The sequence below is a fragment of the Mus musculus genome, chromosome 11, assembly GCF_000001635.26.
Source record: "Mus musculus strain C57BL/6J chromosome 11, GRCm38.p6 C57BL/6J".
Classification (NCBI taxonomy): domain Eukaryota; kingdom Metazoa; phylum Chordata; class Mammalia; order Rodentia; family Muridae; genus Mus; species Mus musculus.
In genome coordinates this window covers 89,959,121-90,021,620 of record NC_000077.6, presented here as the reverse complement: position 1 = coordinate 90,021,620, position 62,500 = coordinate 89,959,121, and the positions used below count along the sequence as shown (strand labels likewise).

Sequence of the window (62,500 nt, the reverse complement as noted above, 5' to 3'; positions counted from 1 at the left end):
ATACACACACACACACACACCAAACATACTTCTTTTAGGCCGGGGTTAGGCCTTGTTTCCTGTGTGAGATGAAACATCTTATTATAAACCATTGTTTATTATTATTTTTGTATTGTGTTGATTTTTACATTTTTTTACAAGCCAAATGAAGGTTTAGCTTGAAGGACACATTTTTATCTTTTTGTTGTTTATCATTTCTAACCTCTACCAAACACAATTAAATATTTTTCTCACAGCATTGAAATGGTTCTATTTTATCCCTAAATTATTTCTCTTGCATTCAAAACAAGGCTTTTGTTTGTTTAATTTTTTTCTATCTTGCAGATTAACTGGATTTCATTCATTCATTCATTCATTCATTCATTTTTTACTAAAACTCCCATTAAGAAAAGCGCTCATTTCTTAAAGCACTAACATTTTCTAGTTGAGAATTTTGGAGAACTTGCACCACAGAAGTCCCCACATGTTGATTTACTTGCATCGTTTGCCTGTTGCTTTTCTGTGAGCTCTGGCAGCCTGGGTGTGTTGGCCTGTGCACTGCTGAGGAAAACCAGCGATCTGTAAAGACTTGGGTTGGTAAAAGAGTAGTGAGAGGTGAAGTCCAGGGAACTGTGGTCTTGGAAACAGGCACAGGGTATCAAATTTTTCTTTTCCTGAACAAATATTATTTTAAGGCGGTCAGCTCTCATTCTGATCACAATTATTTTCTTAAAATCTTTATTTTATATTGAAGTGTGTGTGTGTGTGTGTGTGTGCGTGTGTGTGTGCGTGTGTGCGTGTGTGTGTGTGTGTGTGTGTGTGTAGAAGCACAGGTGTCTGAAGAGTCTGGAAGAAAGCATCAGATGTCCTATAACTGTACTCAATGGGGTTGTGAGCCACTCAATATGGTTTCTGAGAACTGAACTCTGGGAGAGACAAAAACACTTAACCTCGGAACCAGAGGTCTGAATTACAAAGATTAAATACTATTAAAATACTATTAAATACTATTAAAAATATGTGGGCTTAAATCTTTGGTTTCTAATAGTATTGAAATTCTATTCATATGAATATTAGTTCATGTTGTATGGATTTTTTAGTGGGACCAGCATGCTGCTTATTTATAAGGATGTCTAGTCATTAAAGAAACAATATAGCAAGGCCATTATACATACATGCAGGCCAGTCCACAAGACTCTCTGTCACACTCCATAAGTTCCCAACCTTCCTCCTTTACCTTTAAGAGAAAGATATGTTTAACAGTGTGGATGACATAAACCAATAAAGATGAAAACACTAAAAAGGGGGAGGTAGCAGAGGTTTCATCCGTGTTTCCAAACTCTCTGTGTGTTTTCTTAATCCAGACCTTCCTTACATCATGCTCAAGAATGACTGTCAGAATGTAAGTTTAATTAAGAGGTCATGCATGTGAGTCAGGCAGATGTCAAATGAGCTCGGAAAGCAACACCTACTGAAAAGGGTCACTGAAGACCTGCCTGTATTTAAGAAATGGCAGTCATGGAACATGTGTCCTTGTTAGGATGGATTCATTCATTTCCCTTAAAACCATCATATATATATATGTATATATATATATGTATATATATATATATACATATGTATATATATACATGTATGTATATATATACACATACATATGTGTATATATATATATATTTCAGAATTAAATCAATTAACAATATACTATTAAATTGGATTTTTTCCAATGCATTTTCTATGTAAGCTTTTACTTGAATATTTCATTTTTACTATTTGTTAAACTATATGTTTATTTGTTTGTTTGTTTATTATGAGTCATGGAATCCCATTGTTTAGCTCTTGTTATCTTAGAACTCAACACGGAGCCGCGGTTGCTCTCAACTCACAGCGCTCCACCTGCTCCTTCCCCTCTGTGCTGGCATTAAACGTGAGTAACGCTACATTAAGCCCAAATACTTTCTCTTTGGTCCATTGATCTTAATAACTCATTTGTTATCCTTTTAAAAAATCCTTATAAAGACTGAATTCTATATATACCGCGGCAGTATACAAAGTGTACATCAATACCTGGCAGAAAAGAGGTAGATGGCTATTCACTCACTGATGGTTACTTATTGTTAGTCTCCAAGTAGCACTCTGTTGGAACTTAGGCAATAAATGATGATAAAACGGTAGTCAGTCTTATGCCTTATGAATTTCATGTGAAGATTAGTGAAAAATAATAATTACCTATGTTTCGAAACCTTCCAACGTGCTACACACTTTCTCTCTTTGCCTCTATCTTGCGCCCTCTACCGACGGCAAATAGGAATTGAATATGCAAATGTAAATCAAGATCACCCTGTGATGAAAGTTATCACATGTAAACTATCCAAAAACAAACAAACAAATAAACAAAAAGCCATGGTATATTCTCTTTGAAAACATAGTCACAATGTTAAAAATGAAATAATATCGATAAGGAAAATCAAAAATCACACTAAGGACAAGCCTCCAGACACACCTGTAAGGGATTTTCTTCATCAAGTTATTTGAAGTGGGAAGACCCATCCTGAATGTGAGTATCACCTTCTGGTGATGCCCCAGATGACAGGAGGTGAAAGAAGAGGCATGGCTTTGTGTCTGTGTGCCTTTGCTCTCACTGACATTTTCAGGTCCTCTGCCACTGCTGCTGCTAAAGCTGCCACCACCACTGCAGCAGCAGCTGCTGCCGCCACTGCTGCTTCTCTTGCTCCTACTGCTGCTGTAGTCCTTCACTGGTATCAGAACTCAGACTCTTTAGGCTTCCAGTGTGAACTGAAGCCTAGAGGCTCTCCAGGAATCCCCCATGCCCTTCAGAACCAGATTGCAAAGACTGAAGCACCCAGCTTTGTAGAATGAGCAGCCACTGGGGTCTCAGCCTCTCGAGTGTGAAGGCAGCCTTTGTTGGGCTGCCCAGTCCATATGGTGTAAGCTAATGAACTTTAATAAACGTTAGCATACATTTGTTCTGTTCTCTTCCTTTAGAGAAGTTTTACCAATACATACTCCTGTTCGAAAGAACTGTTTTCATACCTGAAAAACTGATACTGGCTGTTGGGGAATTTAGCTAAGGCTGGCCCTAAAGACTTTGAACCCTTCCTAGACACCCTCATTATAGACTGTGTCTTCTTAACACGGTTGTCTAGGTTCAGAGAGCTAGCTCTGACAGAAACAAGAAGCTCTGTGCCATCAGTTATGGCTCAGTCTTAGAGCTCACAGGGTATCACTACCTTGCTGTACATGCTACAGGCGAGCTCTTCCATTGAGCTACACTCCCATTACTGCCCCACCACACACCCAGTACATTGAGATAGGTCTTGTTCAGGCTGGCTTTGAATTTGTTATCCTACTGCCTCAATGTTTCAAGTGGCTGGAATAGCAAGCATCTGCCATTATACCTGGCACAGCGTTAGTTTGATATGGTCAGAAGACTGTGGGAACCCAGATTCCACTTCTTCATGGGAAGAGGGTTAAGGTCATATCATAAATGATTATGGGAGAGTATGTCGTTATTAGAAAGTACAGCTAGTATCCCTTAAAGTTACTAAAGAAGGAAAAGATATTCACCTCTCTAATTAAGCTTTGTAGCTATGAGAAATACCTAGAAATGGGAATATATCTAAATAAATAAATATATCAAAATAGGAATAGATCTAAATCCTGTTTCCATATATCTGGAGACATGCTGCTGAGTCACACGTATTAAACAGAGACAGTGACAATGGGGCTAGTGAAATGACTCATGGCTAGAGGTGGGTTTTGACAAATCTGATGCTTAGTTCAGTCTTTGGCTCCCACATGGTGGAAGAAGAGAAGCAGTGTCTGCTAGCTGTCCTTGGGTCTTCACAGGGATGCCTTAGCACACGTGTGTGCAAACAAAATTAGTTGATTCATGTAGCAACAATGAACTAAAACAAGAAATAGAGACATGACACGTAAGTCAGTGTTGCCAGTGAGATAATGCACTTTCCCTGACACATATTAAGTAATCAATAGATGCTTGTTTAAGAAAACAAACTAAAGATGTGGGGATACCACTGCAGTACTCTTCCAGAAGTTCTGGCACACTGGTTCCCAGATCTGTTCTTAGAAGACTTCTTTCTCCTTCCCAAACTCCTTTTCATAGCCTCATAATAGAAAATTAATAGGAGATGAACACAGGAAAGGAAGGTGATTGGTACAGATAGTAGAAACACTTTAGTAAAAGGCTCAGGGATGGTGCAGAGGAGAAGGAAGGAATGGAAGAGTAGGTAGAGGGGTGGAGTGCATGCAACGCTTCTGCCTCCCTCCTGGGCATGAGATGCAAGCACACCCTTGAGCTCTCACAGATTGTACTTGTACAAAAGCAGCATGAGATAGGATCCATTGATATCCCATCACAAGGTGGGGAGAAGATCAAATCACCTCCTTTTCCTGGGGATTTATTGACAGTTAATTCTATAAACGTCTATAATGCTAGAAGGGACTCATGAGGCCACTAGTAAGTTGCCCAAGCTCCTGTCAAAAACCCTTTTCCAGGATCCTGTAAGTCACCTTACATAAACTCCTCCATTTACACACACACACACACACACACACACACAGAGAGAGAGAGAGAGAGAGAGAGCACATCTTAAGAGTACAGAGTACAAGGGTGACTGGCTGGGAAAAGAAGGGGTCCACTGGAGGGGTAGGAGGGCAGGAGGTTGTCTTGCCCACACTAAGCAAGCACTGTACCCCTAGGCTTTGTCCCCAATCAAGGTCATTATTTAATGGAGGAAGCATATGCTGCACTAGTTACAGAGAGGGATGAGCACCCATTCACCTTTATGAGCACTCACTCATTCGCCTTTGTTTTCTCACTGCTTCTGCTGGGGTGCAGGCCCAATCACGAGGAGCAACATTTTTTTTTTTAAGGAAGAAAAGGAAACATTTCTACTGTTACCTTACAATATACTAAGTAATCCTTTATTAAAATAATGACCAAATAGACTGGGGAGACAGAGCCCATGGCAGGACTAAGGGTATGTTAAGAGTTCGAGGAAAGGAGGTATGGATTTAGAAGACAGCATGGGTGACGTTCAGGAAGTGCAGAAACGCTGGACAGATCTGAGAATCTAAAGGTAATAAAGGAGACCTTGAAGACGATGAGGATAAAGATGCAGGCAGGCAAAGTCTGAGAACACAGGATGAGAAGACACTGAAGGGTTGTGTGATGGCTGGTGTTTTTCAACTTGTTACAGTCTAGAATCACTTGGGAAGCACCTCACTGAGGTACTAGATCAGAAACCACCTGTGGGGATGTCTGTAGGAGGTGTTCTTGATTCTATTAACTATGTAGGAACACTCAGCCCACCATAGGCGGCACCATTCCTTAGACTTAGGATCCTAGCAAGAGAGGAAGTGAGCAAAACTCAGACAGTCGTGCATTCTTTCTCTTTCTACTCTTGACTATGAATATGACAGGTGACGTCCAGTTCCTGGCTTGACTTCCTCACAAGGAGGGACTGTGACCTCGAATTGTAAGCCAAACAAACCTCGTTTTCCCCCTTAAAATTGCATTTGCCAGGTTATTTTATTAGAGCAACAGAAACGAAATGATAGCGAGTCGCAAGGACACGACGTGGCATGATATACTTAGCATTTTAAGCTAACTCTCCCCAGTCTCTGTGTGAGGAATGGATCCAGCAAGGAGACGATCAGAGGCAAAAGTCGAGGGCACCTGTCGAGGTGGCCTTACTTTTAGTGTGGCCAGAATAGACAAAGAAACATGAGTGAATTAAAGCCACAGAGGGAGTGGGAAGGGTACAGACTATTAATGCATCAACAGTGAGTATGAAAGACAGATAAGAGTTACTGAGAGACAGAGAAGAGAGTCCACACATTCAAATAAACTTTATATGTCCTAAGAAGACACAGCCCTGGCAAGACAGCAATCAGAGGGGACCCTCATGAGATCTCTTCCCAGACATACTGCTGAGTTGAGTTCACCCAGAGCGTGACCTACATTCCCAGAGGAAGATAGCCAGGCACTGTCTCAAAATTGAAGCCTGTTTTATTAAAGAGAGGACTTGAGGCATACAAGGGAAGGCTGGTATCCATGCTGATTAACATGCATGTGATTTTTGCCTTCATAATCTCAGCCCCAGTGAAACTCTACACCTCGGGCTGAGAAGTTCCCTGCGTTGAACGTGGTCAGATCCCTCAGGGTGATTAGGAAGCGGAAGGGACTTGGTAATACAATACAGCCAGTCTGCCTCTGGAATCCCCTTCCTGGAAGGTAGGTGGGTGATGACTTTATTCCCTGAATCTCTTCCAGGATTCAGATAAGTCGGGCTCTTCCAACGGTCAATTTCATTGACTGTTTCATGTACCTACTTGTATTATTAGTAAAAACTGCAAAGCCTTTTCTCCAGACACCTACTGTGTGCTTCTGTTTTATATGTAGCCTCAGGCTAACGATGCCAGGAGTCTTTAATGATTAAAGTAATTGAATTGAAGGACTTTCTCCCAATCCTTGCATCTCAGTTTTCTTACCCGTGAAGTGAAAGCTGTAGTCTGGATACTATTTAACTGCTGCGTCCTGAAGATAGAAGTCTCTATGACTGAAGCTTTCTATTCTCCAGCAACTCTTAAGACCTTCAAGAAATTCAATTTTAAAAGACATGAGATGCTGCCTTGAATTCATTCTTCTATTAAGGTGTCTACTTTTTTATTATTATTAACATAAAAGCATCTGAAGGAATAAAAATAGAATCTGCCAGAATAGGGAGGCCATTATTCAGTTTGAAAGTTTGTACTTTAATTGCTGTGGTAACTCATGACTGAGCACAGAAGCCCTTGTAGATACAATCTAATTAGAAGACCCTGGATTGTTTGTGGGTGACCTAGGAATAAGGGAGTGAGCTCTAAAGTGGATTAGCAGACTTCGCCTTGCTATGTGGTCACCTCTCAAAACCTCAATGGATTCTTGTAGAACCCAAAGGCTCTAATGGCACTGATTTCAGACTGGCCTCATGGGAATTAAACACAAACACTTCCTATAACTTCTGGTTCATAAAGAGTAACTTGGTATGGTTGAACTGTGGTTGACTGGTTTATGGAACTTACTATATATGCTTTGGAGATCAGGCACATCAGGCTGGCCCTCTTTTTTGAAATGTGTGATGCATGCACATATTTTGTATGCGTGGATGCTCATGTGTGTAAGAGCCAGAGGACAATTTCAGGAATCACCCTCAGGATCACTGTCTCCCTGGTCTAGGAAGGAGTCTCTCATTGGCCTGGAGGTCACAAATTAAGCTAGACCAGCTAGTCAGTGAACCTCTGAGATCCTCCTGTTTCTACCTCCTCAGCGCTGGAATTAGAAGTGCCAACGATGCTGGGAGTTTTACACAGCACCAAGAATAGATCTCAGGTCTCTTTTGCCCATGTAGCCAGCAAGCTCTTTACAGAGTGAGCTATCTCCTCAGACAGTGTTGACTCTCTTAAGCTTCGCCATTGCTCTATGATGATAAAACTTGCGAGTAACTTAGAAGCCCAACGTGCTATCCATTGTGCAAAACTTGGTGAGCCTTTGAAGACACAAAGCAATCTATCTGAATCAGTTGGCTTTCTGTTGTAACAAAACAGCTTGCCAACGTAGCTCATAAAAAAAGGGAAGGATCGTTTTAGTGCCTGGTTTTAGAGATTTCAGTTCATGATCACTTGGACCTGTGGCTTTCGGCAGCATGTCATGGTGGAAGCACATGGGGAAACCTGTTCACATGATGAAAGACGAGAAACAAAGAGGAAGAAAGGGGGCCGGGTTTCCAACAGCCCCTCCAGGGCATGCTTTGGAGCATGAAATTTCCTTCCAGGAGGCCCTACATTCAAAAGGTTCTACCACCAGGTGGAATCATACATTGGATATCAAACATTTAAGATACAGATTTGTAGGGAATGTTTGGGATCCAAACCTCGGCATAGTTGTACAAGGTGAATCTACCAGAAGAGAGCTGTTTGGGAGGGGAAATGGGGCTTCAATTTTTCTGGGGACACACAACCCATTCAGGGTTAGGACTATTTGTTCATCTTTCAAAGGACTTGACTTTAGTTTCCAGCACCTATTTGGTGATTCACGGCTGTTTGTAAGTCCATTTGCAGTGAACACAAAGGCCTCTTCTGGCCACCGTGGGCACTGCATACATGCATGTCTGCAGTAAACATACAGACAGACAGACAAAACACATGTACACATAAAATAAAAACAAATGAATCTTTAAAAAGGAATTTCTGATGTGTTGACTTTTACCTCACAGAGCTCTCTCGGGTGTGTTTTCTAGCTCATCTATTTGGTGACTCCTTAGAATAGGCATTATTTTTATATCACAGGGTAAGCCTGCTAAAAATTTCAATGCAGTTTTCCTATTCCTTAAAGTAATCAGGTCCTAGATCTCCTGACCACAGCTCTGTTTAGGGATCCACTTAGCAAATCAGCGCTGCATGGGAACAATGTCCTAGGGGGAAGTGAGAAGGGTTGATTCCCCACTCAGATCTTTTCTCTGAGATACCAAGTAATCCAGTCATTTCTCAGCTGCTGGATGAGAATGGTTTCCACCAGTGAATACAAAAACAGAAACAAAAACACAGCTGAAAAACCAAACCATAACCAAAAAACCAAACCAAACCAAACCAAACCCCTTCCGTCTTATAAAAGCTCTTCATCTCTAGACCATTTCTCTAAATTTCAGAATTGGTGTCACACATCCCAGGAACACACTTTCTGAGTTTCCTCCCAGATCTCACCAGATTTATAGTTTAAATTGAACACACTGGTCATCTCTGATGTGTTGAGGGTCTGAATCAATGAATACCATTTTCATCAACTGTCAGCCAAGAGGAAATAAAACCCTCCTTGGGTATCTAAGCAGGAAGAAACTTGATATTGGAAATCGATTGCTGGCCAGGATTCTGTTTCTGCAGACCTCAGTTTTAAGAGCAAACTTTCCACCATCTTCGTGAGGTCAGCTGTACGTCCAGGGAAGGATCTATCAAGATGAAACCTGTGGACTGTTGCCATTCACTCAAAGACGGGGAAGGAGCAGAGAGGGTCATCAGACCCTAAATTCAGTATCTCTCAGTATCCTGGCATTTGTGTCAACTTTGCCCCAACTGCACATGGGGCCGTGGCTGAGGAGGGCACTAAAGGATGTAGTCTGGAGAAGGTTAACTGAGGGGTCTCCATCTATATGATGCCTTGGGAAACTGGGTGTGGTCCTCCTCTTAGCATTATCCATGCTGCTGCCTGTAACACTCACTTCAAGCTATGCATGATACTAATAAGGTCATTGAGTCCCCAGATTTTTCTTGGGACTGTCTAAGGAGTGGGTAGACATTGTTTAAGTCATAGAGGAACTTTTCTGACAGCTGTAGTAAATGCAGGTATATTTATTTACTTACTCATTTATTTATTCACTAATTTATTTTTATGAAGCCAACCTGAGGTTTACTGGAATTTAATGAAGGTTTAGACAAGAGGGTTACTAGACGGAGAAAATCCCAGGGCAAGAGTAAGAAACACCCAAATATTGTGTGTGTGGGTTTCTCAAAAGAGAGCCAAGCTTAAATATCTGCATAACAGCCTTGTGTTAGATTTGGGCCATGTCTGCAGTTGTATATCAGGGGGCTTCAGAGGACCTCAAGTGGGCTTATAGGGTGGTTTCTGAGATATACTGGAAAAAATGGTAAGAGAAAACCCCAGGTCACAGAATTCCATAAGGAAACTAAGACATGCTTTTGTTGTAAACAAAGTTCATAGTCTCATTTAGGAGACTATAACTTTCAGGTTTACATCTAGAGAAGGAGTAAGGTCATACTTGGAGGTCATATATGTTCAGGTTTTATGTCTGCTTCATTGCTATTTTAGTATTTTTATTTTAAATAGCTCCATATAAGAGAAATATTGTTTCTATGGAAACAAACTTCATGGCCAATTTTGTTAATTGTGATGTAATTCTTTAATTTAATTAATTAATTTAACTTTTTTCATGTGTGTGTGTGCAAGCCATAGGACCTGTGTGAAGGTCTAATCTCTTCTGTCACTTTGTGGGATCTGTGGATTGAGTTCAGTTTCAGGCCTGTGTTCTTGTGGTTCTAACTGCTGAGCCACCTCACCAGCCCTGTACTAGAACTCATGACTCTCAATTAGCAGGAGATTCCCACCAGATTGAGGAGGAAGAAGAGGGGGAAAAGAAGGAAAAGGAGAAGGAAGAGGAAAAGAAGGGGAAGGAAAAGTAAGAGAAATTTTCTTTTCCCATGTCTTCTTAATTTTCTCTGCCTTTCTCTCCTGCCTCAGTTTCCCCCTTGGTGACTTTGATTCCTTCATCTTAAGGGTTGATGATGGCTAATGATCCACTTTCTGCAGCTACCTGTCTGTTAATCGGGGGCATGGGTCCTGCCTATCCAAGATCAAAAGTCTCAACTTGTATTAGAAAGGGGGCATGGCAAGGTCCAAAGAATCAGGAGATTAAAGGATCATTATTGGATGCATATCTAGAAGAAAGGATGCCATCAATCGGGACACCAAACTCTAGAAGTAACACAGCATTCTGCAGATTGCTCCACTCACCCGCAGATTAGCACCCACAGCAGCAGGACCCCCCCCCCCACCTTTGCATGCAGTGCCTAAAAGCCACGAAAGCTAGCAAGTGGGGATTAACTCATTACTCTCTCCTTGTGATGGCCCATCCTCTTAAACTTTTTAACCACATAGACTGGGACCCACATAAACCCGCGTTCTCCCTTATGTTAATTTTGTTGGGGTATTTCATCCTGGAATAAGGAGAAGAAACAGAGACACCCAGAAAAACATTGCTGGATTTCCCCCTAAGGTTAGTATTAGAATAGCTTCAAATGTATCAAAATGTTGGAGGCACAGAACAACAAGAGACCTGGATGCCCTTGCTCTAAGTTCATCTTCTGTTTATATTTTGTTTGTATTTACTGCTTTTTAAGTGAAACATTTGGATGTAAATTATGGGGAACATAGTACTTATCACCTGAGAATTGCAGCCTGCATTTCCCAATATTGAAAGCCACATTGTCTCAACAGCAGCAGCATTTCTATGCTTAAAAGATATTAAGGATAATTCTGTAATAATATCATCTGAAAGCTTCATATTCAAATGTCTCTTATTATTATTCTGAGGTAAGACCCAGAAACAGAGAGAGAAAACCTGAGTTGGAGGCTCAAGAAGGTGTGGTAAGGGAAGGTCTCACTAGCAGAGTGGCATTTGGTCAGAGCATGAAGATGAGAGCTCCCAGGACCCTTCCCACTTCTATAGCCCCTCCCCCAAGTTGCTCTCTGATTGACTAATGTCGATAGAGCTTTGTGATTCTGTAATCCAACTAGAATTTATATAGCACATATAGTTGTTATTTCTCTTGAGTTTTGGAGCAGTTTCAATTCATTAATTTTTTTTTAATTAGAGTGGATTATCTGGAAGTAGATTTCTACTTCCTCTATTTGATTAGTGTCTTACAATTGGTTACAAGTTAAACATTTGGGAAAAAAATAAAAAACAATGTTTAGATGATGTTGTCAACCTCTCATTGTGTAATTTCAGGGAACCTTAATGATAGTTGTCCTATTATTTGGGAAACTACTGATCTTTGATCAGGTATGGAGAGATGACCACATTTCTCCATAGAGTTACACATTCCTGTGTGCATGTCTTAAGAAATCTGTGGGCAGTCCTTTGAGGCGATTGATATAATAACCTCCAATGTTTCATATAACAGCTTAGCCTCTGTTGAAGATCCTTTCCTAAGTCGAACAAAACATTGAGGGTGAGATATGGGAATTTTCTAACTATTTCACTTCTATTTCATCTAAAAGAGATGGAGTCTTTTCCCTCTCTGCTGCCACTCATTTTCCCCTCCACATCTTTCTTCTCTAATCAATAGGCATAAATCTTTTGTTTGAGAACATGCATACATGTGTGGGAACAGGTGTTTGTGGAGGCATGTTTGCATGTTGAGTGTCTGTCGGTATGCACGTATGTGGGTAAGTTAAAGGTCAAACTCAGATGTTGCTCCTCAGGAACCATCCATCTCTTAAAAGGTACTATTCATTTCAAGAGTTGTGTGTTTGTATGATGTGTGTATATGCCATGACATACGTGTGGGTGTCAGTTGGTGTACATATATGTAAGCCAATCAGTTCTCTCCTCGTATTGTGGGTTCTTGTCACTGAATTCAGGTCCACAGAACTTCTATTTGCAGAGTGATCTTGCTGGCCCCACCTTGTTTATTAAGATGGAGTTTCTCACTGGGACCTGGAGCCTGCTGACCATAGGCTAGGGAGGCATCTATCTATGCCTTGCTAATGCTGGGATCTCAAGTGTACTTCACCAGCCCATGTTTGTTGCGTGGATGCTGGGGATAGAACTCAGGTCCTTACGCTTTTGTGGCAAGCAATGCCACAATGGAGCCAATCTCCTCAGCCCCACCATTTCCTTTTAAATCTTTGCTCATAATCTATTGTTGTCTTTATTCTTTCTTGATGTCACATTTCCCAGAATTTGGCTAGTGGATAGTCCCACAAGCCAGCTCCTGTATCTTTTTGACATGACTTCAAGTGCTCTCTGAACATCCCCTTAGTTTCAGGTACACAGGTTTATAAATTCTGTGTTTGAACCTATAATCAGCTGGTGTTCCAAGTATTTAGCAGAGATGGCATATAGAAGCCAAGATCTGGGTCACTGAGTGTGCTTACTGGTACAGAGAATTGGAGGAGACACAAGTCTTTAGGGTACTACGTGATTTTAATACACACATGCATGTACACAGAGTTTTGGTTTTGTAGGTTGTGTGTGTGTTTCAGACACTGCTGGGAGTTAAAACTGGGTTGTCATACATCTTGGGTAAATAGTTTGCAACTTGAGTTAAATTCCCAGCTTGATACATTCATCATTTAAGGTTTTTATTGCTGAGTAGTACTTCACTGATGGATATAACAAAAATGTGTTTTATCTGCTCGCTCACTGAAGAACATCTTGATTATTTCTAATTATCTGCCCACGTAAGCTAGGAGCCTCCAGGCTCGGAGAGGGTAGTGGTGGAGGCACAGAGTGGGACTCTGACGATGACTTTAAAGTCTAAGGGTCTCAGAATGTTCCAATTCCCTAACTGTAATGAAATTCTGATGAAACATCTAAAAAGTCCTAAAAACTTTCTTGATCTTTCTGAGAGTAAAAGATTGCTGCTGGCTTAGGTGATTAACAGCTGTAGCCTAGCAGGGGATGATTAAGCAATGTGGCCACCCTTTGCTCTATCTCAGCAGGAACTGCTCAGTTCTAACTTTCAGTCCGAAGTCGCAGGAAGAAAAGTGATTATAGCATTTAGAACTAAGTTGTAAAGGTTTCCTACAAAAGCTATCTAAGGGGAAAAGCGGAAAGATCCTAAGTGGGGAAAGGGAAAAATTCTTCTTGGTGGGGGGCCGGGAAGGGGGGAGTGTGAAGGAAATTTTCTCTATCCGTTTCTTGTCTCTTATACATCAATACGTCCTCAGTACTTAATACATCTTTCAGAATACATGATCACATGTTACAAAGTTCATCACAAGTTCACACAGAAAACCAAACCATAAATTGCAATAGAAGTTTACAGCAGAGAATGTTTGCATGCATATCCATTAAGAGTGATTATCTAGCTAAACCCAGTCAATTTTTTCTTCTGTTCTAGCACCTATAATAAATCATTAGTTCCCTTTTTGTGGCCTTTGGTTAATTGTTTTACAACCTCTTGGAATGTGCTCTGAGTAGGAGAAAGTCTGGTTACCATCTAAGAGCAATTAAATGGTGACACCTGGGAGACTGGCAGAGTTCTCATTGCAGTTTTGAGTATCAGAAAAGGACCTAATAGCAATCACACTATAAAAGAGCTTAACAATCACAGATATAATTTTAGGAATTCTTATAGGATCATCATTAAGAATTAAGTCATCTATTTGTCTATATACCATCACTACAAGACAGTACATCTTCGTGGATCAGCAGAGATCTGCTCCAAAGGGATATGCTATTACTTGGTGATTGTTATATATGTTTAATAATATCAGGAAAAGCATATTAATAGCAGGAAATTTTCCTAAAATGAATTCCTTATAGCCTTGCTTCCTAAGGGTGAACCTGTCACAGATTATATAATAATCTGAAGCAGGCCATTTTAGGATGATCACCTGCTAGTTATTAGCTTGTCCCATTATGGCTCCTGACAAAGCATGTCTATGAAGATGTGTGTATAGTCTACAGTGTGAACAATACTTATCCTAGCTGGGTATCTAGGAATGGAAAGGCTGGATGGTAGGGTAGTTACGTGTTTAACTTCTTAAGAAGTTATGAAAAGTTTCTCAAAGAGTTTAAACAGTTTTACTCCTATCACGAGAGAGAGAGAGAGAAAGAGAGAGAAAGACAGAGACAGAGACAGAGAGACAGACAGAGAGAAAGAGAGAGACAGAGAGAGAGAGACAGGGGAGACAGGGGGAGACAGAGACAGACAGAGACAGAGAGAGACTGAGAGACAGAGACGGACAGAGAGAAAAAGAGAGATAGAGACAGAGGGAGAGAGAGACAGTGAGAGACAGAGAGCGACAGCCAGACACACACACTTACAGAGAGAAAGGGAGAGAGAAAAAAAGAGAGAGAAAGAGAGAGAGAGAGAGAGACCTAGCTCCTCCTCAGCTTTGCCAACACTTTTTATTGGGATTCTCTCTTTTTTCTTTAAAAAATACATTTATCTATTATTTCTCTCTCTCTCTCTCTCTCTCTCTCTCTCTCTCTCTCTCTCTCTCTCTCTCTCTCTCTGTGTGTGTGTGTGTGTTTGTGGTATAAAAATGCCATTAACACAGGTGTGGAGGTCAGAAGACAACCTATGTAATTCGGCTTCCTCCTTCCATCCTGTGTGTTCTGGGACTTGAACTCAGCTCATGAGACTCTGCAGCAAGCACCTTTTCCCATGGAGCCTCCTTCCTAGCCCTGATGAATTCTTTGCCTTTAGCCATTCTAATAACTATACAGTAATACCTCACTCTGGTTTTAATGCAAACTGTCTGAAGGACCAATAATGCCGAACCTCTTTCCCTGTCATTTGGTAATAGCTTCTAGGTGAGATACATAATTAAATATTATATTCACTTTTGTTTTCCATAGGTTTTTTTTTATATTGACACTGAGGAGTTCATATCCTTGTTTTTACTGCACAGTTAAACAACACCAAGTTAATCAATCTCTTATTGACCTCTTAAACAGAACTCTGCCTCACCTTGTGCTGTTTTCCGTGTTGTTGAACATTTTCATTACGTTTCAGCTTCCTGAGTCCTTCTCACCCTCGCTCCTCTCTATCTCCCCCACCGCCTACTCACCCCACACCCCACCTTCCTGTTCTCTTCTTCTGGAATTCAAGTCAGAAATTCTTGGCAGTTCTGCATGGCTAGATGGACCTTAGTGAGTGGCACATTCACACTTAGTTTCTCTATCTCCTCATGGTGTTCTCTCAGGGTCACCTCTTCACTTCTGTATCACTCCTACATTATAGTAAGCCAGCCATTTGATGATGCTAAGTTTTCATTTCAATAACTGTTTTCCATTTGTAGAAATTCTACTGTGTGTGTGTGTTCTGTTCTTTTATTACAGCCTGGGACTCCTTTTGGATTGCTATAAATGCACCAACTAGTTTTCACATTGGAGTTATCATCATCATCTGCTTTCATCAAAAGATTAGAACCTTTTTGGTTTTAATTGTATATCTTCTAATTCCTTCATATGGAGAGCTGTTTCCTCGGGTACTGTTATTATTTTTAAGGATCAGATCTAGGGCCTCATGCTTCTGAGGCAGCTGCTCTGCCACTGAACCATGTCCTAGGTCCCGTTTCCTCAGGCCTAGGTGACTCTTAATTCTGTTTTGTACATCTTTCTCCTGTGGTAACTCTGTGTTGTGAAAGTATCTCCTGTTTTGATCCTGGCAACAACCCAGAGGTTGAATGGTCCTAGTCGAATTTTGTGCCTACTCATTACCTGTGGTTCTCAACACAGGCATCAAAGGCAGAAGTATTGTGTTTGGGTGTCCCCAAGCCCCTGAAGACAGGAAGTCTGAGGGATGCAGGCTGAGTTGCTGATGCTTGTGTGTGACTTGAAGATTCTGCTCTACCTATAGCAGATGGGGAGCTGGACCAGAGTCCCCTTATAAAGCCTGAATCCGCTAAGAACTCTGTTGTTCCGATGAAAACAGGAAGTTCTCCTCCTCAAAGAGACGCACGCTCTTCCTACACTGGAGAGAGATTAAAATCCATGCTAAATTCAGCAGAGGACCTGTCTGTCACACCTTTGCCACACTAAGCTGTCTAGAGGACATTCTTTGGTAAGCACAGAATGACAGGACTCCTTATGACTTGATACTAGCAGCAAGACTTGTTCCTTGGCTTTACGACATGCCCTCTGACATATTTGATATATGTGGACAGGTGTCAATAGGGTGACAGAAAGGGTTCATTCTCAACAGGGGTCATGCTCAACAGCCTCTTTTATAAAGGAGCTCCTCCACGGACACAGGATTGCAGAACCAGGGGTGGGGAGTATGGGGATGGGGAAACGCCAAGGCAGATGCTATCCATTCTGAAACATCCTTTCCCATGGACCTCTCTCTCTGTGGCTCCCACTCTGTCTCCCTTTTCTGAACTCTACCCCGCACTTCTTTGTTCTCAGCTGTGTGCCTACAATTATTATTATTATTTTTTTTTTGGTCTGTCTTATCCAGCGTTTCAACAGCTGAGACCAGGAGCTTGGGTGGCTGCGTAGTCAGTTCATCTAAGAAGGCATCTCCTCTCCAGCACACAGGAGGCAAAGGCAGGGATATCTCCATGAGTTCCTAGTCAGGTCTTCACTGTGAGACCTGGATCTTCCACCCCACACACCCTAAAGAGACATTTTCTCATAAAGGAAACAGGTTGGATTATTTATGTAAATCGTCAATAACAGGCCTTAAACAAAAAAGGTGTTTTGTTTTGTTTTATTTACAAAAAAAAAAAACAAAAACAAAAACCCAACTATTTAAAGCCAGTTTACAAAAGCTCCAAGGTCACATTTGCCACAGCACAGACAAATTACAATTTTATTCACCTCAACATTAATTTCTTTTTCCTACAGGACAGAAGAAAGCCATTGTAGATTCTTTTGTGGGTGGGTGGGTGGGGGGGACCTGCATGAAAGAAAACCTGCTTGGTAACATGATTGTATTCTGTATTGACAAAAATAAAATAACGTGTGTGTGTGTGTGTGTGTGTGTGTGTGTGTGTGTGTGAGAGAGAGAGAGAGAGAGAGAGAGAGAGAGAGAGAGAGGCAGACAGACAGACAACATATTTAAACATGTACAATAAAGCAGTTTGAATTTGGTCTCTTGTTTCTTCTATGGTCCTGTTCATTCCCTTGGGCCTCTCTTAATCCATCAATATTTCTGTGGTGACAAAGTTCCGATCCCATGAAAGCACACAATCATGACTGGTCCTTTGGCAATCTTTGACAATCCTCCACATTGGTTTCCTTGTTGGATGAGTGTGAGTGGATTGCTTGTTTCAGTAATAGTTTACACCTGTGAGAAAGCTTACAGGCTACCACTAAAACTGCAAGGAAATTTGTCTTGAAGCAATCTTTCCCGTGTTTTGGAATAACTTACTTTCCTTCTGTCCTGTACAAGAAAATCCATGCTGAGGCAAATAAAACAGTGATCTGTCTGTTTTTTGGCAAATGTGACCGTGGGGCTTTTGTAAACTGGCTTTCAATAGTTTTTTTTTTTAACCACTTTTTTTCCCCTTCTAGTATTGAAAAAATTGTGTTTCAGTTTATTCCTGAAAAACAAGAGGGAATGATCATTAAATACCACTTTGGTAGGCACTGGGATATTCTACGGCCCTCGACTATTTAAGGCAGCACAGTCTTTGACCCATTTTACAGATTAGGCAATTTGGCTTTCCAGGCGGTCTTGGCAATTGAGTGGTGTTTGCACTTATCTTTGAACTCCCTACTTTACTCAAAGCCAGGGTTGCAGATTTCGGCTGAGTAAGACTCAAATGAACAAAAAGATCTTTGAGTTGCAAGACCTAAATTATGCAAGCTGCAGAAATCCAGGTACCTTATCTTTCATATCATTTGTACCCACAAAAATCTTGTCCATTGTGATCTGATTTCTTAATTGTGACTTCCTTGCCCTTCTGCTGATTCTAAGGGATTGATTCACAAAACACGGTTTCAAAATGTATACCAGAAAGAAGAGCATTTTTAAAAAATTATATATATATATAAAACTAGCATCTGACCTCTGAGACTTTCAAGCATTTGTGTTCGGTCCCTCTCCCCAAATGTCTTCCAGAGACCTTTCCACCTTCAGAGAGGTAGGGGGTAGGAATCTCACGCAGGTTTGAAGGGTGTGGAGGTGAGTATAGGATGTGCTGGCCCTACTTCCAGAAGTTTCCCTACTTCTTCAGCCCTTCCTTCTTTCTCCAGATAAGCGACAGCTTTTTTTCTAGTATTTTTTAACTCGGCATTCTTCTTAACCTTTGCTTAGCCCCGCCTGTCTTCAGATCTGGAACCGCCCTCTTAACCTCCGCTCCCCACCCCCGCCCTCCCACGTCCCGCCTCCTCGACCAAGTCCCGCCTTCTCTCTTCCCTGCCAATCAGGTTGGGGTCACCTTGTGACCCCGCCCCCGATCTCTCTAAGGGCCAGTGAGTGACCTGCGCTCCGGGCGCTGTATCCTGGCTGCGGAAGGATGGCGGGGGCCGCATGCTGCTTCTCGGACGAGCAGTTCCGGGAGGCTTGTGCTGAACTCCAGAAACCGGCGCTGACCGGGGCCGATTGGCAGCTCCTGGTAGAGGCCTCAGGCATAACCATCTACCGGCTGCTGGACCAGGTAGCAACTGACCTGCCCGCTGGAGGAGGTCAGGGGCCTGGGCCCCCTGGTTAGGACTCGCCAAGGGTACTCCACTGCTCTGCAGGGGTGACTAGGCTCCTTGGAGCTACTTTACCCTGTGTAGATCTTATGCGGCTGGCAGGTTGTCCGAGCTCAGCCTCAGGTCATTCCTGTTGCTAGACTTCTGAGTTGTAATTTATGTTTTACTCTGCAGCGTTTGCAAAAAAAATCAAACGGCCTGGGAGTAGGGAATTGTATTTAACGGCTCGTGGTTGAAGATGGGGCGAGGTGCCAAAGAAACCCACCCGGTCTAGGATCTGGACTTTCACTGGGAGTGGGTATAACGGGTCCAATACAGGGTTTCCGAGATCGAGCTGGAGTGGCGTGCCCGTGGACATATAGGAGTGTGTGTTTATCTACATTCACAAGAGAGAGGCATTTGGCAGCAATCAGCTGATAGAAAACAGAAAATGAGTAGTTTGGAAGTTTAGCCCAACTTCAGTCCGTTTGTTTGCTAGGAAAATTGAAACATTGGTCTATTCATTCCTACACCATGCCAGTGTCTGCAGAGAACATGTTTCCTTTTGCCAGATGGGTGCCAGTTCTGTATGGGGTACAGAAGGGCCATGTCCTGAGGCAGGTAGGAAAGAGACAAGACTCATGGACTGGATGTTCAGAGCTGGCCAAGAGGTAACAGTAGCAATTCCATCAATTTAGTGACTGTCTTCTGTGTGGGTGTGATCTAATTTTAAGGTCTATTTAATAATTCGGTTGTGAAACTTCATGCAGAAAGAGCAATGGAGGCCGGAGGAGGAGTGTAGTTGGTTGTTAAGCATCTTGAGGCATCTTAAGAAGCCATTGGAACCAAGTAGCTAGTCAGGTGGGAGAAACTGGAGGTTTGGCATCAGTTGCTTTGCTGTAGGCAACAGAAGTTCCTTGGCACAAGATCAGACTGGTATAGCAAAGGATTCCAAATACTGATCTATTATGGGAGCCTTGGCTTTCACAGGTGAAGGAAGCAGACATGGAGGAATGGCGTAACTGTGTCACAGAGGCAGAGAAGTTCAGGACAGATGCAGTTGGAGGGTTTATAACCTAGTGCGAGACATTTGTGGAACAAGTTGGATTAGACGGAACTGTGTGAAGGTGGATGGCGTTTCTGGCGTGCAGAGGTGGCCTCCCTACAGCTGAGGTCACCCAAGCTTCGTCTGTGAGGTTACATCGCAGCCTGGATCTACATAGTTTCACAGTCCTCTGGGGTTAGGGCTACTTTGTGAGGTTGGCAATAGGAAATTCTACTGTATGCCTCTGCCGTGTCAGAGACAGGAACTCACTGACGATAATTATCAGCCTGGAGGATGGCTTTGTGCCGTGCCCCACTTAAACTTCAGTGCACAGAGAGAACCTCTAGCTGCCCTTTTGTCTTTTCGCTAATTGTGCTCACATGCATCCACAGGTGTGTGCTTCTTACAAGAGACCCCGTGCCACATACAGCACACAGAACTAGCATCCTATTGAGACTTTAACAACTCCCAGTGTGAAACTGGACAGGACACTTTGAGGCAAAACTCCTGCTCTCTCCCTGCCCTTACCCTGCCAGCCACATAACCAGGCACTCGCTGAGTTGTGTGTCAGGTATCAGAACTCCATCCCTCCCCTTTCTCTTCCGTTTTGAGTTTGGCTTCTCAGCACCTCTCACCTCATATTGCCTCATCTTTATAACTGGTCCCTTGGCCTTCTGCCTGTTGACTGTCTCCTATCCCAAATGTTCAGCACCCGACAGCCAGTTTGTGATCTTATCGATGTCATCCTTAGTCACAGAATTACTACCAGTCATTGTGATAGCCAACACTTGCAGCATACTGTCATGTAATCTGGGCACCAGATACTTGGCAGATATTGACTTACTCCGGTCTAATGTCAGCCCTAGGGTAGATGCTATTGATCATCACCTTTTTGCCCATTTGGAAAGGAGTGTGTGGAGGAAATGAGTTGGTTGGTTTGAAATTATCATCAGCCTCTGAACCCAGCTGTTTGGTCCCACACTTGTTTCTTAAAACCCTTTGTCTCTCTGGACAGAAGGCACAGGCCGGGTGGAAAGCTAAGTCTCAGTTCACCTTTTCCTGCAGCATCTGCCCATTCCCTTGGATGTAGGCCATCCTCTGTACATGAACATAAAGACATCACGGTTCTAGGAAGGTACATGATATAGCCAAGGCTTGGGATTCAGAGGTGTTCCCAGGGTAACACGCAGGCTTTCTGTCCATGAAGCCCCTTCCTTACTCTACCTCCTACATCATTCTTTGGTAGAGAACCTGGAATATAGAATGGACTATGCTGAGAGAGATGGACTGCCTCATTATTAATGTATGGAAAGAGAGACCAAAGACTGGTTATATACCCATTCGATGGTTATTGATGCTCTACAGTGATTTAAGTGACATGACACTCAAAGAGAGTGTCCTTTCTGAAGGTCCAGTGGTTTGCTTAGGAAGATACTGTGCAGGTTGGTTAGACTAATGGGCTTTTAAGGATCATGCTTAGCATGTTGTTGATGGCCTCAAGGTGGCCATTGGTGAGTGACTGATTTGCCTTCCATCCTCCTCATCCGAGGCAGTTGAGGTGGTCATCTTGCTGTTCCTTGTGGTTTTCCCTTTAGCATCCTTTATTGAAATGAGGATGGAAGGAAGACAAACTGCACATATAAATGCAGCTGTGACGGGTTTACTGTGAGGTTTTGAAAGGGTTAAGAACAAATTCAGAGGCTTTGGAGCACTCTTCGATGATATACGTTATATTTTAAATAAAAAAGTAAATTTTGCCATCTTTTAAAGTAGATGCAAATGATTCTGTGTAGCTCAGGTTATCCTGGAACTCTGGATGATCTTTCTGTGCCAGAGTCCCGAGTGCTGGCATTTAGGGACATGCGGACAAGCACCACGCTAACATACCTTCCTAGGCGGGAACTTTTGACAAGCAACATTTTTATGTGCGTAAGACTCTAGTCTTTATTAAGTCACAACGTGTCCCACATGGAAAGTTCCCTCGGGACCATCCTCTCCAACATCAAACTTTTGCTTGGACTTTGTTTCATCTGAGTAATGGTATAAACAGTTGAAAACAGGGCAGCGAGGAGCTGAAGGCAAACCAATGTCTGTCGTAAGACTAGCTGTCCCTGATGTTCTGGTTAATGACCCCCTGGGAGCAAGTGTGGTCCTCTGAGCAGTACTCGTAGGTTCTCCGAAAAGAAGAACCATAGGCCTCTAGGAGATCTTTCCTGGTGATCTACAGTCGTGTCCTGCAGGACTGCGTTACCATGGCAACAGTCACCAACATGGCCTATAGATCTGACTCTTAACACACAGAGGTCACAACTTTGGTTTAGACAGATGCTGGGCCGAAAGGATGCAGCTGATGATCAACTCTACATAGGTGAAGCGAAGGGGACTTCTCTGGTGTATACTAGTCCTTTGGCTGTGTCTCAGCTAGGTGAGGAGCCAACAGTCCTGTCCCAGCGATGGCTCTACCTGGCACCGCTGTCCTTAGGAGGCTCTTCCAGGCCCTAGAGGACAGTGAAACTGCATTGATCCGGCTGCACTGCGGCCCTGGGAAGGAAGCTCGGCTGACCTTAGCTGACAAGGAGTCCATCTCAGCAGAACAGAAGTTTCATCTGCCACCCCATAGCTGGACCTAATCCAGTTTATAACGCAGACCTGCGACCCTTAGGTCTTAACCCCATCTCGGTTTCTTAGAGAGTTTTGAGATATTACATGGATGTAGCCAGCTGTATTCTTAACAGTCTGTGGCCATAGCGGCTTCACCTTTGACCCCTGACTTCATCTTGGTGAACATGCATACTTTTTATTTGTTTTGGGTTTATTAAGTCCCTTAGAATGGCAGGAGTTGGTGAGCACCCGCAGCTTATACAAGGATACCTTGTCCCCTCGTGCAGTGGGAGGGCACTTTGCTGCAAGAGGCCAGGTCAGGGCACAGCACAGGGAGCCTTTACAGGGCTAGAAAGGGTGGCTGTTGGCTGCCTTACAGTCCGCCATGAGCGTATAGATAAGTTCCACCAACCCCTCGTGGGCGGCGCCTCTGTTTGGACCAGGTCAGGAGGGTGTGGAGGGGCAGGTTCTATCCATAGGTGATTATTCTATGTGGGAACTGTGAAGGCCAACTGAAAATAAAGTGTTGGTAGTCTCTGTTTCTCTCCTGTAAATTCATGGTGCTCGCTCTGCTGAGGTTGCATGAGCGGCGTGTCAGTAGCTGTAGCTGTGCAACTGAAAGTAAATTGCATGACCTTTTCTTTAAAAAACAAAAATCTTAGCCATCATTAAAACAAACAAACAAACAAACAAAAAACCCCCCTCCTCCCCCCCAAAAAATCCCCTTAGCGTGGTGTTTATGTAAGCCATCAGAATCACATCTTAACATTTAGTCACCCCAGTAGCAGTAGGGATTCTACTTATGTCCCTAAGCTCAGTGCCTGGCATAGAGCAGGTGATATGTAGGCTTCGCCCTCCCGCCAAATGTGGAGAATGTGTGGTCCTCTGTCCTCACTTCTTAAACGGGAGAAAGGAGATCAAATGTCTACGCCCGTCATAGACTTCAGCTGGGTCACCTTATGGCCACGACCCTCAAACACATCCTATGACTTGGAAACTCTTCTTTGACCCATTTACCGATAGGTAGACAGCGAACTTAGACTATGCTCCGCTTATGGCTCCAAGCCCATGCTGCCGCTACCATGCTGTCCTTTCTGGCTACAGAGTTTAGGAGACAGCTCTTAGCGATGACAGTGGAAAAAGGTGGCAGCGTCTAGCTCAGAAACAGCATCTTAGAGATAACATTTTGGCCATCAAGGGTCCTGTTGGGCAAATGCACCAGACTTAGGGACCCAAGGAAGCTCCCAGTGCAGTGTCCATTTTGAATTGAGAACGAGAACAGCAGAAGGGACAGGTTATCCATGCTTTGTGCCATCGGTTGACTCTTAGCAAGTCACCGGATCTCTTAAATCATTGGTCTTTGGTCCTTGCTTGAGGTAAGATCTTATGCAAAGGGCCTTCTTTGAATCATCAACCTGTGGTTTGGTTACCTTAGTTATTAGCCTGAGGTTTGGATAAAACATGCAGAGGGGGGTGGAGCTAAGTGAGACACTCTTGGGGTAGAAGGAGCTGGTGTCAAAAGACTCACACTCTCTGTTTGACCTGGTACTGTTCCCTAAGTCAGACTGAGGGAAGTCATTCAGTATCTCCGAGTTTCATTGCTTCATATAAGGATGGAGATCACAGCAATGTCCCTGTCTACCTCAAGGACCACACAGATGAGTCAATAAGCTCATGACTGGAAAATTGCTTGGAAACGAAATTGACAAGACCGTCCCTGATATTATTGAAAGAATCATAGCATGCCCAAGTGATCGGAAAAACCTCCTCCAAACAAAGCGTGTGGCTATCACAGTGACCACTGATGGGTCACCAAGGGAAGCACATGGTGAGAGGCCTATGCCCGATTGCTTCTCAGAGGCAAGAGCCTAGATCCTTTCCAGCTTTTGAGTTTTCCGTGAGTTACTTAATGGAAGGACATGCGTAGTTCTTTGTGCCTCTTCCAAGTTAAACATTAACCATCAATTTAATGCTCACTCTAAAGGCCTTCTCCTTTGGGAGAAGGGCGGGGCCCACTTGACTCACGTGACCACACTCTTGACTGAACAAACAATGTAGGCTCAGTTCTTCAAATCGGTGGAGAAAGCATGTTGTAAGGCATGCAGACCCCTTACAACCTTGGTCTGTGATGTTCTCAAAACTGACCGGTCTTAATAAAAATTACCACAGTCTCTATCCATAGCTACTGGGCTGGGCTACCATGCAGAGCAGTATACCAGTGGTCCTCCCTCAGAGGTGTTCCTGCTCTCTGGAATTCTTTCTCACTTTTCCTTAAACTATTTGCTCTACTCTGTGTTCATATGTCCTTATTTTTCGGCATAAGCCATGGGTTTGGGGTTGCATTGGAACCAGTGATCCTCATTCTGGCTCCCCAAGTCACCAAGCTCACAGTGGTGCTTTGAAGGGTCATGATCCCCATAGAGTCATAGGTTTGAACGCTTGGTCCCCACTGGTGGAAATGTTTGGGAAGGCTTAGGAGAGGTGGTCTTGCTTAAGGAGTCACTTTAACACGTGTGTCACTGGGGGCAGGCTTTGACATTTCAAAACTCAAAAGCATTTCCATCCCCTCTCCACACACACACACACTTTCGGGTGAGGGTAGAAGCTTTCAGCTACCTTCCTCTCTGGCACCATGTCTGCTTGCCTGCCTGCACGCTTGCTACCAGATCCTCAGCCCCTGGGATGGTAGTGAAGTCATTCCTGAGACTGTAAGCAAACCTCCAATAAACCCATCTATAAGTTGCCTTGGTCATGGTGTCTCTGCTTAGCAATAGAAAAGTAAGATGCTCACCAGGAATCCAGAGAGGCTCCATTATTCTCAGAGAACCTCATGGTCCTTTCTCTTTGCATTTTAACAAGGCTTTGCATTCCTCTAGTGTTTTAGGGAAGTTATACATAGTCACATTGTGTTCCCCAATAGCCGTAAGTTGTAACATTGTTCTGCCATTCTGTTTTAAAGTAATGTGAAATAAAGACTCCATCCAGACCTAGCAGAGACTTTCAGGAGTCGGGTGGCTCTTGCAGTGGGGGCAGCTCTTTGGCTCTAAGGCCTTCAGCCTGGTGACAGTTAGGCATGTGAGTTTCTCTTCTAAATAATAGTATCTCGGGTTAGGGAGAACCATGCATGGGAAATGAAGAGAAAAGATGGTGATATTGGACAAGAAAGCAGAGAGTCCTTTGCTCCTGTTCAACAAAGGGAGTGTAGGCTGGCTCAAGGTAGGCAGAGTTGGTCAAAGATCAGGGCCTTGAAGCGAGGAGAAAAGTTCATTTAGCTAGTTTAACAAATATTTTCCTTTGATTGATCAGTGTGGAGAGGCAGCCCAGCTAATGGGTTATGAAGCTAAGAAAGGGACTTCGGAGAATCTGCTCTTTTGAGTCCGTCCTGCCATATGGAGAAATGGTTTTCCGTTGTTGTTTTGCATTTCCTTTGTAGTCAGTATATTATATACCAAAAAGGATGGAGAGCTGGCATTTTCAATGTTTCTTGTGTGAGCTCACGCACATCCACATGTGTCCCTCTTTATTTACTTACATTTGTGCGTGCCTACACGAGTTTACATGTGCATGCAGATGCCCGTGGAAGACTGAAGAGAGTGCTGGCTGCCCTGGAACTGGAGCTGTAGGAAGTTGTGTACTACCCAGTGTGGCTGCTGGGAACTTAACCCACGTCTTTTGCAAGAACAGCAAGCGCCCTTAACTGCTGAACTATCTCTCCCACCTTCCACCCTGGTTTTTCAAGGGTGCCGGGGATCCAGAATTATGTCCTTATACTTACAAGGCCATTTTTCTTTAGACTTTCACCATTTCCTAGTATCAAAAGTTTCAAATAAAATTCTGCAGTGTCAGTGAGCACCATTTTGGGTCAATTAAGATTGCTTTTAGGAGCAAGTAAGAAAAAAGACAACAACAACAAAACAAAACAAAACAACAACAACAAAGCTGGACTGAGGCTGCCCCAAATCAAGCTACCTTGTTGTCCTGCATAGCTGATAACTCAGAGATCTGTACATATCAGTTTAGCTGACCCATCATGCCAGAAACTCTGAGCCTTTCTCCTCTGCTATTTATTTGTTGCTTTTCAGTCCTAGAAGAGTTGGCACAGATCCAAATATCAGGTCCCCATTTGGAGTAGGGAGAGAGTGTCACTTGGATGCTCTCCAGCACAGGAGAGGAGAAATGTTCAACCAGTCCCTTGGTTGAACAGGCATAAAGGACTCTGCTCTGTTGTCCAATCATGCCATCTTTTCTCTTCATTTCCCACGCATGGTTCTCCCTAACTCATTGCAAGAGCCACCCGATTCTTGAATACTCACTAGCCATTCACATGCTCCTGGGGGCTCTCCCGGAAGGGGGGAAGTGGGTGTGCACCATATCACTTCCCCCACCCCCACCTGGTTCTTCTGGCAACTGTGTTCCATGCATGATACTGGCAAATTCACTGCCATCCACATAACCTTTCAGTATTTGAAGTGTAGGAAACGGTCTTAGAAATGGAGCATTAGACACCCAGTATGGTTTGCTGTAAATGGGGGATGTGAGACATTTTTAGAGGTAGCTGTGGGAGACTTCAGGAAAATCCAAACCACTCTTGCAGAAACATATTTGGAGTTATTTATTACAGTGTGGGTAAGCTTGGAAAAATACCCGAAACAAAAATTTTCCAATTATTTGTAAATCTTAATTTTTTAAAAGGCCTGATACGTTGTTAATATAAATTCCACTGAGATAAAACTAAGCATTGTGTTTTTCTATGCCAAACCGTAAAAGAGTGGTACTTAGTCTCCGGGAGCTGCTTCTTCGCTGTTTCTGAGAACAGAGTCTGGTGTATACATTTTCTAAATATTTGAAGAGGGCAAACAGCCCTTGAATGTTAACATTTCCTAACACTCATCTCTGGGAAAACTTCCCTATTGAAAAAATGGACTAGGGTTGTGAACAAAGAGTTTTATGATCATTTTGGAAATACTCATTTCTATAAAATATTCTGAAACAGACTTTCCATAGTCTCAATATACTAGTAAATGTAAGAATAATTCCAGCTGTTGATACTATATCATATCCATTCATTCATGAAGACAAACATCTGCTCCCTTTAAATAAATACTATCAACTATTATTAATAGATACTTATTAACTGTGAGGTTACATGTCACTCATTAAGTAGTTCATAATGTCTTCGGACTTCCTACAATGAATATGTATAATTTTTACAATGATGAAAAATCACTTTTTCTTTTAAAGGATGAAGTAAAAATGAGTATGTTTGCTGAACACATTTAGAAATCACTAGTGGGAAAGTGCTTTGATCTGGGAGTTTGGGCCAGGCTAGGGAGCTCAGCAAAGGTGGGACTGAGAAACCAGGAAGGGGGCAGGCAGCGAGGGTCTTGTTCCTCTGGAGTGCTGGTATTTTTCAGTCCTGACGCAATGGGAGAGACTAAAGGAAGTCATCACAATAGTTCATTCTTCTGGGTTCATGTAGGTTGGGTAGGTCGTTCTATTTTTCTCTTTGTCTTTTCTGGTCCTCTTCTGTGACACAGATAGGATCAGGGTCACGGAAGGTTGTAACTGCATTCAGGAAGGGCCGGGACCTAGTCTAAGAAAATCGTTTGCCTTAATTTTTGTAGATACCCACAGTTAATCATCGAAGTCCCCACCCCATGATCATTATCTTAACACATAAGAATCCTGGTTTTGGTGAACATATGTAGAAAATAGGACTTCTATTTTCTCAAACGACTCGCCCATTCTCATTCTCTCCCCTGCTCCTCTTTCTCTCTTGATTAAAATGCACCTGAACTGGTCTGAATGGGTGAATATGAGGAAGCCCTCACCTTGCTCCTTTCTGTCAGTCCAGTGGAGACAAATTGAAGCTGTCTCTCCTGAGGCCTTTCATCAGAACCTCAGGACATCAATCCATGCTGAGATATACAGGTCTTCAAACTCAGCCAGATACCATTGGCTTGTGGGAGACTCCTAGCATCAAGCCATATGCTTATATTGCTGTCAGATCATCATAGATTCACTTCTAATTTCTCTCTCCCTCTCCCCCTCCCTCTTCCCCTCCATAAACTGGGATAAGGTTTGTTATGTTAATGCCATTCCAGCTGGAAGCCTCCCTTTAGAAGGATCTCCCAAGGCTTTCTTACACTTCCCTTGGGTTCTCAACATGGGCTTTAAGGTACTTCAGTGAGTAATTAGTGGTACCCGAGCCTCATCCAAGGCTGTGTTTTTTCTACTTATCTACTTGTGTGTCTGTCCTTCACTTTTGTCCAGTCATCGCTTTTGTCCCTTAGAGCTTCCTCTTCATACTAGCAGCACTTAGCTAGACCAAGCTCAGGGAATTCGGAGTTGCCGTTGAACCCAGTGATGTGTAGTGGGGCCACCTGGAGCCTAAACCCCCTGCACAGACAAGGACTTGGCTTGACAGAAGGAAGAAACTCATGTACTTGTAGTTTAGAAATTGTCTTTTTCTAAACAACAGAACCACCTGTTTCAACATGGTTTGAAACACAGCTGTTCCCTTTTTAGTCTTCTTGCTCAGTAAAATAAACAAAAACATATAACCCCTCCACATACACACTCCAAAGTAAAAACAATTGAAAAACTCTGTCTTGTAAAGGACTTCACAAGAAAACATTGGTTTCATTGTGCTCTGTGGATATGTAGGATATACCCCTTCCTCAGAACTCTGGCTGCCCATGGAGCATACCTGGTTCCTGGCAATCAGCCAGACTAGACTAGAACTCTTACCCCAATAGCTCACAGATCCCCCTTTCCAGTTTCTTCTGTGTTAGTCGAGTCCACTCCATCACCTGTCATGTCCAGCAGTGGTTGGCTGAATTCTCCTTGGTGATCTATTTCCCTCCCCTCATTCTTCCAGCAGTAATTCCTACTGAATTTACCTTCCCGGTCTTCCCACCATGGATGTTAGCTTCCCGTTTCTGCATTATTATCTGGAATAGTGTACTGGGTTTTATTTTCTTTCTTTCTTTCCTTCCATTCTTCCATCCATCCATCCACCCACCCACCCACCCATCTATCCTACATCCTGACCAAAGTTTCCCTTCCCTACTTTCCCAGTTTCTCCTGCTCCTCCCCCTTCTCCTCTGTTTCTCTTCTGAAAGAGGGGCAGGCCTCCAGTGGATTATCAACTAGGCATGAGTGCACCAAGTTTTAAAGGTCATTTCTGTACCTCTATGGTGTTGTTCTTTACCAACTCAAAAGCTTTTGCAATCTAACTAGATCTGGCCCAAACTATCCTTAGTCATATCTGGCCACATCTCTGTCCACAGTCCTCCTCTGGCTTTCCAGAGCAATGAGAATCAAAGCCCTACTCTTACCATGGTTTTCAAGGTCTTTGGTGTCTTGACTCTTCAATATCTCTAACCTCTGCTCCTACCACTCTGAGATCTAGACATTTCTCTTTAATCACATCAGTCTATCTATTACTCTTACCAGGAGTGGCTTTCTTCATTTCCCAATGGCCAGTCTTTCTGACGTTTAGAACATGATATCTTGCTAATTCTTGGGAGATGGTTCCTTATAGTGGCCTTTTCTACCTACTGTTGACACAGGTCCTCCACAAAACACTGCTTACTATGTAACTCTTCTTATATCCTACTTAAATTATCTGGCTAATGCTTATGACTATTCCCTCCACCAACACCTGCAGCTGTATATAAGACACAGGAGACCAGGAGCCCTACCTCTTCCTGTTCTGTGGTCACCAAGACCCCACAAGAGAGCAGTGTTTGGTGTGGTTGAACCCCAGGTCCAGTTGTTTTGTATGTGATGTGGAATCTCAACTCCAGCATCAACAAATTGTTCCCCCCACCTCTGTCTCCATAGCCAAGTGGACTTTATGAGTATAAGGTGTTCGGTGTCCTGGAAGGCTGCTCGCCGGCTCTCCTCGCAGATGTTTACATGGACTTAGACTACAGAAAACAATGGGACCAGTATGTGAAAGGTGAGTGATGGCTTGTGTCAATTAAGAATCCTTTGAGAGTTAATCTACTTTTGACTAATTTAGTCTTGTTATACTTGAGGCTATAGCATGGCCTTCACCACCTCCAGTACTCACCTTCACAGAGGCTTCGAGGCAGTCTTCCATCTGTCCTCACGGTTGCTTTGCCTTGCTTCCGGAGCTGTGCTTGCACACATAGCTTGATTGCCATGGACGCCTTCCCAGAAGATAGGCAGCCAAACTTCCTTTTGGAAATCGAATCAAAGATCTCCAGATGAGCAAGGGCGCATGCATGTGAGGAAGTGAGAGACTGGGAGAGGGGGTAGCTGGAGGGCCCTGGAGGTCCAGGAAGCCTCAAGACAGAGGGCGCAAAGCAGCTTGTTCAGAAGTCACTGGCAGGTGGGGTTGTGGGGTGGTGATGTCCTCTGACCCACCTCCTCTACTAGTAATCTGAGAACATCTCATGACCCATAGCAGGGACAGGATCTACAGCCTACATAGTCTATATAATGGAGAGAAACACCGAGTTGGAAACCATTAAACAGAGAACCCCCTACATCTCAGAGGGTCAGTGTCCCTGTCATCTCAGCCACTGTCGAAGAGACTTGCACAGTGAAGTGTTTAGTCAAGACTACTGCAAGTGTCAAAGGCGCACCCCCATCCGGATGTTTCTTCAGCTCTAGCCTGTGCCCCTCTGTATTGACCTAATTCTCAGGCAGGTTCCTGTTCCTTGGGAACGTGTCCTCCAGAAGATACAGACTCAGACTCTCATCATGCAAATAACTCCAGGAAAGAGAGTCACACCTTCCCGATAAAGTCAGCCAGAGTGCCGGGACTCACTCTCTGCAGCTCTTCTCAAAGCGACTGCTTGTTTTGTGAATCCTGGACATGGAATCAGGCAGCAGCTTCATGCTCTCACATACTCGTCTTCATTAGGGAACGTCAGCACATGGGCCTAGCCAAGGGAGCCGACTGACACCGTCCCACTCCCCCAGCAGCCATAAGGCAATCATGTGACACACACTTTGCCCATAGATGCCTGTGTGGGTCCTGCTTGGAAAAGAGCCATGTGAGGAGGTAGCTAGCCTGTAAAACCACCTTTGTTCATGTCAGCTAAGGTAGCTGACTTTAAAAAATGAAAAGTAAAATAAATAAATTGATGGGAGCACAAAAGAAAAGTAACTGCAGAACCTACCATCAGCTGTCCACACTGTGGTTTCTGGTACAGTGAAGCTGTTGTTAGATTTGCTAGGACAATCTGGAAGTCCTGACTGTACTGCTTTTGGGTTTTAGGACTACCCAAGAGTCTTGTGATCCATTGGGCCTAAAAAGGCCATGGTCATTCATTTATTATGGTCATATCTTGCTCCTTTTCCAAACCCTGAAATTGCTCCTTTACCTACTTAAACCTCATAGTAGAGAAGGGTAAGGCAGTGTGTGAGGGAGGGGGCAGTGTGGGGGGGGAGGGGGAGCAGCAAGAATACTAAACACACAGAGGCAACAGGCCCACTCATTCTTTCCCTTCATGACTGTCTTTAGTGTCCTATTGACATCAAGAGGCCACAAAGCTCCCTAATCAACAGTCTGTTTCTGATAGCATTCTTCTACATGCTACATGGACCCTTGACATCTCACCCACGGATGTCTTGATCCTCTCTGGATGGTTAGATGGGAGCCCACCGCACAGGCTAAGCATAGGCTGCTCTTTGGTTCTTTCACTCTGTCCTCCAAGAGCTACAGTTTGCATGTCCTGACACTAGAGCACAAACATTAAGGGAATTTGGTTCCCAAAGCTGTAGCAGGTGGTTAGAGGAAAGACACAAGAAACCCAGCGTTAGCCATAGTTCAGCCATGTTCCGGCTGTTTGAGAACACAGCTCTCTGTGGGCCTTTTGTTTCCCAGATGTCCTGAACTTATACATGCTAGGCTCTGACTTCCTCAGTGTCTGGCTAAGCGTTGGGAGGCAAACCTTGATGGTACTCCCGGTCCTCTAGTGACACCTGGTGGTTGGCCTGCTTTAATGCCGATGGTAATTTCTTATACCGGGTTCCTTACATTCTATCCCTGCCTTCTGTTGGTACCATGGACAAGTGTTGGGGGCTTATTTAGGTTTTCTGTGTTTCCATGTCCTCTAGACCACCCCTAGGCAGCAAGCTTTCAGCGACATTAAATATACTTTTGTTTTAAAAAATAGTTCTATGTCTTGTGAGTTGAGGGGTTTGTCACACACTGAGGCTGAAAAGGCTCCTTGAGGCCACTGGGTTTGGCAGGTACGTTAACCTCTTGTGTTCTGCTTCAGAACTCTACGAGAAGGAGAGTGATGAACAGATGGTGGCATACTGGGAAGTGAAGTACCCTTTCCCGCTGTCCAACAGAGATGTATCCTTTCTGTACGGCACTCTGTTCTTTGTCTCTCTTCGTGTGCTGCGTTCCCCAGCCGCCGCCCTTACACTGGGATCCACTAACGTCACGGCACTGTCTTGGGTCCTTACAGAACTGTATGCTAATCCTGGAGCTTCTTGTGTGACTTTTGGAGAGTCCAGAGTGTTCTTTCTGGGTGTGACCACTTAGGGCAGGAACCACACCCGGGGTCGCTGGAAGGCAACCTCCAGAGAAAGTGTCAAAGGTGGAAATTGATGAGTCTCAAAAATTGGGAGTCCGGGGAGAACAGGTTATGAAGAGTGTGAGTCCAGATCTTTTGATCTCACAGAAGAGCAGGTGGGTCCCATGGACGTGAGCTAACAACTAACAGGCAGACAGACTGATACGGCAGAGGAACCAGGCCTCACCACTTTGTTTCTAACCTCTCTTCAGCGTGGCCCTCTTGACTGCTGTCCTGGATACCAGGTGTATGATTTTCCTTTCCATTTTTTCGTTTATAAAGTGAAGTGGTTGACTGAAATGCAGGGAGTTTTCCCTCCCGTCTAAGCCTATTAATTGTTGTTGCTGCAGACAAATAGCTGCCCTGACAATAGTCCACCTAAGGACATTGGAGATGAGAAAGTATAATGATTTGTATGGAAGAAGAGGCCACCGTGAAGCCGATCACTTTGTACATTAATTTTAGAATGAATAGAAAGTAAAGATTGAGGCTTTTAAAGACGTCATTGTCTTTGATGGACTAGCACTGCCGACCTTGGGAATGTTTTGTGCATGCTTCCAGAGGTGGAATTGTTTTTGCTGTTCTTGGTCAACCAGTGTTAATTCAAAGAGTACATCTGCTTACTAAAATTCGAGGTGTGCGTAAGTGTTCCTACAGTTGAGTTGTGACAAGGACACCTTCCATGGGTAGAGGTCTGTGGTGACAGCTGCGGATGAGACAATATCTATGGGTTGATGCAATTTCTATCCAGTGTTTTTCTGCCCCTGGATTTCTCTAATGCCCCTAACATCCCGGCCTGTGGACCTGAGAGTGTTTGATTAGCGTCCCCATGATTACAGCTAAGTGAATAGTGCTCTCAGGATGCCTTCCTGGAGAAGGAGGAAGGTGACCCTTGTGTAACCAAGCATTCAGGGGATCTGCTCACAGCCAGGTAACAGGCACTCTCCAGTGAGAATTACCGTTGACTGTGAGGTTCAGCTCTGCAGGGAAAGTGGGCATTCTGCAGAAGGGACCAGTTGTTACGTGGAAGGTGCAGAGAGACCTTCCATTGCCACCAGTGTGGGCTGCTCTTTCGCTGGCATCATGCCTTGACTGGCTATGCAGTACGTCTACACCCGCCAGCGCCGAGACCTGGATGTGGACGGGAGGAAGATCTACGTGGTCCTGGCCCAGAGTATCTCGGCACCTCAGTTTCCCGAGAAGTCTGGGGTCATCCGAGTGAAACAGTACAAACAGAGCCTGGCGATCGAGAGTGACGGCAAGAAGGGGAGCAGAGGTAAAGCTTTCGGGGCAGGGCAGCAGCTAAGCCAGTGCCATTTGAGTAGGAGGCAGCTTAGGCAAAAGCTTATCCAGTGAATGTAACCATGGCCCGGGAACAAAGGAGACGTGAGGTGGCCATGTGGGAGTGTTTGGATCCACATCAGAGATTGGCTAGGCCTCAGTGTAGATGTTCCAGTCTGATGCGGTGCACTCTTCTGCTTGTTAACATTTATTTATTTTATTCTTACATGTTCATTAGTGTGTTTTGCCCACATGCGTTTCTTGCCTGATGTTTGTGGAGATCAGAAGACGGCATCATATCTCCTGGGACTAGAGTTACAGGTGGTTGTCAGCCACTACGTGGGTGCTGGGAATTGAACCAGGATCCTCCTTAAGAGCAATACAGGCTCTTAAAAGCTGAGGCAACTCTCCAGCCCCACCCACCACCCATTCATTCTTTGTTGTCCAAATGAAATCAGAACATTGAAACCCTTGAGTTTAGAAAGAGTTGCTTCCGGCTTACCCTGTAGCTATAGGGACCGAGCCTAGACAGGGCTAGGGGATTGGCAGGTGTGGATTGGAGGATCCAGCCCTTCACACACACAAGGCCAGAGACTTAAGAACATCGAGTTCCAGTCTCCAAGAAGGAAAACGGGGCAACCGCATCTGCCATACCGGCATGAATGTGGCCCACAAAATCCGAACCCTAAGTCTGCTGCTTGTTAGGTCTGTCTTCTCATTTTTCTGAGCTTTATTTCCTCGTGTATGCTAACCGTCAGTTCCTTGGGGCTGTTTGGATAACGATGATGTGCAAACGTCTAGCGTTCATCAGGTGTCTAAGAAAGCACAGCCAAGTGTTTCCCTGGCTGCATTTTCAACAGTACTCCTGTGTCAGTAGCCGCAAGGCAGGTCGGGGCATTTCACGTGCTCCTTCCTCTGCGCTGTCTGGGTCCCAGTCGGAAGACGGCTTTGCGGAGCTTTGTTATTGTATTTTTCTAGCCCCCGTGTCCCCCCCCCCACTCCTCCTGAATTGTCTTCTCTTCTCTTTTAGTTTTCATGTACTACTTTGATAACCCGGGTGGCCAAATTCCGTCCTGGCTCATTAACTGGGCAGCCAAGGTGAGATCCCAGGAGTTAGGCAGTGGGGAGTGTGCATTTGACAAATGTTGACTTAGCCTGTGGGTTGTCACAAGATGCATTGTCCCAGGGTAACGAGAGTCTTTTATGAAGAGCTCGGTTGAGTGACTTGGTGATTATTGGAGTGGCCAACACCCAGGATGGAGGCTGAGACATAGGACAAAGACTCTGTTAGCCAAGAATGTCAGCCCTTCCCTGCTGGTAGCCACGGACCCTCCATGATTACTCGCTGGAACTTCCAGACGTAAGGCTGCCCCTTACAGGGACTCCAGTGTTTTCAGTATCTGCTTATGAGACAGTCAGACCTTGCTTAGAGACAAGCAGACCCTCCCTGGCTCAGAGGAAACCTCTAGTTCGGTTGTCTTTGCTGTTTTTCAGTCTCTCGGGCCAAGTTACAGTGGTAGTGACTCAGATCACTATAGGCTGCCACTCCTAGGGTCCTGCATCACTGTGACAATTCAGCAGGCTTTGTGCAGGTCCTGTGGTGAACTCCAGTGGCTCATGGGAAAGTAAGAATGCCTATAGGTGTCAGAGGCAAACAGATGCAATTCTGAACCTGGGCTCTGTTACTGACTGTTTTCTGTTAGTCAGGGAAGTCCAACTTCCTTTTTTTTTTTTTTTTCAAAAACTGAAGATGAATAATGCCCCCTGCATGGAGATGAAGTCAGTGAAACAGCATTTTTGCAAAGTCATGCACAGTGCTTGACACTGTACAACATATCCCATCCCCTAACCACAAACACTATTTTTTTTAAAACAGTAAGACAAGCCCTTCCACTTCTTTAAGGAAGTATCCAGCAATCTAATTCCGACTCTTGATTTACTTTGTTCCAGTCTTTTGTTTTGTTTTAATTTTTTCTTTCCTTTTTAAAAAAATATTTTTAAGAAATTATATGCATATGTGGATGGGGATGTGTGCATATGTGTCTGGAGGGTCCAGTTGGCCCTGGAGCTGGAGTGACAGGTGGCTGTGAGCTATCTGACATAGGTGCTGGGACCTGACCTCAGATTCATCACAGGAAAAGCATGTGCTTTTAGGCTGAGCCCTAGTCCTAGCCTCCCTTCCTTTTTAATTAATAATAATTTCAAAAGGAGCTCTGTAGTTTTTATTAGCAGAAGTCAACTCGAAGGCCCTGTCTTTCAAGCCTTTCAAGTCTGTCTGCTCTGGGTCTTGCCTTCTGCCGTTTTCTGTGACAGCGTCATGTTGAAATTGGATCAGGGGCCCCATTGTCTTTGATTACCCCCCAAACCCATTGTTTTTCTCTGCCACACTCCAGAGAATGAAGGATACATAGAAACATAGTCTTTTCTTTTGCAGAATGGAGTTCCAAACTTTTTGAAGGACATGGTGAAAGCGTGTCAGAACTACCACAAGAAAACCTAAGGAGGGGACTGGGACTCCGTCATCCATGAAGGACATCTCTGGCTGTGCTACACCACCTGAGGCTCGCCCTTCCATTCATACTTCCCATCTTCAAAGCGCTACTCATTCCCAAGCAACCTTGCCTCTGGCCAGCTCCATCGGCTCCATTGCTGCCTTCTTTCCCAATGGTCATACTCAGAGCCTGTTACCTTCTTCCACTATTGAATGGGGCCCATGCTTGTTTATGTTTCATTAGGGAAATCCTTAGTGGGGGGAAAAGGCGCCATTCTGTTGTGCCATTTGGGGGGGAATGGGTGAAAGGAGGAAGGACGACAAGCTATAGAAGCAGCCCTTCTTGGAAAGCAGGCTCACTTCAGGACTCTCTCTTGCACCCAGAAGTGGTCTTTAGCCCACAGTTGACCTTCCATGTTCGAATACTGGAGATAGAGTGATGTCTGTTCTCTTGATGCCTCGCTGATTCGGATAGGCTGGGGTTTGGGGTGACAAGCAAGTGGGGCTGTGTTTCCCCCTTGGGCGGCATTAGTAGCTACTATGATATCAGACTCCTCTGAGGGGTGTCCCAGCACTAACGGAGCATATGTTGAGATGACCAAGGCTTCCTAATTGCCCACATCTGGATTTTTCCTTTCCCATCCACTGAGAAATAGCTGCCTCTACCTCTCGAGCTGTGCATTTGACTGCAAGCCTCAGGCTTCAAAGATGGCTTGCGCATAGCCCAATGATAGTGTCTTCCTATGTACTAAGGTGACTTTCCATTCTAGACTGTTTGGAGATGTTGAAGGGACAGTAATGGTTTACAATGGAGTGAAATGGAAGTAGTGATTTGATGTGCTCTTTGCCCCCCCCCACCCCCACAAGGTTTCTCTGTGTAGCCCTGGCTGTCCTGGAACTCATTCTATAGACCAGGTTAGCCTCGAACTCAGAAATCCACCTGCCTCTGCCTCTCGAGTGCTGGGATTAAAGGCGTGTACCACCACTGCCCGGCACTTCGCCTTTTTCTTAGGAATTCTACCTCTTCAAAACAGGAACTCAGAACCCTGCGTTTGATCCTCGATGTTAGTAGGAAAATACATTCTGTAGCCAAGACACAGCCTTAATGATCTCAGGGGAAAATTGTAACCACTGTGTGCAAACCTTGATTAACGAACATGGACACTCAGGATGCAAAGGCAGAAGAAAGGGATTGTTTAAGTGGGATTCCTTAAAGTGTACGTTCTTTTCTGGGAAGAAAGTTGTGTTCTGTGAATAAACGCAGTGACTTAGGCTTCTCTGTGTGCTGTCTCCCTCTTACCTTTCTTTGTGGAAGAAGGAATTAGTTATGTTGCCTCTTCTGTTTGCAGGGACACCTGGCCCAGCTCAAGACTAGAAAGAAGGGAAGAAAGAAAGGAAGAGGGGGAAGGAGGAAGGGAGGGACAGACAGACAGACAGACAAACAGAAAATTTGTGGCTGGAGAGATGGCTCAGCTGTTTATAACACTGAGTGTTCTTTCAGGGGACACTGGTTCACGTTTAGATTGCCAACACACAAGTGGCAACTCATCTCCTTCTATGTAATTTCAGTTTCAGGGCATGTGACACCCTCTTCTGGCTTCCACAGATAACTGCATGCAAATCATGCCCTTATGGACATGCAGGCAAAACACCCATTAAATTTAAATGCATCTTTTTTAAGAAGAGAGAATTTACAGCTCACTTACATTCAAGGTCACGTACAACTTCTGGAAGGAACCAGTAGAGTGCTTGGTTACATTTAAAATTCAGCTTTGTTCTTCAATTTCTCTAAATTTGATGATAGGGTTGGTACTAATAGCAGTAAAAAGGCTCATGCCAAGCAGGGTAGAAAGGAAGGAAAGAAGGAAGAGAGGGCAGGAGGGAGGAAGGGAAGAAGGAAGATTTCTTGTCAATGAACACAGCTTCTCTCTAATTTTAACTTTCCCTGTGGCATACGCCTATTGATCCCGGGAATAAGATTATACAAGTAAACGAATGCTTCGTAAAATTGTCATTAAAACGCCATTAGCAATAAGTGTCTGGTATTTGATTTTCGAAATATGGGAACTCATTGTCATATATCGTGAGTGTAAGTTAATCCCTGAGCAGTCTCCTTGAGATGTAAACAAAGATCAAAGCTTTTGAACAGGATCGACACAAAATGGTGCCACTTAAGCCAATTCTTTTTTTTTTAAGAGTATTTTTCCGTTTGTACTACTGTTTTGCTTGCATGTACGTCTGCACATCATTTGTGGGCCTGGGGCCCATGGAAGCCAGAAGAGGGCATGAGATACCCTGGAACAGATGGCTGGGAGTTGCCATGTGGGTGTTGGCAATCAAATCCAGATCCTCTGGAAAGAGTAGCCAGTGCTCTTAACCACTGCATCATCGCTCCAGCCCAAAGAAACCTTTTCATTTAAACAGCTAAGGACTTTGTGGATGCTTAGACCATCAGTTGGTTTCACTGTTTGCTCATCTTGGTTTCTGAGACAGAGTCTCTGTACAGACCACACATCCGATAGACCCACAGATAGTCAGATGTTTGGATAGAAGCAGTTGTTGCTCACTGGTCAATGGCCTCGAGGTAGTATGTCAGAGGCATTCATATGGCAACAAGTGAATTAATGATTTAGAGAAGGTTGAACAAATGATGCGAGCTCAAAGGACTAAGACCTTCCTGACAGAAAGGTTCATCTCTACTGATTCAGTCTAATTGACTTTCCCAAATCAGTGTTTGGGGGAATTCTAGATTCCTTACGTTGCCACTGGTCCTTCCCTGAAAGTACCTTAGTCCTGCCCTGGGGAGGGGTGGTTTTGCTGCTCAGCCATATGCAAATTTTACTGTGATGTTTGGAAATGGTTCAGTCCGGATACTGTACACCCCAACTTACCCAGGATTTCAGGTAAAAGAAGCCATGCTACTGTGGTATAAAGTTCTTTTCCACAGGCTAATCATCCTCACTGATAAAGATCACCTTGGAACTGGTTTTCCCAGAGAGGGTCATTTCCCTCGCAAATGTTTCACAGTGAGAGCCCTGACCAGGATTTCTGATGGAGATTTCTCCCTCAGGACCCACATCCACAATGCTTGCCCTTCACACCTCCTGCTTCCCAGTAAGATTTGGAAGAGACCAATCAGGAAGACACCATCCAGTCAGTTCAGAGAGCTATCTGTTAAAACATGGAGACATTAAGTCATAGGTCTTTCTCCAAACACTGGACTGAGAGCAGGGAGAAAGGTTCCTGGAATGAATGAGCTGGACTGGGGACCTGTCCTCTGCCCTCAAGGAGCCTGTGGTGTGCTGAGGAAGATACAACGAATAAACTGCTGAAAAGCTGGATTCGCTCAGAAGGGGCACATGGTGTCTGCCCTCACACGGGACCCCAGGGAAGGCTGGGAGAGTAAACAGAACTGTTGGGGTTGACTGAGAGAAGGTAGAGAAAAAAAAATCTAGATGAAAAGGAGCTCACAGGGTGGGTACAACTGGATCAGTGGCCTGGCACTCTGCATGACTGAAGTACCTCTTAGACCAGGGGAGATCCCCAGAGCCTCTGGAGGACTCAGGATTTGATATCAAAGCCGCCAGTGAGTTCTGAAGGATTGTAGCTGGAGCAATGATCTGGTAAGATTTATTCAATCCTGGGTTGGTGAGATGGCTCAGCAGGTAAAAGCACTGACTGCTCTTCTGAAGGTCCAAAGTTCAAATCCCAGCAACCACATGGTGGCTCACAACCATCTGTAATGAGATCTGACGTCCTCTTCTGGTGTGTCTGAAGACAGCTACAGTGTACTTATTTATAATAATAAATAAATCTGGGGCCAGAGCTAGCAGAGGTCCTGAATTCAATTCCACAACCACATGAAGGCTCACAACCATCTGTGCAGCTACAGTGTACTCACATACATAAAATAAATAAATCTTTAAAAAAAAAAAGATGTATTCATTCCTAATACCTTCCATCTTTTCCTGTGGTCCTTTGACATCTGTATGATCCTGTGACATCTATAATCATAGGGTTCCTTTTGTGTGACTCGAGGGATCCTCCAAGGTCCTCAAAGCCTTCTTAATCTGTTCTGAATAGTGCAGAGTTGCCAATGCTTCGATGGCATGTCCACTTGGGTCAAGGGCGGTCATCTGTGTCTATCTTGCCTCTCCTCATGTTCTCATGTTGTGTTATGTACCATGCCATGCAGTCAGTCAGAAAACAACTGTTGCATAGTCCAGAAGTGAGGAAGAAAAAGTGTGAGGTACTCAAAAACTAAGCAGTTCTTTTCCTAAACTATTCTGTCACTGTGAGAGTCTTTTTTTTTTTTTTTCTTCCCTCTTGAGACAGTAGAAGGAACTTATTTCTTGATCAGGCCACATATGGAGGGCTTTAGATAAATTATTAAATTGGTTGACTTGCTTATCAGTTACTTTTTTTGTAGTAGGACACACCAATAAAAACCAACTAAGATGGGGAAGAGGTTTATTTTAGCTTGCCGTTTCTGAGGGGGCATAGACCATCATGGCGAGGAAGGCATGGCAGTCAACAACTGGAGTGCTCACATTTCCTCTGCACATAGGAAGGGGAGGGAATGGGGAAGGCAGCCTAGAAGGCATCAAAGCCCATCTTGAGTAAAATACTTTCTCCAGCAAGACTCCACCCCCTAAAGGATTCCCAGCCTTCCCAAGCAACTCCACCAACTGGGAACTAAATGTTCAAATACAGGGACATCCCTATGGGGGGGGGGTGTGTGTCTCACATCTTTGTATGAATACATGCATTCTATATATTTATTCTGGTGCACGTGACTGGTCCTCACTTCTTAATGTGAGCGACATTTCTTAACATACAGCGACAGAGCATGGTCAGGTTTCCTGTCCTCCCTGATAGGCGAGGTAACATTCATTGAAGGTGGAATGGCTTCTTCGAATAGGATGTTCATCGTCTACAGAGACACAGAACATGTGCACAATGATGGGAAGGCATGGGTTCACCCAGCCATGAAGAGAAAGTGAAATACAAGCTTGTCACACATGGCTGATTATCCCATAGGATTCCAAAGGAATGAGTCTTAACAGAAGACAGTGAAGGTGTGGACAGGGGACCAAGTGATGGCCCATGTCAAGAATGCAATTTGTGCCTCAGGGTCCTTGATGGTAAGACCTCATTTGTTCCCCCTCTTCTCCATAGCCGAAAAATGTTGAGTCCAAGATGAAAGCAGAAGACAGATTACAGCAAAGCATCCCTGTGATCCCCGCTTCTCCTCCGTTCACTTTGAATCCAAATTGTTAGGGTTCAAAGCCCGGTGCCAGCAGGTCAGGCATGATTTTCAGGATCTTTAAACTTTCAGTCTGAGTCATTTAATGCTTCAAGGCTTTTTTTCTCCCCCTCCCCTCGACAGTATTTGCCTTTTCATTCTGATTCAACACCTTTAGAAGATACACACCAGCAAGAATGGCTTTACTGATTGACCCGGGAGAGGAGAGGGATGGTAGGCAAACAGGGATGAAAGAGAAAGCCCTGTCACTCGCAGCCCAGTGAAGTGAATGTGAAGAGAAGTTGTGTTCCCCCTAGGCTGGAGCCAGGAGAAGGTGAAGACAGAATGCCACATCCATCTTCTCTTATCTGCTGTACTCAGCTCCTCTTGATTAGCTCATAAGCTGAGAAACGGTTGCTGGAAACCGAGCAGTATGAAATGGTACTTAGAGAGCTCCTAGCAAGCCACACAGTGACTTTTGTGTTATGTCAAGCAGCTTCTAGAGCCTGGGACCTGTGTTTAAGTGGTCATGGATTCTGCTTCCCGATGAATGTGCCGTTTCATTTTCCAAGGGAGACTGAATAACATTCTTCATTAGGAGTCTATATTTCAGGCCTGGTATTGAATAATTACAGGGCCGCTGAAAGCTTCCAAGAAGAGTTTACCCTCCACTACACAGCTTGGCTGGCGCTCCCATTTCAGCTACTTTAAGCTCTTGTAAACAGCGTTCATTTTCCATTACAAGTTAGGAAATGTGACTGTGTGCAACAGTGCTGGGTCCCTGGAGAGCGTCTGCTCAGGAGGCCCGTTTCCTCGCATCTCATTTGCCTTTGTGACTCTTGATGGTGAGGTTGAATAATCTCTGAAGCTCCCGTCTTCCCATCCCATTCTGTTCCACTAACTTATAAAGCAGTGACCTGCCTGAGGACTGCTGGATCAAGCAGATGTTTCCTGAGCAAAGACAGTATGCATTTCCCCTCGTACATCATCTTGGGTGGGGGTGGGGGGTGGAGGCTGGCACTGCTTTCTCGGCTCTGACGTCATTGGGCGAGGTGGCCTGGGGGAGAATTTCAAAGCAGAGCAGCTTGGCCAGGGAATAGTTCAGCTGGCAGCTGAATTCAGGGATTAACTGACCCAGATAACAGGGAGAAGAAATCAACAACTTATTGTGTTCCTTCTCCCCCACGGAAGTCAACAAGCCCCCCCCCCCACAACTTCCCAAAAGCACACAGTCTCTGGGAGACCTCCACTGTCCCTTCCCCACTGCACTGTGCACAGCCAGAATCGTATCAACCATTTGGCTGCCTGTCCTTACACCTTGATTTCCCTGACCTTTGTTTGAGGTTGAAGTGGGACTCAACCAACTACAGTGAGTAGTGGTGACAAGAGTAAGTAGATCTGGGGCTGTAGCTACATAGGCAGGCAGAGCGCTTGCGGAATGTATAAGAAGTCCTGAGCTTGAGCCCCAGAAGCACATACATTTAGCATTGGTGGCGCATGGCTGCAATCCCAGCCCTCAGGAAGCTGAGACAAGAGGATCAGAAGATCAAGAGGTCACATGAGGCCCTGTCTCGAAAACAAAAGCCAAACAAAAGATTAGCTAATTCTCCTTTCCCTAAACAGCATACAGGCACCCACTTCCAACTTCTCCGAGAAATGAGTGACTTGGCATCATCTTCTTACAGATCATTGGCTTAAGGATTTTAAAATTCTGTTCTCTCTCTCTCTCTCTCTCTCTCTCTCTCTGTGTGTGTGTGTGTGTGTGTGTGTGTGTGTGTGTGTTTGTGGAGAGGTGCTGTGAAGGACAATTGACATTGATTTTCCGAGTTTCCTCATAGAATGCTATTAAGATAAAAAAACAAGCAGACATAGAGCAGTAGCCACCTCCATAACTTCATAAAGGAAATAGTTATGGAGCTAGAGATACAATGATTAAAAGGATTTGCTGCTCTTGTAGTGGATATGAGTTCAGTTCTGAGCACCCACATTGGATGGCTCACAACTACCTGTAACTCCATCGCCAGGATACCCAACATCCTCTTTTGGCCTCTGCAAATACCTGTACACACAGACTGACTCTCTCTCTCTCTTTCTCTCTCTCTCTCTCTCTCTCTCTCTCTCTCTCTCTCTCTCTCACACACACACACACACACACACACACACACACACACACACAGAGACACTCACTCACACATAGATGCACACACGTACACATTCACACATACATACACTCACACACATACACACATACACCCTCACACATATACACACCCACACACATGTCATATACACACTTGCTCACTCTCACACACGCTCACACACACAAAGATGCTCACACATACATACATACAATCACACACACACACTCAAACATACATACACATATGCACTCACACATACACACACTCACACACTCTCACCCACAAGCTTCTGGTTGCTCTTCCCCCAGCTCTGGTGCAGTGCCCAGGGCAGGCAACATTTTCTCTTGGCTCTGGTAGTCTGTTCTCCTGGCATTCACTCCCTGGTGTAATGCCCTTCTCTCTGTGTGGGCTCGATCTGCGGCCTTGCTTCTCAAGAGGAGACTGGGACAGAGAAGATGGCTGAGACATAGAAGCTCAGCCTGTAAACACTGGGCCTCCCATTCCTGTCCTTTCTCTGGCATTTCTTACTACAGGTGCCATTTGCAAGCTGCCTGGGAATGAGGCCAACAAGGAATGGAGTTCTGCCTCTGGCTAATAGCCTCCTAGGAGCTGAGACGTTGGTCAGGTAGCCTGGTGGGAACCGATTCTACCACCAAGGATGTGAGTGCCTTAGAAGTGGATCCTTCAGAGTGGACCTTGTGAAATGCCATGCCAGAGGGCCCCGGTGAGCCCTGGGCAGGTCACATCGGAAGTGCATGTACACCTCATTTCTGATGGGAGTAGCAAGCCACCACCCCTCAACACCAACTGTACCTGTAGGGTGCTCTTTTGTGTCACTACCCCCTAGGAACTCCCCAAAGTCTCACTATTATCACTTTGTGATGGGTGTATGTGCTTGTATAGGTATGCATGGGTATGCATAAATGCATGTGTGTGCGTGTGTGTAAAGGGAGGTCATTAGTTGGGCTGTGCACCATCTATGCTCACAGGAGCTGTAAGAGGCATTTATGAGTAGTTCTGAGTGAGGATGACCCTTGATTTCTCTATGATTTTCAGCTGTGCTTGTCACCAATCTCTCAGCACACAGCTCCCTCTGCAATCTTCCATTTTCTATTCAGTTCTCAGCCACGGTGGCGCTCTAATTGTTGTGTCTTAGTTCACATTTGTCTATACATGTATTTATACCTATTGACACTTGATATTTAAATACGTAAATTGTGAGTATATATTCATATATTATATGCATCTGTAGCTATAAGTTGGCCTAGCTACTGCCGTAAGTCCAGTATTTCTACTGTCTTTTCTGTCCGTTCTTCAATCTGAAGATAATTACAACACCCTTCTTAGTCTAAACCCTTCCAATTCCTGTAATGATCTTACAATTATTTTTTCTCTTAGGTCACTGTGTGTTTGTGCCCACATGATGTCTGTGTGGGAGGCATGTGTGTATGTGGCAAGCTGTGGCTGTGCAAGTCAGACTGCAAACTTTGTGGGGTTGGTTCTTTCCCTCCATCGTTATATGGGTTCTAAGGATTAAAGGCCCCGGCCCCTTACAACAATCTTCTAGGCCCTTATTACTTAAGACTCCACCCTCAGCTGAGCAATGGTGGTACACGCCTTTAATCTCAGCACTTGGGAGGCAGAAGCAGGCAGATCTCTGTGAGTTCAAGGGAAGCCAGGGCCACACAGAGAAACCCTGTCTTGAAAAACCAAAGAAAGGAAGAAAGAATGAAAGAATGAAATTAAAAAAGGAAGGAAGAAAGAGAAAAAAGAAAAGAAAAAAGAAAAACCCTCCATCCTTTATTCTAGAACCTCCCTGTTTATTCAATCTCATAATTATATATAATATTAATACATTTTATAATTTATATAATATATACTATATTTTACATTTTATGTTAATTTTTTCTTTAGCATTGAGAGAACTCACTGTACAACGCAATTGTAATCTTGGTAACTCAAATTTGGATTTCTTTTTTTTTTTTTTTGCATTTTGAAATCAGTTGTGTATACTATTGTCTTGTAATAGAAAAATTTCTCTCTACTAATTTCCTCAAATTTAAATGTATAAGTGCGGGTAAGCCACAGCTCCTTTACCCTCTACTGCGTAATTGAGCGTTGGCTCAAAGAGAAGGCTGTCCTAAACCACAGTGGATTTCACCAGGTACGAGTCGTACCCTCACCAGTTTGCAATGTGTGTCAGGATTTCCAGGAAGACCAGCCTCAGCTCTCCTGGTCTTTATCCATCCGACAACGTTCAGATAACTCCAATTCTTCGCATGGCTCCTTCCACCCATCGTACAGTTTCTCCTCTCTTACTAAAACGTCAAAGAGTGCATTAGCTCCAGTAGCTGAATCGAGTCTTCCTCAGTGGAATTACCAGCCACGTGGTCACCGAAGATGTCTAAGGAGCCAACAGTCTCAGTTCCCAAGCTGGTCATTGGCTACGAAGACACACAAAACATTACCCTTGATCTCTTAGAGCTAATGGTACAGTATATGAATTTTAGTAATTACCTGTAGACTTGTGGCTGTCATTATTAGTGACCATACACACATGACCTGTAAAATGTGCCAGGCTTAATAAGCAACTACAGCAAAAGTTTACTGGGTCATGGGGCATATGGGTATTCACAATACAGTTTTTTTTAACTTTCCACATATTTTAAACTTATCATAAGAAAATATTGGATGAGGTTTGTCTCTCCTTCATAAACTCTATTAAGTTTAGTCCCCATGCCTGGACAAACACACCACACATTGCTCTCTACTTTGAAACTTTCGGTATTGCTTCCTTTGCCTTGCAGGAACTTAATGATATTCCTGTCTCCTTCCAGGGTATCTTTGAGAACCTGCCACATTTCCGAAAGGACAGTGGAACCAGGGCTCTGACTCTGAGCCTAGGTGCTCTGTGTTTGCATGGAAGTCACAGAGTATCACCAAACTTTAATTTTCTCATCCCTAAAATGGGAGATAATCTCACTTACACCCTGACTTATTATTTACAGTAAGTAAATTATGCATTTAGTCATCTTGCATATCTTGGATGAACACAGATTAAGTCCCACTACTTTCTTCACCCATCTGCCTTCCTTGTAATCTTTATTTCTTTCCCTAAATCTCTGAAGCAAGGGGTTAAGGTCCATTCGTGTTCCTCTCCTCATCTATTCTCTTTGCTTCATCTTATTAAAACAAGATGTTGTTGTACCATCCAGGCTCAGCCCCTGGTGCTGGGTTTACACATGTGTATCACAGTACCACACTTTGCCTCTACTCACTGAAAGTTAGGCTTCTTAGAAACTCAAACCTGTTATATATATATATATTTTGGTGCCCTTATTAGTAAGTATATGGTCACAGATGTGAATGTCCCCACTGTCTTTGAGATTTCTTTTGATATTTTGGTATTTTCTATTATTATATTTTGGTATTAGAGAAGTATTATACATACCTATCCAGGTGGGATGTCACTGCTATAAATTGTGAATGCTTCCAGCTCTTGTCTTCAGTGTGTTTGTGTTATCTGAGCGCCCTGATTTCGCTTCCAACAGTGCTGTCTTCCTGCTTCTGTTACTGCCAAAATGTTGGGCATCGGTTTCTTTTCCATTGTTGGAGAGGAAGTCCGAGATAAGGTCTCACATAGCCCAAGCTAACCCCATCTTGCTATGTATCAGAGGATGATTTTCAACCCAAAAGCCTCCTGCCTCCTCCCAAGTGCTAGGACTATTGGTATACAGGTACCATGTTTGGCTGCCATGAAGCCTTGGGAAACAAATTCAGTGTTACAACTTCCTCCCAAGCCTCCTTGAATCCCTTTTGCCAGCATCTGCTCCTGAGGACCCATTCTAGCATGCTGTGTCATCAAGTATCTTGCACTGGTTTTTTTACTAGATGACCAGCACTGAACTGTCAAGATCCTTCCACCCTCCTCTTCCTGCCAGCAATCAGCAGGCACTAGAAGCGGTCCACCGATGTTTGAATAGATGAATACGTAAAGGCCATCCTCCCGGGACCTAGGCTTTTCCTTTATGAATCGAGAGTATCAGATGACCTCAAAGACCTATATTAGCCCTGAAATGGTAATGACTATCAGCCCTGTCTGAGATTAGTCAGTCACCTAGGTTATTTACATTCCTACTCTTTCTTAATGGTAGAACTGCTGCGTGGGTCATCCGCATCTTCGTTTTAAACAAAGGCCATTGGAGCGCATATCTATGACTTCTCTTTGGATCTTTGCTCTTGGTTTCTCACTGTGGTTCCAAGGATATGGATGCTGTATTCAGTTCCAAAAGGTGCCCCAATCCAAACAAACATAAACGTATCTCTTAGCCTGACGCTATGTTGACTGGCTTGGATTTGTCCTCCTAAACCATCTTTTGACTCTGGGAAGGAGGCATGTCTGGGAGGAATAAGATTTCCTATCACATCATCTTGTCCCATCTCTGGACCCTTCTGATTCCAACCCTGCTGAACAATGTGTAATCCTGTCACAGTACCCTCTGTCTTCCCCTCTCCCCTCACCTTGTTGCATATGTTCTCTCCCTTCTTATACCAGCTACAGCTCATTTGTTGTCTCAGGAAGTGAGTTGAGAATCACTTTGTGGCGCTAATTTCCCAATTCTCTCTTGGAGTTCTTACTACACTGTCTGGCAACTGTCTGATCATTTGTAGGATTTCTGGACCTAATTGGTAAATTTGCTTGCTCAATGTTAAAACCTTAAAGCTTAGCACATGTCCAACACAACAGTTGCCTAAGCTGGTGAATGAAGCATGAAGATGGCAGTGCCAGCCCTCACAGGGAATGAACAGTTACAGATGTACAAGAGAGCACACGAAGAGTGAGTGTGTTAACACATCTCATTTTACAGCTCCTGAAAAACTTCTAGCACTGCTTCTCCCATGTTGTAGGCAGACGTGCAGCTTTAGAAGTAATGCCATTCCCCCAGAAAGTGGTAGAGCCGAGTTCAGATTTCAGCCAGCTCAGTGCAAATTAAGTATTGTCTTCATAATATCACAGTGATATGCAATGTGTTCAGCAAATGTGATTCAAAAATCCATAGTTCACTTGGATACAAGGTAGGATTTTTATATTAAAAAAATTCAATCATGAAAACAAAGTCCTTATACATCATTGTAATTTAATCTAACATGGCTATACCTAATGTAAGATATGGAAGACTTTCTCTGGTTATGTTTCTCAGCACACGACCACAGGCACAGAACGGCACACAGGCACGCAATATGGCAGTTTTAATAGTTTTACATCTCTTGCTTGAACTCGATGAAATTTGGACCATGTTGCATCTGACACATCTGTGTCAGCCTGACAACTTACCTCCTGCACTTTATTCTCTTGGAGAAATGTTTTCTGATGTGTTTAGCCAGTCTCCCATTAGGGATGCTTGGCTGCTCTTTCAGCATCTCCTCTAGAAATGATTCTAAAGCAGTTCCCCTTGAGTATATGCCTCTGCATCCTCACTAAAGATTCCCTGTCCATCATTTCCTAAGACTAAGATGTATCAGGGATGAGTTAGATGCCATTTAAATTGTGCTGACAGAAATTCACAGAATGTTAAAAAGAAAAAAAGTTGGGATCAGGGGACAAAAGCATTGAAGGTGGGAAACTCACATCAATAAAGGTTGCTAAAAGCATAAATCACATTCCTTTATTTTTCCCAAGAAGTTTCAGCATTACAACCCTTTGTGTGAGCCCTAATGACAAATTCCAGGCCCTGCCAAGAGACCATGAGCTATTTGTCAGTTTGTCTATTTATCTTCCTTCATGTCTCTCCAGTGATGAAGTCCCCAGAGGTTAAACACTCATTATTAATCTTACCACAAGAATCTCAGAAAACCAATGTTTGCTGCCCTCTGGTCCTTCGTTTTAATGACTCTTCACCACACACAGACCCTTCATTGTGCTATTCACAACTTTCTAGGTGAAACCAAAGGCTCAATTCAACTATAGTCAAAGAAGTCCAATTCGCCACAATTACACACACGCACACACACACACACACACACACACACACACACACACACACACACACACATTCACACACACCCCTTTCCACCAATGGCTAAGACTTAAAATTGAATGAGCATGACACGAGATGTTTCTAAAGAGTTTTCTGCCTGCCATCAGCTTCATTAAGGGCACCAATGTGCAGGCACATTTAATGGTGTTTATTTTGAAACATGCGATGTTTACCCTTGAAAACCTATTATGCATCTCTCACCTCACTGTGAACAAAAGGGCATTGTAACTTCACAGCGTCTGTAGTCTGATTGCTTGCTTAAATTTAGGTCTGCCCTCAAATGAGTAAAATACTTGAGTATCAGTCATCCTGGAATCCAAGGGCCTTATTCATAGTGCATGTGGGGCTCTATTCATGGGTGATTTATGTCTTTGCATAAAGGGGGAGGGGGAGGTATGTGTGCTGCCCAGAGAACAATCGTCTGCCTCTCCTGAGTAATTTATACAAGATCAATATTTATCAAGGTGAGCCAAGAATTGTACCATAACTCTCCAAGAGCCAAATACTTCATGTTCAGGTCTTTCACCTATGGAATGGAGCGTGACAGATTGAAATGTGTGTGTGAACCGACTTAAAGGAAGCTGCTTACACACTTCTTGGTACCTTGGATACAGTGTGAGGCTTCGGGAGAGAGCATGGATTTGTGCCCTGGGTGGTGTCCTATGACTCTCCCAGAATAAGTAATAAACAACAAGTAATAAGTAATTTCTTGAATTAGAGGCAGAAAGATAATAGGTGACAGTATTCTCATGAGAAAGGGAAACTGTCCCACTTTGTTATTTTGTTAGTATGTAGGTAAGTGAGCACCTGTTAGGCAATTTACACCCACTTAGGAAACAGTTATTACCTGGTTTTATCTCTGGGGCAGATATCTATGTAAATATTTAGGAACATATGACTGGAAAGTACTATGCTATAGAGACCAAAAGTATAGGTCTAGAATCGATCTAGATGGAATTCTATCACAAGATGTCTGGAAAACAGTGAAATGGGAGTTAAAAGGGCAGATAGTTAACAAGGATTAGGGTTCTGGAAAGAAGAAGTAATAACACAAACACTGGGAATCTGAAAGCCCTTTGAGTTGTGGGTGTGGGGCAGAACAGGTTGTGTGAGAGCAAACAGTATGCTGTCACCCGTGATAAAGAAGGGTAAAGAATTCCACCAGAAGTGGATTTACTGTAAAAGGCACAAGTCTCCACTAGAAACCCTTCCCTTAGAAGTAAGAGATGAACCATACTCATGGGTTCTTAAACATGTGCCAGAAGTGGTCAGTTTTCCTTGGGGAAGTATCTCCGGTGACGAAACCCACGCTATTTGGTAGAGAGCACTCACAGGCAGATGGCAAGTGGGTTTAACTTATATCCAGTTTTGAGAATGATTTCAAAACTGTGTTTGTCTTCACTAGAAAAAATAAAAAGAAATAATACAAATTGTGAATGTCAGGAGTTGCGTGGGGGGGGGGAGGTGACAACAGGTATAAGGTGACAAGTATTAGTCATCCCTGTGTCAGCAGGATCCCAGAGTCTGGGAGAGAAATCATTGCTCTTAAACTAGACCAGTCTCAATGTATTAGTGGGAGAGTATGGCAGTAACTTTACATATAAATAATATATGTCATGTTATACATGATAGACAATGTGTATTACACTGTATAATACATGCATATAAATTATGATTTATGTCAGTTCAAGAAAGATTAAAGGATGGCTTTATAAAGTCTGTCATTTAGAGTAGGATCTTTGCAAAAGCAATCATAGTCAATTAAGGCAGGGAAGGAGGCATAAAGGAAGCTAAGACACTAAAAAGGAGCAGGGGAACTCGAGGCTTTACGAATAGGCAGTCTAGACCCCAAGAGAACAGGGGACAGCTGAATGGGTTTCCATGGAGGGTTTGGACATGGGCTTGAAGCCCAGATAACTGTTCTGGGATGGAGGTGTGAGCAGGGTTTCACCAGGATATGTAATATGCCATGACAATGCTGCTCAAGGAGGAACTCTAAGGGGCATCATCATTCCAATGACGAATAAAAGAGACAGTGCAGCCTTGAGTGAGATTCCATTGATAACAGAGTTCTTTGAATCTGAAGGAAATGTGAAACTGGATCTCTAGCTTTCGTTCCAACCCAGAAAGGGCAGAAGGGGAATGACAGGCAAGTGTATATCAGACAAACCACCTTGTGGAGAGTAACTCTCGAGGTTAGGCTATGTTTAAAAGATCTGTTTGGAAGCACAGAGAGCTGTGCAAAAAGTGATTCTTAAAAGATTCTTAAAGATGTCAAACAAATCTGATAGGCAGACAGGTCAGCCCATTGGAGCTTTGTGGCTCCTCCTGGATTTCTTGCTGACTCATGAGCCAAGGAAGGAAAACTGAAAGGCTAAACAAAGGTTCAGGAGTCTTAAGAAAATATAAAATTTAGGAGCTATTAAAGATAAACATCTGGTGAATATCCTAGGCTGTCTGTTGTCACCAAAACCAATACTAAGGAAAGAAATGCGACATATATGGTACAAAATTTTAGACATCACTTCCCATTTGCTCTGTTGCTTCACCCTAGGCCTGCTGCTTATTGCATGATGAATGTACTTGAGGTATTATATATAAGTGATGGTGGGAAATTATTTTTTTTCTTTTTTTCCCATTTTTATTAGGTATTTAGCTCATTTGCATTTTCAATGCTATACCAATTGTCCCCCATACCCACCCCCCCAATCCCCTACCCACCCACTCCCCCTTTTTGGCCCTGGTGTTCCCCTGTACTGGGGCATATAAAGTTTGCAAGTCCAATGGGCCTCTCTTTGCAGTGATGGCCGACTAGGCCATCTTTTGATACATATGCAGCTAGAGACAAGAGCTCCGGGGTACTGCTTAGTTCATATTGTTGTTCCACCTATAGGGTTGCAGTTCCCTTTAGTTCCTTGGGTGCTTTCTCTAGTTCCTCCATTGGGGGCCCTGTGGTCCATTCAATAACTGACTGTGAGCATCCAATTCTGTGTTTGCTAGACCCTGGCATAATCTCACAAGAGACAGCTATATCTGGGTCCTTTCAGCAAAATCTTGCTAGTGTATGAAATGGTGTCAGCGTTTGGAATCTGATTATGGGATGGATCCCTGCATATGGCAATCACTAGATGGTCCATCCTTTCGTTACACTTCCAAATTTTGTCTCTGTAACTCCTTCCATGGGTGTTTTGTTTCCTATTGTAAGAAGGGGCAAAGTGTCCACACTTTGGTCTTCATTCTCTTGAGTTTAATGTGTTTAGCAAATTGTATCTTATATCTTGGGTATCCTAAGTTTCTGGGCTAATATCCACTTATCAGTGAGTACATATTGTGAGAGTTACTTTGTGATTGGGTTACCTCACTCAGGATGATGCCCTCCAGGTCCATCCATTTGCCTAGGAATTTCATAAATTCATTCTTTTTAATAGCTGAGTAGTACTCCATTGTGTAGATGTACCACATTTTCTGTATCCATTCCTCTGTTGAGGGGCATCTGGGTTCTTTCCAGCTTCTGGCTATTATAAATAAGGCTGCTATGAACATAGTGGAGCATGTGTCCTTCTTACCGGTTGGGGCATCTTCTGGATATATGCCCAGAAGAGGTATTGCTGGATCCTCCGGTAGTACTATGTCCAATTTTCTGAGGAACCGCCAGACTGATTTCCAGAGTGGTTGTACAACCTTGCAATCCCACCAACAATGGAGGAGCGTTCCTCTTTCTCCACATCTTCGCCAGCATCTGCTGTCACCTGTATTATTCATCTTAGCCATTCTGACTGGTCTGAGGTGGAATCTCAGGGTTGTTTTGATTTGCATTTCCCTGATGATTAAGGATGTTGAACATTTTTTCAAGTGCTTCTCTGCCATTCGGTATTCCTCGGGTGAGAATTCTTTGTTCAGTTCTGAGCCCCATTTTTTAATGGGGTTATTTGATTTTATGGAGTCTACCTTCTTGAGTTCTTTATATATATTGGAAATTAGTCCCCTGTCCGATTTGGGATAGGTAAAGATCCTTTCCCAATCTGTTGGTGGTCTTTTTGTCTTATTGACGGTGTCTTTTGCCTTGCAGAAGCTTTGCAATTTTATGAGGTCCCATTTATCGATTCTCGATCTTACAGCACAAGCCATTGCTGTTCTATTCAGGAATTTTCCCCTTGTACCCATATCTTCAAGGCTTTCCCCTACTTTCTCCTCTATAAGTTTCAGTGTCTCTGGTTTTATTTTTTTATTTTTTTTTTCTTTCCATTTTTTATTAGGTATTTAGCTCATTTACATTTCCAATGCTATACCAAAAGTCCCCCATACCCACCCACCCCCACTCCCCTACCCGCCCACTCCACCTTTTTGGCCCTGGCGTTCCCCTATTCTGGGGCATATAAAGTTTGTGTGTCCAATGGGCCTCTCTTTCCAGTGATGGCCGACTAGGCCATCTTTTGATACATATGCAGCTAGAGTCAAGAGCTCCGGGGTACTGGTTAGTTCATAATGTTGATCCACCTATAGGGTTGCAGATCCCTTTAGCTCCTTGGGTACTTTCTCTAGCTCCTCCATTGGGAGCCCTGTGATCCATCCATTAGCTGACTGTGAGCATCCACTTCTGTGTTTGCTAGGCACCGGCATAGTCTCACAAGAGACAGCTACATCTGGGTCCTTTCGATAAAATCTTGCTAGTGTATGCAATGGTGTCAGCGTTTGGATGCTGATTATGGGGTGGATCCCTGGATAAGGCAGTCTCTACATGGTCCACCCTTTAATCTCAGCTCCAAACTTTGTCTCTGTAACTCCTTCCAAGGGTGTTTTGTTCCCACTTCTAAGGAGGGGCATAGTGTCCACACTTCAGTCTTCATTTTTCTTGAGTTTCATGTGTTTAGGAAATTGTATCTTATATCTTGGGTATCCTAGGTTTTGGGCTAATATCCACTTATCAGTGAGTACATATTGTGTGAGTTCCTTTGTGAATGTGTTACCTCACTCAGGATGATGCCCTCCAGGTCCATCCATTTGGCTAGGAATTTCATAAATTCATTCTTTTTAATAGCTGAGTAGTACTCCATTGTGTAGATGTACCACATTTTCTGTATCCATTCCTCTGTTGAGGGGCATCTGGGTTCTTTCCAGCTTCTGGCTATTATAAATAATGCTGCTATGAACATAGTGGAGCATGTGTCCTTCTTACCAGTTGGGGCATCTTCTGGATATATGCCCAAAAGAGGTATTGCTGGATCCTCCGGTAGTACTATGTCCAATTTTCTGAGGAACCGCCAGACGGATTTCCAGAGTGGTTGTACAAGCCTGCAAACCCACCAACAATGGAGGAGTGTTCCTCTTTCTCCACATCCTCGCCAGCATCTGCTGTCACCTGAATTTTTGATCTTAGACATTCTGACTGGTGTGAGGTGGAATCTTAGGGTTGTTTTGATTTGCATTTCCCTGATGATTAAGGATGTTGAACATTTTTTCAGGTGCTTCTCTGCCATTCGGTATTCCTCAGGTGAGAATTCTTTGTTCAGTTCTGAGCCCCATTTTTTAATGGGGTTGTTTGATTTTCTGAAGTCCACCTTCTTGAGTTCTTTATATATGTTGGATATTAGTCCCCTATCTGATTTAGGATAGGTAAAGATCCTTTCCCAATCTGTTGGTGGTCTCTTTGTCTTATTGACGGTGTCTTTTGCCTTGCAGAAACTTTGGAGTTTCATTAGGTCCCATTTGTCAATTCTCGATCTTACAGCACAAGCCATTGCTGTTCTGTTCAGGAATTTTTCCCCTGTGCCCATATCTTCAAGGCTTTTCCCCACTTTCTCCTCTATAAGTTTCAGTGTCTCTGGTTTTATGTGAAGTTCTTTGATCCATTTAGATTTGACCTTAGTACAAGGAGATAAGTATGGATCGATTCGCATTCTTCTACATGATAACAACCAGTTGTGCCAGCACCATTTGTTGAAAATGCTGTCTTTCTTCCACTGGATGGTTTTAGCTCCCTTGTCGAAGATCAAGTGACCATAGGTGTGTGGGTTCATTTCTGGGTCTTCAATTCTATTCCATTGGTCTACTTGTCTGTCTCTATACCAGTACCATGCAGTTTTTACCACAATTGCTCTGTAGTAAAGCTTTAGGTCCGGCATGGTGATTCCACCAGAGGTTCTTTTATCCTTGAGAAGAGTTTTTGCTATCCTAGGTTTTTTGTTATTCCAGATGAATTTGCAAATTGCTCTTTCTAATTCATTGAAGAATTGAGTTGGAATTTTGATGGGGATTGCATTGAATCTGTAGATTGCTTTTGGCAAGATAGCCATTTTTACAATATTGATCCTGCCAATCCATGAGCATGGGAGATCTTTCCATCTTCTGAGATCTTCTTTAATTTCTTTCTTCAGAGACTTGAAGTTTTTATCATACAGATCTTTCACTTCCTTAGTTAGAGTCACGCCGAGATATTTTATATTATTTGTGACTATTGAGAAGGGTGTTGTTTCCCTAATTTCTTTCTCAGCCTGTTTATTCTTTGTGTAGAGAAAGGCCATTGACTTGTTTGAGTTAATTTTATATCCAGCTACTTCACCGAAGCTGTTTATCAGGTTTAGGAGTTCTCTGGTGGAATTTTTAGGGTCACTTATATATACTATCATATCATCTGCAAAAAGTGATATTTTGACTTCCTCTTTTCCAATTTGTATCCCCTTGATCTCCTTTTGTTGTCGAATTGCTCTGGCTAATACTTCAAGTACTATGTTGAAAAGGTAGGGAGAAAGTGGGCAGCCTTGTCTAGTCCCTGATTTTAGTGGGATTGCTTCCAGCTTCTCTCCATTTACTTTGATGTTGGCTACTGGTTTGCTGTAGATTGCTTTTATCATGTTTAGGTATGGGCCTTGAATTCCTGATCTTTCCAGAACTTTTATCATGAATGGGTGTTGGATCTTGTCAAATGCTTTTTCTGCATCCAACGAGATGATCATGTGGTTTTTGTCTTTGAGTTTGTTTATATAGTGGATTACATTGATGGATTTTCGTATATTAAACCATCCCTGCATTCCTGGAATAAAACCTACTTGGTCAGGATGGATGATTGCTTTAATGTGATCTTGGATTCGGTTAGCGAGAATTTTATTGAGGATTTTTGCATCGATATTCATAAGAGAAATTGGTCTGAACTTCTCTATCTTTGTTGGATCTTTCTGTGGTTTAGGTATCAGAGTAATAGTGGCTTCATAAAATGAGTTGGGTAGAGTACTTTCTACTTCTATCTTGTGAAAAAGTTTGTGCAGAACTGGAATTAGATCTTCTTTGAAGGTCTGATAGAACTCTGCACTAAACCCGTCTGGTCCTGGGCTTTTTTTGGCTGGGAGACTATTTATAACTGCTTCTATTTCTTTAGGGGATATGGGACTGTTTAGAAGGTCAACTTGATCCTGATTCAACTTTGGTACCTGGTATCTGTCCAGAAATTTGTCCATTTCGTCCAGGTTTTCCAGTTTTGTTGAGTATAGCCTTTTGTAGAAGGATCTGATGGTGTTTTGGATTTCTTCAGGATCTGTTGTTATGTCTCCCTTTTCAGTTCTGATTTTGTTAATTAGGATTTTGTCTCTGTGCCCTCTAGTGAGTCTAGCTAAGGGTTTATCTATCTTGTTGATTTTCTCAAAGAACCAACTCCTCGTTTGGTTAATTCTTTGAATAGTTCTTCTTGTTTCCACTTGGTTGATTTCACCCCTGAGTTTGATTATTTCCTGCCGTCTACTCCTCTTGGGTGAATTTGCTTCCTTTTTTTCTAGAGCTTTTAGATGTGTTGTCAAGCTGCTAGTATGTGCTCTCTCCCGTTTCTTCATGGAGGCACTCAGAGCTATGAGTTTCCCTCTTAGAAATGCTTTCATTGTGTCCCAAAGGTTTGGGTACGTTGTGGCTTCATTTTCATTAAACTCTAAAAAGTCTTTAATTTCTTTCTTTATTCCTTCCTTGACCAAGGTATCATTGAGAAGAGTGTTGTTCAGTTTCCACGTGAGTGTTGGCTTTCTGTTATTTTTTTCGTTATTGAAGATCAGCCTTAGTGCATGGTGATCTGATAGGATACATGGGACAATTTCAATATTTTTGAATCTGTTGAGGCCTGTTTTGTGACCTATTATGTGGTCAATTTTGGAGAAGGTACCATGAGGTGCTGAGAAGAAGGTATATCCTTTTGTTTTAGGATAAAATGTTCTGTAGATATCTGTCAGATCCATTTGTTTCATCACTTCTGTTAGTTTCAGTGTGTCCCTGTTTAGTTTCTGTTTCCATGATCTGTCCATTGGTGAAAGTGGTGTGTTGAAGTCTCCCACTATTATTGTGTGAGGTGCAATGTGTGCTTTGAGCTTTACTAAAGTTTCTTTAATGAATGTGGCTGCCCTTGTATTTGGCGCATAGATATTCAGAATTGAGAGTTCCTCTTGGAGGATTTTACCTTTGATGAGAACAAAGTGCCCCTCCTTGTCTTTTTTGATGACTTTGGGTTGGAAGTCAATCTTATCAGATATTAGGATGGCTACTCCAGCTTGTTTCTTCATACCATTTGCTTGGAAAATTGTTTTCCAGCCTTTTATTCTGAGGTAGTGTCTATCTTTTTCTCTGAGATGTGTCTCCTGTAAACAGCAAAATGTTGGGTCTTGTTTGTGTAGCCAGTTTGTTAGTCTATGTCTTTTTATTGGGGAGTTGAGACCATTGATGTTAAGAGATATTAAGGAAAAGTAATTGTTGCTTCCTGTTATTTTTGTTGTTAAAGTTGGCATTCTGTTCTTGTGGCTGTCTTCTTTTAGGTTTGTTGAGGGATTACCTTCTTGTTTTTTCTAGGGCATTGTTCCCGTTCTTGTATTGGTTTTTTTCTGTTATTACCCTTTGAAGGGCTGGATTCGTGGAGAGATAATGTGAGAATTTGGTTTTGTCGTGGAATACTTTGGTTTCTCCATCTATGGTAATTGAGAGTTTGGCTGGGTATAGTAGCCTGGGCTGGAATTTGTGTTCTTTTAGTGTCTGTATAACATCTGTCCAGGCTCTTCTGGCTTTCATAGTCTCTGGTGAAAAATCTGGTGTAATTCTGATAGGCTTGCCTTTGTATGTTACTTGACCTTTTTCTCTTACCGCTTTTAGTATTCTATCTTTATTTAGTGCATTTGTTGTTCTGATTATTATGTGTCGGGAGGAATTTCTTTTCTGGTCCAGTCTATTTGGAGTTCTGTAGGCTTCTTGTATGTTCATAGGTATCTCTTTCTTTATATTTGGGAAGTTTTCTTCAATAATTTTGTTGAAGATGTTTGCTGGTCCTTTGAGTTGAAAATCTTCATTCTCATCCACTCCTATTATCCGTAGGTTTGGTCTTCTCATTGTGTCCTGGATTTCCTGGATATTTTGAGTTAGGATCTTTTTGCATTTTCCATTTTCTTTGATTGTTGTGCCGATGTTCTCTATGGAATCTTCTGCACCTGAGATTCTCTCTTCCATCTCTTGTATTCTGTTGCTGATGCTCAAATCTATGGTTCCAGATTTCTTTCCTAGGGTTTCTATCTCCAGTGTTGCCTCACTTTGAGTTTTCTTTATTGTTTCTACTTCCCTTTTTAGGTCTAGTATGGTTTTGTTCATTTCCATCACCTGTTTGTATGTTTTTTCCTCTTTTTCTGTAAGGACTTCTACCTGTTTGATTGTGTTTTCCTGTTTTTCTTTAAGGACTTGTAACTCTTTAGCAGTGTTCTCCTGTATTTCTTTAAGTGATTTATTAAAGTCCTTCTTGATGTCCTCTACCATCATCATGAGATATGCTTTTAAATCTAGGTCTAGGTTTTCGGGTGTGTTGGGGTGCCCTGGACTGGGCGAAGTGGGAGTACTGGGTTCTGATGATGGTGAGTGGTCTTGGTTCCTGTTAGTAGGATTCCTACGTTTACCTTTCGCCATCTGGTAATCTCTGGAGTTAGTAGTTATAGTTGACTCTGTTTAGAGATTGTTCTTCTGGTGATTCTGTTACCGTCTCTCAGCAGACCTGGGAGACAGATTCTCTCCTCTGAGTTTCAGTGCTCAGAGCACTCTATGCTGGCAAGCTCTCTTACAGGGAAGGTGCGCAGATATCTTGTTTTTGGACCTCCTCCTGGTCGAAGAAGAAGGCCCAAAACAGGGCCTCTCTCAGAAGCTGTGTTGCTTTGGCAGTTCCCAGAAGCTGTCAGCTTCTGTGGTGCAGACTCTCACCTGTGCAGACTAAAATCCTAAGTTCCAGGGAGTCCTGGAACCAAGATGGTGACCGCTGCTCCTGAGGCCGAGGCCGTCTCCCGAGCCAGGCGGACACCTGTCCTCTGGTCCGGATGGTGGCCGGTTATCTGCGGCCCGCCCAGGCTGCTGCCTCAGCGGCTCTGTGCTTCTGCCCGTCCCAGAAGCTGTCCGGTTCTCTGGCGCACCCTCTAACCTGTTCAGACTAATTTCCTAAATTCTGCTGAGTCCCGTCTCTGGTTTTATGTGGAGTTCCTTAATCCACTTAGATTTGACCTTAGAACAAGGAGAGAGGAATGGATCAATTCGCAATCTTCTACGTGATAACAGCCAGTTGTGCCAGCACCATTTTTTCCCCCACTGGATGGTTTTAGCTCCCTTGTCAAAGATCAAGTGACCATAGGTGTGTGGGTTCATCTCTGGGTCTTCAATTCTGTTCCATTGGTCTACTTGTCTGTCGCTATACCAGTACCATGCAGTTTTTATCACAATTGCTCTGTAGTACAGCTTTAGGTCGGGCATGGTGATTCCACCAGAGATTCTTTTATCCTTGAGAAGAGTTTTTGCTATCCTAGGTTTTTTGTTATTCCAGATGAATCTGCTGATTGCCCTTTCTAATTCATTGAAGAATTGAGTTGGAATTTTGATGGGGGTTGCAGTGAATCTGTAGATTGCTTTTGGCAAGATAGCCATTTTTACTATATTGATCCTGCCAATCCATGAGCATGGGAGATCTTTCCATCTTCTGAGATCTTCTTTAATTTCTTTCTTCAGAGACATGAAGTTCTTGTCATACAGATCTTTCACTTCCTTAGTTAGAGTCATGGGAAATTATTTCATTAACAAAGGCCAGTTCTAAAAAAAGCAGATGCAAATTTTTATTGGGCTCAATCTCCATTGTAACTTCCTGATATAAGAAAAAACAAATCCTATCTTAAGAAAGAGAATATGACTTAAAGGACTCAAATTCTTGTTATATTTTCTTGCAGACAATGCATTTCATGAAAATCAGATATTCTAATTATATAAAATAAGACGATATTTAAAAAACACCTACAACAGGATCTAATTTAGTAACAGATGATATTAATTCTTGTGACATTAGATGAGATGTAAGTTTTAGATGAGAATTGGACTCAACTAAGTAATCAAAGAAAGTACAAGAAATGAAAACACTAAAACTGGAATTAATTATCATGTCTTAATATATGATAGAATAAACACAGGTGATGGAGAATAAATAAATGTGACAATATATGAGAGAGAAATATCTAGACAGAATCAAGGAAAAAAAAGAGACAAATAGAAAATAAAGACAAGTACCTGGGAGGCATATGAACCAAGAGTTCTGAAGTGTGTGATTGGTTACATTCTGATAGGAATAGGAGGGATAACAAGTCTCCATCAACATTTGAAGAGATACTGGCTGAAGAGAAAAACATAAGTTGCTGAGGGTATCAAACTACTGATTCATGAAATGTTACAAGCTAGACATAATGGCACATGTCTGCAGTCCAAGCTCTCAGGATGCAAATGCAAGAGAAGTGTGAGCTTAGGGCCAGCCTGGACAACATAGTGAAACCATGTCTCAAAACAAAAACAAAAACAGAGCAAAACACCACCACCACAACAACAAACAAGGCTTGGCTTTGCTGCTCAGAGGTAAAGACTTGCCTTGTTAGCATGTGCAAGGCCCAGGGTCTCATCTCCATCTTCAAAAACATGAAGAATTCCCTCCCAGCACTGAAAACAGAGAGGAAAAATGGAAGTAGGAAGGAAGGAAGGAAGGAAGGAAGGAAGGAAGGAAGGAAGAGGAGGGGGGAGGGAAGGAGGAAGGGAGGGAGGGAGGGAAGAGATGGAAGTAGTGATGGAGGAGAGGGAAGGGCAAGCAGGAGGGAAGAAGGGTTGGTAGGTCTTGTATCTGTACCATTCATAAA

The 62,500-nt window shown here is 43.4% G+C and overlaps 1 protein-coding gene across 2 annotated transcripts; it reads left to right on the top strand.

Annotated features, from left to right (window-relative positions):
• The first annotated feature begins 18,726 nt into the window (after positions 1–18,726).
• On the top strand, positions 18,727–39,077 carry Pctp (phosphatidylcholine transfer protein). Of its 2 annotated transcripts, NM_008796.3 has the most exons (6): positions 18,727–18,919; positions 30,433–30,550; positions 32,847–32,926; positions 34,254–34,425; positions 35,461–35,528; positions 36,865–39,077. In NM_008796.3, exons 1-6 carry the CDS (start codon positions 18,779–18,781, stop codon positions 36,928–36,930), a joined length of 645 nt encoding a protein of 214 aa, NP_032822.2. In that variant the 5' UTR covers positions 18,727–18,778; the 3' UTR covers positions 36,931–39,077. The 2 variants fall into 2 exon arrangements, with proteins under 2 accessions (NP_032822.2, NP_001303301.1); NM_001316372.1 differs by lacking the exon at positions 35,461–35,528.
• The last annotated feature ends 23,423 nt before the right edge of the window (positions 39,078–62,500 follow it).

What these genes read in the sequence shown, in the direction of transcription:
- Pctp (NM_008796.3), top strand. Translation starts at nt 18,779, where the DNA reads ATGGCGGGGGCCGCATGCTGCTTCTCGGACGAGCAGTTCCGGGAGGCT. An exon ending in TCTACCGGCTGCTGGACCAG is followed by an intron (nt 18,920 to 30,432) that starts GTAGCAACTGAC and finishes CTGTCTCCATAG; the next exon opens with CCAAGTGGACTTTATGAGTA. An exon ending in TCCCGCTGTCCAACAGAGAT is followed by an intron (nt 32,927 to 34,253) that starts GTATCCTTTCTG and finishes CTGGCTATGCAG; the next exon opens with TACGTCTACACCCGCCAGCG.